Source organism: Rosa chinensis, chromosome 3, assembly GCF_002994745.2.
Source record: "Rosa chinensis cultivar Old Blush chromosome 3, RchiOBHm-V2, whole genome shotgun sequence".
Taxonomy (NCBI): domain Eukaryota; kingdom Viridiplantae; phylum Streptophyta; class Magnoliopsida; order Rosales; family Rosaceae; genus Rosa; species Rosa chinensis.
Genome location: NC_037090.1, coordinates 15,342,769 through 15,403,716, shown reverse-complemented (window position 1 = coordinate 15,403,716; position 60,948 = coordinate 15,342,769). Strand labels below are relative to the sequence as shown.

The 60,948-nt window shown below is 39.8% G+C and overlaps 2 protein-coding genes and 1 long non-coding RNA gene across 3 annotated transcripts; 2 read left to right on the top strand and 1 right to left on the bottom strand.

Annotated features, from left to right (window-relative positions):
- Positions 1-5,522: 5,522 nt before the first annotated feature.
- LOC112192826 lies at positions 5,523-6,518 on the bottom strand. The gene has a single exon (XM_024332710.2). It carries the CDS (start codon positions 6,374-6,376, stop codon positions 5,888-5,890), a length of 489 nt encoding a protein of 162 aa, XP_024188478.1. The 5' UTR covers positions 6,377-6,518; the 3' UTR covers positions 5,523-5,887.
- Positions 6,519-18,392: 11,874 nt separating this feature from the next.
- Positions 18,393-19,184, top strand: LOC112193661 (60S ribosomal protein L12). The gene has a single exon (XM_024333885.2). The coding sequence runs from the start codon at positions 18,486-18,488 to the stop codon at positions 18,984-18,986; it is 501 nt and encodes a 166-aa protein (XP_024189653.1). The 5' UTR covers positions 18,393-18,485; the 3' UTR covers positions 18,987-19,184.
- Positions 19,185-32,514: 13,330 nt separating this feature from the next.
- LOC112191783 lies at positions 32,515-35,685 on the top strand. The gene is made up of 3 exons (XR_002933123.2): positions 32,515-32,669; positions 34,780-34,859; positions 34,948-35,685. It is a non-coding gene; the product is annotated as an uncharacterized LOC112191783 (long non-coding RNA).
- The last annotated feature ends 25,263 nt before the right edge of the window (positions 35,686-60,948 follow it).

The window sequence follows — 60,948 nt, the reverse complement described above, 5'->3', positions numbered from 1 at the left end:
TGGCGGCGCTCCGTCAATGATGCAGGTCTCATGGGTGAATGGGTTGCAGGAATGCTGGATTTTGGCGGTGCAGGTCGAGGTGCCACAAGTCGCGGCGTTGTCATGGCGACCTAGTTTGGTGGAGGGGCTGTGCGCGCATCCTTGGTGTGATGGAGATGACGACTGGGCTTGGGCCAAGCTTTCCTAGCTAGATTTGGTTTGGCTTTTCTTTGGGTTGTTCCTTTAGGGCTCCTATTTGTTTAGTTGTTTTACTTTCTTATTATTTCCTAGTGTTTTAGGTAGCTAGGCACTCTATTGTGCAACTATGAGTTTTATCTTTGGGCTTGCTTATTTACTATGTTATTTCATAGTGTGTAGGCTTGCTTAAATAAGTGAGCATGGGTACCGTCAAATGATCGGACCTAATCTATGTATCGCTGTGGTTTACGACAAACTCTTTATCTACCCATAGATGGTAGAGGTAGGATATGTAATGGTCCTTTCTGGCCTGAGTTAATGATATATCGATATGATATTATTTCAAAAAAATAAATGAAATATTAGTATAATTTAGTTTCCTTTCCTTACACAATCCAAACTCTAAAATGGAAACAAATATATATTTTTCCATTGCTTTCCAAATGTTTCTAAATAGCTGAAAGAAAAGCTAGTGAGAAATTTGTTTTCTTTTTCAATAAGATTTCTTAAAGAATTGATTTCCTTTCCGTGAACCAAACGAAGCTTAAGAGGAATAATAATACCCCTTACTTCTGGGGTATTAAGCATCTAAATCCATATTTTAAGGCGGTTTGGGGCCTCTCAAACAAAAAGAAAATTTAAGTGCATCATTGTGAGGTCCCAAATAAAATTGAAACCCGTAAACATTAGAACGCCCCCCTATATCTGCAAAACTACCAACAGCCCATTCACTTTCAGCATTGTTTTGTCAAATATAACTCCCATCACCCGCATTGTAGTGGTCCGTGTGAGCGGGTGCAAGGCATCGACAGAATACGTTATCATATTCTCTTGTATCGACTCATATCTTCATAATATAATACGCGTTTTAAAGTGAAAATTTAAGAATAAAGTTGTGCAAACTTGGACTCAAAACAAATAATATCTTACTATGTAAACTGATTCGTGACACACACATCCCATAATTTCTACACATCAATGTCAATCACATCTTTGAGCAGGCATAACTTCACAAGTCATAAGCTCTGCTCTCTTCTTTTGTTCTTCCTTCTTGGTCTACCAACCAAATTGCTGCTTTCTTTCTTGACCACAAATGGAACCCGGAAATTCTTATCAACCATCATGAAAAACTGGAAAAAAAGAAAGCTAAAGTGAGGAATTTTGCTTGTCATTGTATGATCTTCCTTTTTACGCAACAGAAAATAATAAGTGTGAAAAAACAGTAACAAAATGGAAATTGGAATTTCAAAACAGGGGGAGAACAAATCATGCAGCGCCTCTGGTTTTTGGTGATTCATCACTAACCTGCTACTCTGCTAGCTATAAATTTGTTCAAGTTCATTGAATATAACCCAGAGATATTAGATTAGGCTTTACTGCGTTTCATTTTGGGATATGGCCTAGAAAAATCAGATGCCAAATTTGGTCAAGGATGAAGTTTGGATAAGCTGTTTGTAATTTTCCAACAAGTATATGTCATTTTTAACTTTCCGGACAAGTTTGATTGTTCTTAGGGGAAGTCTAGAAAGGTTGACAGATAGTGAACTTAAACCCTGCTGTGGAATTTGGCGGTTTGTGATGTCATGGAACAAACATTGGAGAAAAGACTTTACGAAATAGCTTAAAGGAAGCAATCGAGTGTTTCAAAATAAACACTCCTCGAAACAAATTGTAAGCACCAAATAAAAGATCTTATTGTGAGATTAGTTTCAACTTTGGCGATATCAGTAAGAAGAACAATATTAGGTGTTGTACGAAAGTGGCAGACGGGGTCACGGGACTCATTTTGAAGAGCCAATATTTCTCCTACGTTATCCACTCATAGTGCAACGAGTAAGATATTTTAATACAAAATGCCTCAACATTAGTGTATGCAGTATCATTCTTTATAATTAAATGATAACTCTTCACTTTTCTAACGTGAGATTTCAAATGGCTCTAATCTAAATCACACTTTTCGGACATTAGGATTCCCAGTCATACTAGTGTAGAACATCTTGTTTGTTGGTCTTTGTTAGTGGCTCGGTCAATCCATTTTAGAACTTTGTTCCACACTAGTATGGATTGGTTGTTGCTCTTGCATTATTGTCAACCAATTCTTAAGAATAGGAAAAAAATAATATGAATCAAGAAAAAAGCTAAACCGGTGTTCTATCCAATAATTTTAGTCATTGATGTCCATCAAATAAACACTTCCTCTTTTTTCTTTTAAAACTTCAATGACAAACAATTTTTTTAATTTTTTTTTAGAGTTATTATCACAAATGATACCTGAATTTTTCATCTATCTTATCGATGGTATCTAAGCTTCAATTTTGATTACAACAAGTACCTGAACTTTTCGATTTCATTTTAAATAGTATTGATCACTAACTTCCTTTAATGTTCCGTTAAAAACTAACATGTGCAAAACACATGACCTATATTCAAGAGTAGTTTGACGAAAATACCCATTTAAATAATTTTGTTTACTAGATATTTTGATCAATTAATATGTTAATAAAAATAGAAGTTCAATTAAAAATAGAATTAAAATTGTATCTCTATCCTCTTATGAAAATAAAATATAAAAACAAGACCTCAACAAAAATTAATTTGTTTTATAGATACAAACAAAACATTTCAAATAAAACTATAAAACATTTAAAACCAAAACTTTCGTAATTCTTTTTTTTCCTGTCATTCATATTTTTAATTGAAGTTGAAAGTTTTTCCTTTTGATAGTTTCATTTTTTATAGCCACAATATAACTGAAAAGTGAGCTTCTATTCATACCTCCAATATTGGTATTTTGACCCTTTTTTTTTTCAAGCTACAGTTGACTTTAGCAACTCATGTCAAATTACCAATAAAAACATAAAAATGAGAAAAAGAAAGAGTCTTTTTTTTTTTAAACCTCACCCCACCCCTCCCATGATGCTAGTGAGATTTGAACATGTGACCTCCACGATGTCGGTTATTCTCATAGCTAACTGGAAGAAGAAGAAAAAAAAGGGTCTCTTCTTACTTCTACAAATGTGGCAATTCGCAAAATTCTAAGTTGTGCATCGCCTATGATGTTGTTCCTTGCGCTTTTTCTCAGCTCGAAACAATTAGTAAATATATGTCTCTCTCCAAGCTAAGGAGCATTATGTTGGACCAGCTTTGGAACAACATGACCACTTTCAGTATGGGCACTAAATGTTTCTTTTGCCTATATGTAAATGATAATTAAGTCATGAAAAGTTTGTATTCAAAAACTTAATTTAATTAAAGATTTTGAGAATTGGAAGTAATATCTAAACATCTCAAATAGCAGTATACCAACCTGCTTCTATATTCAATTGATTTAATGAAAAACTATGATGAGAGAGAGGAGGAGGGGGAGGGGAGAGAGAGATAGGACTACCAACAAGACCTTTTTTTTTTCCCTTCTTCTTCTTCTTCTTCTTCTTCTTCTTCCGTGCAGCTTAATCATATCAAGGGTAAAATAAAATTGTGAAATCTTCAAAAATTAAAGGAGGTTCAACTACCGATTTTGGAAGTATAAATAGAACATAACAAAAAAAAAAGTTTTTATTGATTTTATTGACGATGGGCGTTGTGGGAAAATTAGAGAGGTCTAAATAGCAAATTGGTTATTTGTAAAAGTAATTTGGAGGTCCATTAAGTTGGCTGTTGGGAGGTCCAAAGAACAATTCTTAGGTTCACCCCTAGGGTGAATGAGCATATTCACCCCCGTTGTCCTTTAAAAATATATTTAAATGGTTAACATATTTTTAGTTAACATATTTTTACTTAATAAATTTATAATCCAACGGTCTATATATTAAATTATCCTTTAAAAATCATCTCTGTTAAAAATCAATCGAATCGGAAATCGTTTAATTATCTAATTAAATCAAACAAATGGATGGTTCTAACAACACTTATTATTACTATGATGAACCGTTCATGTATTTCATAAAAATGAATAACTAAAAGGTCTTCAATTTGATTGATTTTTTACAGAGCTAATCTTTATATTACGTTATACAACATGAATGGTTGGATTAGAAAATTATAAAGTTATTATGCATTAATCGCAAGAGATGGTGAATTCGCTAATTCACCCTAGGGGTGAACCTAAGAATTGTTCAGGTCCAAATACCAATTTTGGAGATATGAATAAAAGATCCCAACTGAAAATAAGTGATATAACAAAAAAAAAAAGTAATTTTACAAATTTATCCTTGAAAAATGAGTCACATGTTTGGTACATGTCAGTTTGTAACGGAACATTAGCGAAAGTTAATGATAGGTACTATTTAGAATGAAATTGAAAAGTTCATGTACTGGTTGTGATCAAAATTAAAATTCAGGTACAATCAATAAGATAGAGGATAAGTTCAGGTATTATTTATGATAATTACCATGTTTTTATTGTTGAATTAGAAGTACATGAAAGCTCCTTCTCTTGTACGTTGATTTTCATCAAGCTACATTTTCGAAGATCCAATGACTATATAATAAAAATATACACGATCCAATGAGTACAAGCATGTATGTTTGAATACAATTTTTACATAGTCTTCTATGTGATTTTTATGGATTCATTCTGGATATGTATGTTGACACCGTGATGAGTCACGGCAACCCAAAACTGTGAGTCTTTGCCTAGAAAATTCACACTTTTTTAGCATACAACAAGTAAATAACACAAAACCACCCGTTACGAAAACAAGCGGTTTTTTTTTTGGTCAAGAAAACAAGTGGTTATTTTCCCATTGAATACCAATTAGGGGCACTCGTCATCCCGAGGATCTTAAATTCTACTTAAAGGTTTCTTCTTGTTGCTATGTAGCTTTTCTACCTACCAACCCTACCCACCATTAACCAAGCTCCATCTTCTTCTAGGTATCATGCTTAAAGTCATTAACTGATTTTTACAAATTTTAATTCAAAATCAGTCGAGAATAGTTAATAATATCTAGTGCATTATGTATTATCAGATTTAAAATTTCAGTCAAATAAAATGTTATGTTTAAAATTTACGTGTAGGAGACACTTACATCAAATACATAAACCATTTAGGTTGAATAACATTAGATGATGTAGAGCTGTGTGGCCAAGTTTTCAATGAAATTCCCATACATAATCTGATACAAAATCGCTCTTTCACCTTTAAATTTGTAAGAGAAATATTGCATATGATAGTCGAATACATGCCCCATCGATAGAAACCGGAGCATCCACCTCAAAAACATTGCAAATTATGATATAAACAAAATAAATGTAAATTTATTTATTTATTTATTTTTGGAATGATGATATGTGTTGCCTATCATCATCCTCATCAAAATGACAACCTGGGGTAGAAGACGAAATAAGGAAAGAAACAGCAGAAAATGTTATCATATATCTTCACAAACCAAAATCATCATTAACATTGTTGGCTTGGTTACTACAAACTCAAAGCTGTCAGAGTTTTACATGCATCATGATTCATGATCGATCAAGTCCTCTTATAAAACACAGGCACCCAACACAAAACCCAGAAGACTTGAAAATCAAACTTAATTAACCAAACGAAAAAACAAATAATTACCAAACCTCAAAGGTTAAATTAAAAGTTACAACACCACCCACCAAGATCATAGTCATTGACCTAGTTTTAATTCTTTTCCCCTTCCTACAAAAAATATCCAATAACCCAGCTCTCTGTTTTTTTTGTTACCTTCCTCTGTTTCGATCAGTCTTCAAACCCGACCTGCTTCCAAATCGCATTCCTTACGCGCCTCAAGTCTCTCCCCTTCAAAGTCCTCCCAATCCCTTCGTGCACAGAAAACGAAGCCCCTCTGTTCCTGGCCAAGTACTCATGAGGCGGAACCCTCTCGACTTCGTCACCATTCTCGTAGTCATTATCCACGTCTTCATCGCTCACGTCTCTCTGTTTCCTCTGTTCTTTCAGAATCTTTGACCAGTCCGGAATGTTGACCGGCAACGACGCTGATGACACGGTGTCAGTGCCTTTCTGTTCAGCCATCGTCTTCCTCCTCGTTTCTCTGGGTATGGTGGACATCATCTTCTTGGACTCGGCCGGCTGGTTTGAACCGTTGGATGGATTGACCCACAACTCGGCCTCGTCGAACTCGAAGACTCCGTCGGAGTTGCGAATCGGGTTGTGAGTCGGGAACAGGTAGTTGGGTTTGGACTGGAAGCTGGTCATCCTAGACGCCATTGATGGATTGAAGAGAGGAAATGGGTTAGTTTGGCTTGAACTGTTTTGCAGAGTTGGACTTTTTGTTTTGTTTTGGTGGAGTGTCCGTGAAAAATTTTGATGACCCGAAACGTTGATTGCTCTGCGTTTTATAATAGAGGAAATGGATAAGCTCCTTCTTCCAAACTTCGTACGAACATTTAAGGTAGTAAAAGACAAGCAGGGTGGTGGTGATGTGGTGAGGGTGTCCTCATCTGGTTTAGTATGGGATACTCAATGATGGTGTCAATGCTTATAATTAAGTTAATGTACATAAAGGCTAGGAGATTGGAATTAACTTCTTAATCACGATTGAGTTTTGGATAAGAAAATTTTTAAAAAGGGGAAGAACACACTACACATTTGTCACACGTTCTTGATCAATAAGACCGTTTACGTTATGGGTTTTTACTTGACAATCGTTGATGCACGTGAAATGTACGTTGAGTCACGTAAGCGTCAACGACAGTCTGTGATAAATTCGGTGACAAAAAAGGTAATGCAACATTAATATTACATCTTAAAGTAGAGGATTTGCTTATAACTCGATCTTATCCAAACTCTATAGTTGTTTCAAAAAAGAGCTAATGCACTATATTTGGTTGAAAATTATAACAATGGTCATACTTCTTAGTGAAGCAATAAATGGATTTGTGACTTCATCTAAAATGGATTAACTTATTGGCTGAAGATCTTTTTTGGCATTAGTTAGACTGTTAGTCGATGATTAGTAAATTTAATCATTAATGTAAGTTTATAAAACATATGATCTGTTTATCTTATCCACTAGTGAATTTTTTTCTTCTTGCCAATCATAAAAATTAAACATTAAATGTTATTACAGAGAAAAATTCAGTCAATCTAATTGTGGTCATTAAAAAAAATAACGGATTCATTCCCCTTTCTCGTTCTCATTGGGATGAATTTGGTCAAGAATTAAGTCTCATTAACCCAATAATCTTTGATAATGTGACTAATACATTTGAGACTTTGTTAGACACGCTTTATTAATAGAAGAAAAAAAAACAATTAAGAGTGTATTTTATGCGAAGAAATATATTCAATCTCCCTCTTTTTAATGTTTATTTTGGATAGATAAAAAAATGGCCGAGTGAGCAACTACTCCAGAGCCGGGAGCAACTTGGGTGTGGCTCCTCCCTAAAGGTTGTTTTGTACAAGCTAGGGTTCGAATCAGGGACCTCTTATTACCTGGAAAAGTTCTACAACGTCTGCTCCACTTGCAGCCTAACATGCTTCCACTAGACCAACTCATTGGGTAATGTTTTTTTTTTGTACATGGTAAGATAATTTCTTATTGTTTGATCCATTAGCCATGCGATGCAAGTGTTAGGGTGGTTGTATTAGTTAGTCAAAATTAACACAAAATGCCCAATAACAAAGGTTTTCAGCAAGTTTTTAATACATGTGTTGGCACAACAGACCAATAAGAAATCATGAAGTGTACAAGTTAAAAAAGTAATGGTAATTTTTTTTAGGTGCAGAATGTAGGATATTTGTGATATATGAATTTTATTATTAAGCTAAAGTGTCATGTTATGAAGCGAAGAGATGACTAACACTCATAACCATGGGTCCAAATGATCATTAACATTATTTAGTAATTTTTAAACCTCCTCAATGACACCAAAATCACACATAGGACAAATACGTGTTAAATGGCAAGTAGAAAAATAATTCGTGTTGTACATTTCATAGAGGGAAATTCTTGTGTACGTCAGATGTATCCGACACGTGGTGCGTCTGACCAATCAAAACTCTGAAATTTTTTCTCTTTATTCTGAAACTATCGTTGCTTGTTAAAAGTAAAATACTCAAAATACTTTCCTGCTGGACACTGATTGGTCAGCCATATTGCCACATGATACCGCTGATGTACGCAAGACTCCCTCTTTTATAAAATTAAAAAAGTTAGATGACACGTCATTTCTAGACAAAACAAAAACAATAAACTATCCGTACGTGTAATCAAGATTAAAGAAGATAGGCAGATATGGACGAATTAATCCAAAAGAAAGATAAAACGACACGTAGACCAACCATCCTACTCTTTCATCAAAACTGAGTCTCATTGATTGGGCTCGAGCCCATGATGACAGGCTCGGCTTTTACCGTAGTGAGTCATGAACCATGCTGAGCCGAGTCTTGGGCGGGCCCCGCAGCCCATATCACCCCTCGCCAAAAAAGTCGGGGTGTCCATATCGCGACACGTCATGAACCAAAACTTGCCCTTATTGGTGAAAGAGGTTTCGTTTTTGTCGCCATAGGAGAAGGACAATTATCAGCTGTAGGCTCAGCAGACTGTACGATCGGTGCAAGACGACAAATGTGATGGAGTGAAGGATGACAACTGTGAATTTCTAATAATTGATAAACAACCTTTTTATTATTATTATTTTTTTCTCATAGAAAAATATTTAAATTGCAAAAAAAATATTTTGTTTACCCTGTTCAGTCATCACTAAAACTCTAATCTAGCTGCTATTTCTTCCACCAAGTGAAATTATTTCATGTAATCCGAATATTAAAGACTGCAAAGTGAATTCTGCAAGCAATAACATGAATGCAGATTCCAAGCTCTATTTTCACACAAAACTACACAATTAAGCTAGGCAGTTCTCTAAAATTTTCATCCAAATTAGCTCTTAAAAAACTGAAACCACAAAATCAAAAAGTTGGGTTCGTAAAATTACCATGTAAATCTTACTAAATTGTCATTTCCAAGCTAAATTTTTTTTTAGTTCCACAGAAGCTACACAAAACCCACAAATCCAGCTAAACCCTAAACTCCTCATAACTTGAAATTACAGCAAATTAAACCTCAGAATCCCACCTCAGGGATCATGCTTATTTTACAAATGTGGTTATCGAATCTGGGTAAAAATATTTTTGTCGACGCATAATTAATTGGAATATTATTTTAAACAGATTATATGCATTTGTGAAAAGACACAAGAAAAAGTTTTTTTTTTTTTTAAATCAGTTTGAAACTTTTTCATAGTAACTCACATATTTGTAGTTTTGTACCGTGTATAGAAAGTCAAAATAAATCATAAATACGTAACACTAATGTTAAAAAAAAAAAACGTATACTTTTATTTGAAATTGAGAATGAGCAAGTAGTTCATCAATTCACTATTTGCCTGAAAGTCCTGTGGGATGTGGATTTCGCTTGCGGTCTAGCTCGATGGTCTGATGATGAGCATCGGACTAAATCTAGAGCGTGGTGGGCGGCGGGTCGGCTTCGTTGGGGCACCTCCACGATCGGCGACATGATGGCAGGGTGCTGGATTGGCTACATCTTGTGAGGCTGGGTTCGAAGCTGCGTGGCTTAGTTGGGCTTCGACGTGGGTGCGGTGGTGAGTCTGGTGTGGAATTGAGGCAGCGAGGTCTGACTCTGGATCTGTGGCGAGGTCCGGCATTGGATTAAGGCGGCAAGGTCAGGCATTGATTTGCAGCGGCGAAGTCTAGCGCTAGGTAGCGGTGGTCCACGACCACTGTGGCTGGAAATTGACTTTGGGCTCAGGTTAGGCCATTATTGTTGGGCCTGAGTCGGGTCTTCTCTTGGGCTATTTGGGCTGGGTTTTTTGATCTAGGCCCTCTTATTTAGTTTAGTCATTTTAATCAAAATAATTCCCTACTTTGTTAGGGAGCTATGCTTCTAGTTTTTTTAGTGAGCGTCATCGAGTTTAGTTTACTCCACCTATTCACTATGTAGTATGTAGTAGTTAATAGTCTATAGGCTTCCTTTCGGAGTATGAAACCGTCAAATGATTGGACCTAATCTATGTATCACTGTGCTACTACTACAAACTCTTTATCTACCCTTTGATGGTAAATGGAGGATATGTAATGACTATTTCTGGCTTTCGATGAATGATAGTCACCCTGTTTGGATTTGTTAAAAAAAAAAAAAAAAAAAGTCAGAAATACTGCAAGTGCACGATAAATCTTATCCAAATGTTGTCTTGGACATAATAATCATGATTATCCCGGTCCAAGATCAAGTACCTTTAAATTGGTTAGTTGATATATTTCATTTGGCAAATCATATTAACAATAGCATAGAACTATTTGAAAACTTCTCCTCCAGCTATGTTTGGATCCCAAGAAATGATGACGAAAATATTAAATTAATCATTGCAATTATCGTAGCCTTGGCAATCTTTTTTAAACCACCACATGATGCGTTCATTTCTTTGCAAGAGATTTGGTCTACGAATGTATTAACTTGTAACTACATATATAGACATGGTCCCAATTAGCACACTAGTTGCTATGGACAATAATACAAATCCACTGTGACACTAGGTCACTAGCTAAATCCTCCAAAAAGCTGAGCATCTAATTTTTTTATATTTGTTAAGGACCCTAAACAGCAAAGTGACTAGTTAACCCTACATATATTGGTTGCCCCAAATAATGAAGCTCAAAACAATAATATTCTACTCGATCATATTATCATCCATCTCATTTATATCACATTGTTTATGGAAGTTAGGCATGAGGGATCATATTCTATACGAATGCACGTGAAGTTGCAATTCTGGTTTGCGGTTGAGGAAGCGTGCATGGACTGGGACTTTAAGTCTAGGAAGTTAGCTAGGGTTCATACGTACAGTTACTTTATCCAAACAACTTTCTCCTTGATTAATTAATTACATCGATGTCGTGTTTGAATAATAAACGATCCTGCGAAGTAATTCGACATTCCAATTTTCCAAAATAGTAGGCGCCCTGGTATTTATTTTTTGTCCAAATGGTTAGATGACATTCATCTAAACACGAGATCGAGAGCTAAAGAGAAGGAAAAAGTGCTCAATCAACAGTTCCTGCCTACTATATTGACTTAATGAGTGAGAACGATTAATCGGTTTCATATAAATTAATTCGCTAACTAATACATTTGATGCTGGCTATATAAGATGATCCTAAGCTGTAACTACAATGGAGACCGCTAAGAGCAACTCCAACAACTTTCTCATAATTTCTGTATTATAGGGAAACAAAAGTCAAAGTTTTAGCCTATTTTTCTTCCCAACTCCAACAGATTTCTTATAGCAATATTTAAAATCTCCATAATTATTCCTTAAATTTTGGAGATTGTTAAAAATTTAAGGAATATGATTTTCTTTTTCCTCACTATCCCTAAAATGGGGATAGATATAGGGAATCTGTTGGAGCAAAATAGATTAATTTTTCCCTAAAATAGAGAAAAAAAAAAAAAAAAAGGGAACCTGTTGGAATTGCTCTAAACATTTGAAGAGCTAAAACAAAAGCGAAACAAGCTAGAACCTAATCCTTGTATGAGAGTTTCTTATAGGATCCGTTCCGGATTTCACTTTGAAATCCGATGTAGAGTACTACTCAAAATTCTAAGTTTCTTATGGCTCATCTTAGAAGAAATTCTACCAAAATTTTGCCGGAACTTATCATAAAAGTAGAGTACTACTCAAAACCTGTAGAAAAACATTTAGACTTCTAATAAACCATTCTTATTCTCCTGGAGCCACCATGCTTCCCCAATTTCCAACAACTCCACAATTTTCAACTGAAATCCAAAATTCAACATGTTCTCAAATACACAAATAAAACTTCCAAGCTTTAAACAATTGTCTCACAGGTTATCAAAGCAATCTAAAAGAAGGAAAGAATTCATGATACAAGTAGGTTCAATAAACAACCTACAATATAGAAAACAAAAGCAACATATGTTATGCCCTGAATCCAACTATGCCAAATCAACTACGTACTCTGCAGACTGGGCATTTGAAAAGGAATTTTATACTTTCTCACATTTATTCCTTTAAAAAGTCGATGCATGCAACAATTAAGGAAAATAATCCGAATGATGTTTAGCTCAAGAAAACCGACTAGCCCCGCTAGTCACAAACAACCAAGAAAAAATACTGAAACTCCGATGCTCAATAAAATAAGACCAGCCCCGCTGGTTAAACAAGAATGGATTAGCCCCGCTAGTCAAGTAACAATAATATATAGGGAAGAAGTTATCACCATACAAGTAAGGGAGCCTCCCAAGCTCTAGAACCTCCCAGGTTTTACTCAACTCAACCGCAAACACATAGTAAGTGGGGAGGAGTACTAATAGGCTAGCTAGCAATAAAATAAAACGAACCAGGTATGGTGGGTTAAAATCCAAGAAAATGGAAAATTAGTAAGACTTCTCTAAAATCTCACTAGAAATATATATATATATATATATATATATATATATATATATATATAGACACCAATGACGTGACCCCACATGCCAAAATACTATTCTCAAATCCAACAACAAATGAAAATATAATGTTTAATTCCGAAAATCACATCGGAAAATAATTCGTCGAAAATCAACATAAATTGTAAATCCAAATCCGAGCATAACAAACTCATATCCGAAATTCATGACCGAAACTAATCAATAAAACAAATTATAATCCGAAACCAAATTCATTTCCGAAATCAAATTATAATCCGAAACTAAAACATATGAGCGATAAATGAAACGATAAATCAGTAACTCATAAAATATTTGCATGCATCATTTAAAATCAAATGTTCACTCACAGTATAAGGCTAACGTGGCACCCAAGCATAAGGATTCTCGTCGAGCGATGGGTCGGTACCTCGTCCTATACAAAAATGATATTCCATAAACAATAATTCAACACTTAAATACGATTCTAAACCGAAACTCGAAAACCACTCGTAAACCAACATCTCCATTTCTTCTCGGATTCAACCCAAACTTCACCACTAATATCAATCCGTTGATTAAAGATTAAAGTATTCCATAGCGGAAACAAGGGAAATCCGAAGGTCGGATTCCCATAAATCGACATCCGACACTCCAAACTTCAGAAATTCACAATCGATAACAAACTTCTCTAATTTCCACCAAAATCACATTTATAGATTCTACAACTCACAAGTAATTTATCTAGCTAAAAACAGAAGCCAAAATCCTATCCTACATGCCTCCACACACAACCCACAGTGGCGGCGCGTGGGCCCCACTAGCCATCGGCCAACTCCAAATCGGACCACCAAATTTCAGCAGCAACATCATCTCAACAATTCAAACAAGTTCTCAACTACAACAAAGTCTGAAACTACCTTAGTTGGCCGAAATTGGAGCTTGATCTGAAATATGCCAATTTGCACAGTAACTCCTTCAAATCGTTGATTTTCCTTCCACACCTCAAATTGAGTTATGAAACTTGGAGAGATTCACCAGTGGATGATGGGCCAGAATGGCTGGTTTCATAGCCGAAAATGGCTGAAATCGGCGTCGACCCCAAACTACTACAGTAAACTTTGGAAGCTCGATTCACAAAATTCCGGCCAAATTGCCGTGAACCGCCGCATGCTTCAAGAGGAGGAAGAGGCGGGTTGATCAAGACCAGTGGCTCGCCGTAAGGTGGCCAGACGTCGGAGTTATACCGAAAAACCAAAGAATAAGAAGGGAGAGAAGGTGAACGTGGGGGAGGAGAGAGAGAAATTGTTGGTGGGTAAGTTTCCGAAAATGAAAACTTACCACAGTAAATTCACCTTTATAGAAAACTTACTATAAATAGTAACTTTAGTATTTCAATTATAACTTTCATGTATGAACTCCAAATTAAGCGTACCACATATGTACGGACTCGATTTAACATCCTCTACAACTTTCATGAAGAAAATTTTCTCAAAAACTGACCCGAACAAAAAGTCAACTTTTCGAGCCACTAAAAAGTATTGAAACATTGTAAAAAGTGAAAGTAATTGACATTTACCGTCCAAATGACTAGTAAACCGATAAATTTAGATTCGGGACGTTACAGTTTCAGACTAACTTGATATATATACACACACACACAGGGCCATTCTAGTGAGGGATGTTGGTCTTTTCTAGGGATAGAGCATTAGACCAACTTTTCGATTATATTTTGGCATCTCAACCGTTCAGTTTTTAGGTCCTAATGTGTAGATCACTTGTGCGAATTTTCAACCAAATTGATTATCGTTAAGGCATTTAAAATGACGATTTATTATTATAAGTATGAATGGTTCAAGTTTGACAGATTTGGTTCGTCCGTTGATTTTATATAGTTGATACCTTAATGATCACCGATTTGGCTGAAAATTTGCATAAATGATCTACACATTATGACTTAAAAGCTGAACAGTTGAGATTGCGAAATGTGATTGAAAAGTTAGTATAATGCTCTATCCCTAGAAAAATAAAAATAAAAGGAATCCCATAGAAGAAGGGTCCTTATATATAGGGATTTTTATTTTTTTGCCAATTTGAGGGACAACAAGGACAACCATTAGATCTATTTTAATGAACTTGAACGGCTGAGATTAAGACAAGGAATTTCATGTGCAGTAACTTTGTCGTTTGGTCAATATGTTTACTTTTTTAGAGGGTCCTGGCTTTCTTTGCTCTTATGTTATGAGCGGAGAGGACTACCTGACGAAGATATAATTTGTCACCCTCTCATCGGAGACAACAAGCTTTCGAGCTTTGGGGCATTGATAGAAATCCCTCTCACCATTTTATCAGGTGCAGAGATGCTGAATTCAAGTGCAGGGTAATTGCAAAAAAAAAAATCTCATTTAGGGAAAAAGCTTCCAATGGCACTTCACAAGTGAAAAAGTGAATCGACCACTTGTTGTTTTCAGAACAGTGCTTCACCTAACCAAATCATCCACAAAATTAAAACCCATTAAATCTCACATCAGCTTGAATCAATTCCCAAATTTCACAATCAAATCTCAATTGTCAGACACCAAGAAATGTAGAGCCCGCCAATGCACCACAGGCAAGGCATCGATGAAGCAACTGTAAATGGTGTCCAGCGGGTGCGTGTTCTAGTCAGCCACTCCAGATCGAGGCAAGATTGATGGTCTAGAACAAATCTAAGCCGTCAAAACAAAGCTCAACTAGCAGTAAATAAACTAAGAGAAAGAAGAAGAATGAGGTATAAGATCTGATGTCTTAAAAGGAGGCCTTCGAGGCGGGAGTCGTGCTTGATACTAGGTGCAATAGGAGAAATCAGACCAAGGACGACAGTTTCTCGATAAAAAAAAGTTTCAAAACCCTTCTTAATCTCAGCTGTCCAAGTTCTTTAAAACAGATCTAAAGGTTGCCTTGTTGTCCCTCAAATTGGCCAAAAAAAAAAATTCCTTAGTGGATCTTCCAATAGATCGGCGATTTTAAATTACTGATTAATTAGAGGTGGAGTTAGGTAAAAATATTAGGTGAATTAATTTTTGTACCTTGGTTGGTTCAAATCAATGTCAACTTCACTCAGCTAGGGTTTAGGGGTTTTGCCGTCTTGATCTTGATGTTGTGCTATTAATTGGTACGTATGAACTATGAAGACTGAAGTTCCTTATTTTTGGAGAGATTTTATTTTAATCTTTACTTTCTGGGAAGGTCCCAACCACCATTGAGCCCAATTAAGGACTTGCAAAGACAACACTCACACCAACACTACTACTATTAGAGTTATGTTTTGGTAGTCAATTAATTTGTACTCAGTTGTGTGTAGTCATTTTTGAATTTAACTTCAAATATAAAAAATAATGAAGCAATTAAATAAATACATCCCAATCTCATTATTTTTTGCCCTTTGAATCTAAATCTAAAAATTATTGAGCACGACTGACTATAAAATTAATTGATTATCTAAGTAGCCAAGTAGGATTAACTAGCACTCTAGTACTAACTCGTCGAAGTCATAATGATAGAGGAATCACCACCAGCCATCCTTCCTTTACCTACCCCGGTTGTAGGATCGCCAATTAACGTTGTCTGACAAAATTTTGGTTGCTCGAATTCATACCCCCAGTCTACCACCATTAACCTTCCGCTCCACATTCCAGTTCCAATTGGATTGCATATTGCCTAGATCAAATCTTGCTTGATATAAGATGACGTTCGAAAGAGAAATCTCGATTGGAACCCTTTAATGTCGCCACTTTGACCTGATCTCAATCTACTACCATTGTCCATCAAGAATTCATTCGGCCACACTTGTAGCACATTGACGAGGTTGGATGGCAGCATTGACTCGGATGGCTGCCAGACGAGAGTGCATACTAAAAAGTAAAAACACGAACCAAGGCTAGGCAAGTGCGTTCCCAAAGTCGTTTTTTTTTTCTATTGCTTTATATTATTTAGATGAGACCACCTTTATTTAATTTTAGTGTTGTCAATGTGCCGATGAGCTGCCCTTACTTGGATTTTGACTGTTTTGAGATATGTCGTAGAACTTGATGTTGGCTACAAGGAAGTATCGTGGCTTTCAAAATTGGTGATATATTAGTTAGCCCGTGAAAAAAACACTTAGTTTGGGATTTATTGAGTAATTATTTTATGATCCTAGAATGCCACGTGGCATTGCGATGTGGTGGTTCGGACTAATAATATAATTTGAATTGAATTTGATTAGGATCTTGTAGGGGGTGAAAAAAAAAGAGAAAAATTAAATTAAGAGACCAATCAGAAATAAATACAAGTCATATGGACCAATGACAGTAACCTGAACCACCTCATGTACCATAATCCCGGACCGGGAGAGGATCCTCTTCTAATCTCTTTATCTAGCTGAGCTTCCTAAACTTTCTATGACAAACTAACACGTGTATATATTACATCTAAATGTCTAATGGCTGTTATTCACTCTCACACTATAAGAGGCATCTAACAGTTCTAGTCTTTTATTCTTTCAATCCTTTCTCTGACCAAGTACTGCTCCGTCAGTCGATCAATGAAGAGGTGGAAATAGAATAGCTCTGATACACATTTGAGTCTTATCTCAGCAAACACCTCCCATGTCTCATCTCTCCTTCTCATTTGAGTGTTAGTTCAGCTCGTGGAATATGTAGTTTATGCACACGTTGTAGACTATAGTAGGTGCTAGAAGGCAAATAATTTGGTTTCTAGTTCGGCTTGTAGAGTAATTAATGTGATTTGTGCACAACTTCTTCCGTTGTCTTGAAAAAAAATGGTTTCTTCAATTCTTTGTTTTAGGGAGTGTTTTACAATCGAACCATAAGAGGAAGACGAAGATGGGTTGGCGGATCTCCGGCCGTTCCTCCTTGTTAATAATCACCGTTCTCCTCCTCATCTCCTCCGAAGCCCACAACTTCTCTCTTCCAGGCGTTACTCCCCGTGATTTCCACACTGCCACTGGAGATCACCTTTCTATCGAAGTGAACATATTGTCATCTACTAAGACACAACACCCATATGACTACTACTACTTAAGTTATTGTAACACAAAGAGATTGTAAAAAGTGCAGAAAATCTAGGGGAGGTTCTTCGTGGTGATCAAATTGAAAATTATGTATATGCTTTCAAAAAAAGAACTGCTTCTTTGTCTTCTTCATGTTCAAATCTAGGGTTTTTCAACCCCGGCCTCATCATCTTCCTCTAAAATCATGGTCATAGCAGAGCTTAATTTCAATTGTGAGAGAGACGGGGGAATCAAAGAATCTGGAAGGAGTTCCAGAGAAGATGAGAGAGAGAATCTGACACTTTTTTAGCCGCAAGGGTTGAAAAAACAGTAAAGACAGTGTGAGAGTGAATAAGAGCCATTAGATGTAATTATATACACGTGTCAATTTGTGGTGGAAAGCTTAGGAAGCTCAGCTTGATAAGGAGCTTAGGAGAGGATCCTCTCCACAATGTAATTATTAGTGTTTGTAACCACTGATTCCAAAACTCTCCGCAGAGCCGGCCCGTTTGAATATTCTTTTTGCACAATGAGTGCTTGATAAGCCCAACCTAGAAGAGGCTTTCGTTGACCAATGAGGATGTGTTGGGTCAAACATTTATATTTTGGACTAAAACGTAATTCTTACGCAGAAAATATCACAAAGGCATGAGCCCATCACAAAACAGCCCACAAAGTCCAGGACACATGAGTAATTTCCTAAACTACAAAACCCTAGCCCTATATGAACCCCCCCTTAATAAACCCAAGTCGTAAACGCACTCTGCCTCTCTCTCTGCATCTCTCCGCCTCCAAAACCCTAATCTCCCCCAAAACCCAGCCCCGCCGCCTCTCCAGCCATGCCTCCCAAGTTCGACCCCTCCCAGGTCGTCGAGGTCTACGTCCGCGTCACCGGAGGCGAGGTCGGCGCCGCCAGTTCCCTCGCTCCCAAGATCGGTCCTCTCGGTCTCTCCCCCAAGAAGATCGGAGAAGACATCGCCAAGGAAACCGCCAAGGACTGGAAGGGCCTCCGCGTCACAGTCAAGCTGACTGTCCAGAACCGTCAGGCCAAGGTCTCCGTCGTCCCCTCCGCCGCGGCTCTCGTCATCAAGGCGCTGAAGGAGCCCGAGCGCGACCGGAAGAAGGTCAAGAACATCAAGCACAGCGGCAACATCAGTCTTGATGACGTCATCGAGATTGCAAAGATTATGAAGAACCGGTCTATGGCAAAGGATTTGTCAGGGACTGTGAAGGAGATCCTCGGGACCTGTGTTTCTGTTGGGTGCACTGTGGACGGGAAAGACCCGAAGGACCTGCAACAGGAGATTACCGATGGAGACGTTGAGGTTCCACTGGACTGAGCTTGGTATTTTATAAAGATTTGTTTTTGTTGGGCTTTGTTTTATGGTTTCTCCCAGTTATGAATTCTATAGAGGCTGGCATTGAATCTAATGGGAAATGTAGCGATTTAAAGCGAATGTTTTGTTTTTTTTCGGAAAATTATGTTGGGACGTAAATTTTATGTTCAATCTGAATGCATTTGCTTATGCACATGAGTAGTGATTGTTTATTTGATGTTTTGGTGGGTTGGCATACATGTGGTTGATGATGGACAGGTTTTTATTTACTTCACTCACAGGTCGAGAGTGATTCTCTGTGTGTATTTAGTTGATCAAGTTGTAGATTCTCTGGTCTCAATGCACACAATTGAGAACATACGACTGTGTTTAATTTCTGAACTGCGTTGTCTATTTTCTTCACTCACAGGTCGAGGGAGATTCGTTGTGTTTATATAGTTGATCAAGTTTTTGTCTTTCTGGTCTCAATGTACACCATTGAGAACATTCTTATAGTGTGGAATGATGACTTCAGTTTCTGAATTGTGGTGAAATGCGTTAGGTATGCAAGTACAATTTGGTAGTGTGTTTAAATGATGTTACATGCTTCCTTGAATCAATTTGTTAGTTTGTTATCAGTGTAACCTAGGGTTCTGATGTTGAGTTTCCTATAGAACAGAGAACTGAGTTTGAGTCTTATTGTGTGGATCTTATAAACATGATTTGTGTAGCAACATGGACAAGTTTTGAGTCTCAGGCTTGGAGCTAACAAAGCTGTGAATCAACAAGTTGGGATCCTTTAAAACTTGAACCCTTTTGATCGAGTCAGTTGGAATAGGGGTTTATATGCTCATTGATATATCGTGCTTCTTTTTTTGTTTCCTTTGTTGTGTGGTACATAGGGCATCAATTGTGACTTTCTGCCTATAATGTGACTCATTTTGGAGTAAAGCAGAGTCCAATTTTGATACTTGTGTAGTTAGTTGTGAACTTGTAATATACAAAATGGCAGAAACAAGTGTATAGTTATCTTTTTTTCAGTCTTCTGTCAACGTCTACATTTGAGTGACTTTATGTAGTTCTTTAGGAAAGGTTTTGATTAACATGAGTTCATGACTGGTGGATTTGATTAGATGTAGGTCTTTGTAAGGGTTTGGATAGTTGTGATACTTTGCTGCTATTGATTGATTATGCTTTTGCAGTGTTGCCCAATTGCCAGATAATTCTCAAGAGATTTATTCATGCATGCATGTACATACAACCATCCTCATGTGATCATTAACTAGTAGAGGGGGGCTGTGACGCGATGTTTCATAGGTAATGCATTTGCCAGATGCTTTCTGTACTTGGCACCGAAGTGAGAGGTAGAGAACAGTATAGCAAATTAAGGCTGGTAATTTAGAGGCTACTATTGCTGTCCCTGCACGTATCTCCTTGTATTCCTTGGCCTATATCTCTTGCCAAGAAATTGGGAATGTTGGGTCTATATTTAGGTACTAGGATTGCGGATTGCCACTAGTCTCCCAAAGATTTGCTAATTACAACAGATTTTCTTCTTTTAGGTATTTCCCATTCCGACCTACCCTTTTCTACTATAAAGGGCCTCCACATTCCTACCGATGTTGTAATATCTTCTGCTCCTTACAATAGACACAAAAGCGACCCTGTTGATCTCTCTTCTTTCTTGTTAAAAGAACCCTGCTGATCTCTCTTCTTTCTTGTTTTAAAGGGGGAAGAGAGACCTTTTTGAATATCCTTTGTGATCAGAATTCGTGACTCGTGTTTCACCTGCTTCAATGGCAAAGGAGATTAGGAATCTGGATGCGTGGATGGAGGTAGTTCCTGCCCCTTTCATTTACCCACGAAAGACTTCGAATTCTCCTGGTTTAGAGACGATTCCAGAGGAAAGTGTTGAGGAAGGTGATGATGAGCCATAAATTTTGAATGGCTTTCTTACCATTCTTTGAATATGGATCCGGTGCACATTCTTAAAGACTCTGTTTGGATGGATTCATCTCGAATGCCTCCGTTTCTTTGGAAAGGAACTGAAAGTGGTTCACAGAATGGATGCAGGCTTCAATTGGGCGCTTTTAACAAATGAATTTTGGAAGTTCTTCTGACGTTGTCTGATGCGCACGTCATTGTAAATTTGTAATTAGTTTCTAACTTTCTATGTGGATGTCTGTAAATAGTTTTTCAATAAATGAGCACCAAATGAATTTTTCATCCTACACCATTTGAAAGTGCGTATTTGCCTTCAGTTAGAATAATAGTTTCTACATATGCAAACCGCCTGAGCAAATTTTGTATCTCGATTTGTCGTTAACGTTTGAGTTTACATCTTATATCTTTAAACATCCTTTTGAAATATTGTAGAAGGGTTGGGTGTGGAGGTTGCAGAGTTTATTTCCTATTCGGGTGGAGATTTTATTATTGATTTAGGAGCAAGCTTTGCAGAATGACTTATGGAGCAATTTAATGGACCTTATAGATTGGATATGAAGATTAAAGATGGTTCAAAGTTCAAACACTAGTGCGTTTGGTAAAAAAGTGCAGTCATTGCTCAAATGTGTTACAATTGCTTTTCATTTGTCTCATATTCCTCACATGCTTTGTAGCTTTAGTTTGTACCGAGTAGTGACAGTAACTAGTTTCCTTGACATTTTCCCCACGAATTACGTCTTTACTAAACTTTAGAAAAAAACCATCTTCACCAACTATCAACTTCATCAATCCTTCTGAATAGAGAATCACTGAACTTTATTTTTAATAATCCTTGATTCCGCTGAGGGCAGTGAGGAAGGCCTTTTGATTGATTGCAATGGCAGAGGAGATGAGATTCTTGGATTGAAGTTGCACCCGCCCTTCTGATTTGTCCCGTCAAGACTTCAACTTCTCCTGAATTGAAGACCATGACTGAAGAGTGGGAGCCGGAGGGAGATGTCCTAAACCTGACTTCCTTAATCTCCTAATTGTTTTTCCTTTTCCTGAGTTTTGTTTAAATTTAAGGTTCTGAGTTATTTGATTTTCTCTTGTATCTGTTATGGGCAGTATGGAAAGAGAGGAATAAAAGAGTTTGGAATAGTAAGACCCTCGATTTGGATCAGCTCTTCTTCCAAGCAGCTTCTGGTTTCTCCTTGTTTACTTCTCTCCGTCCAGGTAGGAATTCCAAAACTAAACGAGCTTCAACCTTGGTTGCCTCCTCTTGCAGGGTGGCTTAAGGCAAATTTAGATGGAGCTTTTGACAGCAGTACTAACATGGGAGGGATAGGTGTTGTTGTGGTACGTGACTCTGAAGGCCTGATTGTTGGCGAACCTTGTTGCAGAATCTCGTCAGTTAGTGCTCCTATCGCAGTAGAGGCTTTGGCTGGGAGGGCTGCATGTGCTTGGGCTAGAGGTGGCAAACGAGCCGGCACGGCCCGGCCCATTTTAAGCGGGCCTAGTTGTGCTTCGTGCCGTGCTTGAGCCATCCCATTTATTATCGTGCCCTGCTCGTGCCAGCCCATTTACTTAAACATTAAGCCCGGCCCGGCCCATGGCCCGAGCTCATATCGTGCCGGGCTGTGTTCGTGCCTACCCACTATAAAACACGATTTTAAAATATTAATTTGAACAAATAAAAATTAATTTTATTTAACTATTTAGAAAATTAAAATAAATTAAGTTCTACAACGTTTTTCTTAATCTTAGCTTTTTAAGATTAGATTTCTAATAATTTTTTATATTTCACTATAACAAAGAAAGAAAGAAAAAAAAAACTCAAAATATATTGTTTTTAGTATATTATTGTGAGATTAATCTTTATTAATATAATGAAGATTTAGTATATATTATTTTTTCCTTCATTCAATAGTTGTATTATTATGAGATTAGTCTTTATTAATAAACATATATTTAATATTTAGAAAAAATACTTATGTCAAAACAAGGATATAGTGTTTTGTTTCATTATTTTGACAATATAAAAGAAAGCATTGGTGGAATTGTCATGAAATTTTAAATAAAAATGTCTCATATTCAAATCTCATCATTGTAGTTTTTTAATATTTTTAAAAACAAAATGAAATTTTGTGTTTGTAACGGGCCGGCCCACAATATGTCGTGCTTGGGCCGTGCTGGGCCCATTACTGGCTCGGGCTGGGCCAATGGGCCAATATTCTTAGACCCAGCCTGACCCGTTATTTTGACGTGCTCGGGTCGTGCCCGATCACTAACGGGCTTGGGCCGTGCCGGGCCCCTTTTAAACGTGCCGGGCCCTTGCCGTGCTCGTGCTTAGTGGCCCGTTTGCCGCCTCTAGCTTGGGTTGTGAAGTTCAAACAGGCACCCATTATCTTTGAAAGTGATTGTCTGCAGTTGGTTAATTCTTTGAAGTCTGAAGAGGAAGATCACCAAAATTATTGGGAGGGTAATTGATGACATTGTGGTCCACTTAGCCTCTATTCCTCCATCTTTTTTTCAACATGTCTACAGAGAGTCCAATTTGGATGCACACAAGCTTGCAAAGCTTGCGTTGTATTCTAATGTGTCTGCTAATTGGAAGGGTCATGTACCTTCCACCATTGGAAGCCTTGTTGCTACCCATTGTAATACTTCTTCTCATTGAGTAATAAAATGCTATCGTCTCTTTCTAAAAAAAATAAAAAATAAATTAATTAATGTAACAATTCAAGGACTTCAAACTGAATGAGGGAAGAAAAAAAATTAGTTACCCTTTCGAACTTAAATCACATCTCCCCCCCGGTGTGAATCTCTTCTTCATCAACAGAACTTTCGTTGTTAAGTTTAAGAATAAACACCAAACTATTAGTCATTAATGTAAGTTTAATTCCAATAATACTTGAGCTACTTAAAAAGTGGAGGAAAACCTAGCCGCGTTGCGAGACTTATGCCCTGTTTGAAGGCGCGCCCTCGCGGCGTTGTTGTCGGACAGGCTCAAGGTGGCCTGGTGTCCATAGCAGAGTGGTCCAGTCAAAGCCAGGGCTGCGGGGGGATGACGGTACTACCTAGGACGGTTGGTGGATCTACTGGGTTTGAGTCGGGGATGGTGTCGACTGAACCGAGATCAAAGCGTGGTAGGCCTGAGGGTTGGTTGGAGTTGGTGCTGCAAGATCAGAGGTTGCCTGGATGTGATGTCTTCGTGACAGCAGTGCTGGGTTCGACGATTCTTAGATCAGATCTGTGGGATCTGATTTGCTTTAGGCGGTTTGATCTGGGGAGGACCGGCTCCTCTTTCCAATATACTGGGTGGATCACGATCATGCGGCGTCAAGCTGGTGGTGGTGGCGGGGTTGCTGGTGGCAGGAAAGTTTGGGTGGTGCAGGTATGGGGTTGGCGTCGTACCTCCAGCCGTCTGGTGCTTGGGCTTGGACATGTTTGTTTGTGGGCTTGGGCTTGGGCTCTGGGCCTAGATGTTTTATTGCTGTTTATTTTTAATTGGATGTGGTTTGATGCTAGAAATAAGTCCCTATCACTTGGTAGGGCGACGTCACCGACGTGGTCTCTGTCTCGGACTACGCACCTTGTGTGCCTTGTCTGCTCTGGTTAGGTGGCGAGTTTCTTACTTTGTCAAATAGTCGCAACCTCACAGTGGCAGGATGAAACTAAGTGTCACCGGACTTGTTTTCTGGTGGCAACATAGTGGGAAAGCTGATAGTAATAGTAAATTATGGCTCCGCATGAGCGATATCTCTCCGGTATGTCACCACCTTTGTAAAGCGAATAGAGTAGCCAATGATGTACTATTCACTAATTGGTACATGATAAAATACATATTCTTAGTTGAGACTCTCGTTATTATCTCGGGATATTCTCTTTATGCTTATTGTAATTTGGGGTTCAAATATCTTGTCCCCCAATGTATTCTGAGGTTTCATTAATGCTCAAGGCTTGAGGACAGCCGTACTGACCTTATTTCAAAAACAAAAAAAATGTAAGTTTAATTTCCTCTGACCCTTAAGTTAAGGGTTAATGCTCATACACCCTGATTCTACCAAAATACTTCCCAAAAACCCCAGCTAATTATTTCCTTTCCCTTTCACACAAGCATCTGTCTCTTTCTTTCTCACTTGCACAAACTCTCACTTTTTCTTCCATCTGTACCCTTGTGATGTTTATATATTAATTTAATATTTCTGTTACGATTAAGAAACGTGGTGGGCCCATTCTCAAAATTATTTAAACAGAAGTCTGATAGAATTTTCATCTTCTATTCAAAGATAAACAGTACGATTTACTATTCATAATTTCGATCATTGACAGACTCGAATTAATAGCTATCTGCAAAAATACTGAAAAAGAATTACAAAAAGAAAAAGAAAAATTGAGAAAGTTGAAGGCCTATAGAGACAATCTTGATAGAGAATCCCCCAACTATTGGGATATCATTTATAGACTTCAAAATAGAATTTATAAAATAGAAGAAGAGATAGAAAATCTCTTATATGTTCTGAAAGAGGAACAAAAACCTCTTGATTATTTGAGCATTGGTTAGATCCGCACTTCACTGGTATCAGAGCTTGTAAAAGGCTCAAAGGAGAACCCCTCCTTAATGGGGACAATGTCAGAATTGTTACTAGAGAAAATAAATTCTCTACTGAAAGCTTCTGATGAGAAATATCAGAAGATGTTACTAGAAATATCTAGATGTCAGTCGACACTAGAAACAATACCTGCTATAATCCACCAATTAGAAAGATTGGAAAACAAACTGGATTATATCAAAGATCTTCCAAAAACGGAAGAAGAAAAACTGACAAGTGTCAGTAGAAAAATCAAAGAACAGCAAAAAACGCTAGATTCTATACTGAAGGACAAAAAATTGCCTACAGTAAAAAAGAAGACTAATGGATTCAAACCATTAGAAAAACCAGACACAAATCGTGTTCCTAGCATGATTTTTCTGGAACCATCTACTAGTCAGACTAGTATCCGGTATGAAAACCCGGAAAAAAGAGAAATAAAGATGTTAAGCATCTTTGGAAAAAAGAAAGGAGTTCAACTCCTAAATTCTGAAGAATTTGAATTCAACGAAATCGAGCATGAGGTAAAAAACGCCTCAATTCCAAAGCTAGATTTCAAACAGATCTACAGACGGGGAACATTTGATCTGATGGATAGCCATCACTTCAAAGTACTTGAATTTACAACCCCTTCAACAACAGGAGAAACAGATCTCTTGATGATTACTCCTGCTGAAGTTGCCAGAGCACAAGCAAAGCAGTACCAATTTATGCACATTGGAGCAGTCCAAGTCGGCATAAAACTATTGGCAAGAGAAGGCATCAACTGTTCAGTCCTATGTGTTCTACAAGACAACAGATTGACAGACTTCCAAGCTAGTCTGTTGGGAACTCTAGAAGCATCACTATGCAACCAGGTAGCATATTTCAACTGCTTCCCCAACTTTTCAACCAGCTTGAAAGATGCAGCCCACTGCCTCAGACTAAGAGTCAAGACAGACGGGATCTCAATGAAAGAAGAAATGCAAGAATTGGCAATAGTATACAGAGTGTACTATAAACTGATGAGCACCACAGTGGAACCAAAGACAAGGATCTCCAATATCCCTGGTCTCACTACTGGATTCCTCACCAGCCAGAAGAACCATTCACAGCAGATTCACAAGGTTGCTTGGAATGAAGTAACTTTTCCTCTTGAATGGAAACTGTCCGGTCCAAAAAAATTGCCGGAAAGAGCAAAAGCAAAGATCTACGAGAGTAGACGCACTGGAGAAATCAGCCTCAACTTTGAAGATCACAGGAAAAGTGATGTCCGTCCTGAGAACATCAGGATAAACAGCAGTCTTCTGAGAAGAAGCTACAGCACCAGAGAAGCCGGTGTCAGTGGAACAAAACCCACTATTGAAGAACCAATATCAGAAGAGGAACTGGAAGCTGATCTATGCAGACCAGTCCATATGCTCAGAGCTGAGAGGCTCTATGATCTCTACAAAGAAGCTGAGAATTGTGAAAGTCCTGAAAGATTAGAAAAACTAATCGAGGAAATGAAAGAATTCAAATGCAGAAAGACAAGAAAAGTCTTTCCTTACCAAGATGTTGAAATGGAAGAAGGAGGAAGCTCCAGAACTTTCATAAAAAAAGAAACAAGGGAAATGAAACTCCCAGTTCAGAAAGCCCCCACGGGTAAAAAAGGAGAAAGAAATTCCCAGAGATTTGTCCCAGAGGACAATCTGCCCAGAGTTCCTATCACCAACTATGGAATCTGGCTGAATCTAGACAAGAGTCTAGACAAAAGAAAAACCATTGACCAATGGGTAGATAGCTTGATGATGGCTTCTGCACTGACCCTTGGAAAATTTGAAGCACCAGATTTGCAGGTGTACTATGAAACTACTCTTACTGGAGTGGCAAAAAAGTACTACCTATCTTTCAAGGAAACCACCAGAGGAAGAGACTGGCTTGAAGAAATAAAAAATTCAAAGTCTCCGTATGATTTTGCAGTACCCCTGTACGATCAATTCTGTGGAGATCTCTCAAATCTGAGTGAAAAAGCCAAAGAAACGGCAAAGTCGAATATCTATGCACTCAAAATCTGTGACATGAGATATTTTGAAGAATACCTGAATGAATTTCAGGAATATTACTGTACAATTGGTGAACTAGAAAATACTGATCTAGTTAATTTATTGCACAGAAAGCTCCCTGAACCATGGAGAACAGCTGTGAGAGAAAGCATAGCTGAAAAACCAATTGAAAGATTTTCAGTTGGAGGAATTGCCGACAGAATCCGGCAACTGCTGAAGGAGCAATGCAAAGCCAATCTTAGAGCCAAGATGGCCAAGAAGCAACTCAAAGGAGTTGAAAATTTCTGTTATGGAATACTGGATATGCCCACAAACTGGGGATGCCATGACTCCAAATTCCACAGAAAAAAGAAAAAAGAAAAATATTACTCTAAAAAATTCAAAAAGAGTAATCAGAAGAAGAATTGGAGATTCAAGAAAAGCTCCAATTACAAAAAGCAGCAAGATGAAGATCCAAATAAGAAATTCTTCAAGAAAAAGAAGAATACTCAGCAGCATAAACAACCCAGCAAGAAAGCTTGCAGATGTTGGTTGTGTAAAGCTGAAGGGCACTATGCCAATGAATGCCCAGAAAAGAGTAAAAGATCTACGAAAGCTCTCTTTGATGAATACGAGCAAATAGTAGAAGTAGCAAACATGAAGGGCTATGAAATAGCCTATTCTGATGATGAAAATGACGACAGGTCAGTTTACTCTGCTTGGTCTGAAGAAACTGAAGAAGAAAGTTCATCAGACGAGTCTGATTCTGAAGTAGAGTACCTCGAATCTAGACAAATGAAGGTTTTAAAAATCAAAAACTGGGAAGAAAGCAAGACAGAATCCTTCATGTCTTCCTATCAGGTGAACCCTGGTTCATTCGTTTGTGACTACTGCTTTTGTCACGAAAAGAATGGTCTCCCTATGTTCTGTGAAGAGTCTAAGAAGACTTATCACAAAGAATGCTTCATAGCCGAAGCAAGAAGAAAAACCAAGAATGGCCTTGTCAGCGAACTGGTTGAACAAGAATATGAAGAGTATTTTGCCGAACAAAAGGCAAAAGAAGTAGAAACTCTGTTCCAGGAAACCATGGAACAACCATCTTCCTCGAAAAAGGAAGAAATCATCGATGAAGAAAAAATCGATGAGGATATTGAACTGGTTGAAATACCAGAAAATGTTGAACTGGTAAAACCACCAGAAACTAAAACTGTTCATCTCTTGGAAAGACAAGAGAATAAGGACACATGGGATCTACTTGGCCAACCATCGGGCAAGTTTGATTATAAAGTCAGATATGATCCTCCGTCCTGGTCCAAAGATTCGGACAACAAAGAAATAATTCCTACAGATTGGGATGATATTGATAAGTCATCCACTCAGGAAGAATTTCCAAAAGAAGCATGCAAACCATTCATGCCCAAGGAACAAGCTCAGGAAAATGAGCCTCAGCAGTCAAAGGTCGTCTCTACAAGCAGATACAGCAACTACATAGAGATTGGACTAAAATTCCCTGATCACAGAAAATACTATCTACATGCTTTTGTAGATAATGGATCAGGATTTACTGTTGCAAAGAGATTTGCAATTCCAGACGAACTCTGGAAAGAAGATAAAAAGAAGTCAGCTACAGGTGTTACATTTGATGGAAGCCATCTCACCATGAAGAAAGTAGCAAAAAATGTTCATATCACCATTGGTGGAGGAACATTTATCATCCAGAATGTGTGGCAATCTGAAGGCCAAGGATCTGATTTCTTGTTGGGAAATGATTTTATTCTCCAACAACGATTCATTCAGGATGAAGAAGCGATAGGCTTCAGAAAAGGCGAACGGGTGTTCTGGGCAGACCGTCTCACACATGCATTCAGTGTGGTAGGTCCCGGTTTTACTACTCACTATCAGAGATCGCAACAGAATAGTGGTGCTCTTACCCCCTACAAACCCAAATTTGAGCCCATACTCCAAATCAAACAACAAGAAGAACTGCTTGTTGACGAATCTTCAGAAGAAGAAGAAGAAGCTAGTGAAGATGAAGAAGCTAGTTTCATCCATGAGCACAACCTCAAGCACTTTCAGAACAAGCTTGAGTCTCAACAAATTCCCACTCTTGACAAAATCAAGAAACTACTCGAGCAGAATGTGGATACAAATCCGCAGAAGTTTTGGGAAAAAGACCCAGTGGTCTGTGAATTAAGATTGCATGACATGAACGCTATCTGTCATGTCAAAGCTATTCCTCAGTACAAAGAGGAAGATCAAAAGGAATTTAGAAGTGATATTGAAGATCTCCTGAAGAAGAGATTAATTCAACCTTCCACTAGCCCTCATCATGCCCCAGCATTCTATGTGAGAAATCATGCAGAAAATCTACGAGGAAAAGCTAGAATGGTTATTGACTACAGAGATGTCAATAAGAAGACTGTCAAAGACGGATATCAGATCGCTCAAGTCAGAGTGCTGATCAACCAGCTCAGAGGAGCTAAAGTCTTTTCGAAATTCGATGCAAAGTCGGGTTTCTGGCAGGTCAAGATGCATCCTGAGAGTGTACCTCTCACTGCATTTGGAACACCACAAGGTCATTACGAATGGCTGGTAATGCCTTTTGGTCTCAAGCAAGCTCCCTCAATCTTCCAAAGAAAGATGGACAACATCTTCAAGCATGTAGCGGAGTTCTGCGTCGTCTATATAGATGACATCCTCGTCTTCTCCAAAAATAGAGAAGAACACATGAAACACCTCCATGAGGTCACAAAGCTGATAGTTCAGCATGGAATTATCCTAGGAGAGAAGAAAATCTTCTTTATCCTTGATGAAGTTGATTTCCTAGGGATAAACATCAAGAATGGAGTCATAAAGCTCCAACCTCACATTCTTGAAAAGGTCTGGAAGTTCCCAGACAAGATTCCTGATGCTAAGAGTCTAGAGAGATTCCTTGGTGTCATAAATTATGGGAGAGATTTCATCCCTAGAATCTCAGGGTTAACAGCAATGTTATCTCCCAAGACAAGTTCCAAGAAAAAATGGAACTTCACAGAAGATGATGAAAAAATCGTGAAGCAAATAAAAACCCTATGCAAGAACCTCCCTCCTCTCCAACAACCAGAAGAGAATGACGAGATTATCCTCCAAACTGATGCGAGCGATAATTACTGGTCTGGTGTTGTTTTGGCGAAACCGCCTGGAACCAACATTGAAAAAATTTGCAAATTTTGTAGTGGCAAGTTCAGCCCTGCAGAACTAAATTATCCCACAGGGGAAAAGGAAATTTTGGCTGTCAAAAAGACAATTTTGAACTCTCCAGCTTTTCTTGGAAAACCTTTTATTGTGCGCACCGATTGTGCCAGAGTAAAGAATTTCAAAAATTTTAAACTAGATAAAGCTGCTGACAGAGGAAGATTAGCAAACTGGCAATTGTTTCTTAACCAATATGATTATACTATTGAATTAATTGCAAGAAACAAGAACTATCTTCCAGACGCATTGACCAGAGAATTAGCCATGTTCAGCAAAAAGGAAAACGACGAAGGTCGTAATCCCAGAAGCAGAAGATCTGGGAAAGAGCATGAACCTGAAGAAGATCCCATAGAAACCAAAGAAAAAGTTCTTAAAAGGTTTCTGCTAAGTCCAAAAGGCTTAGCCACAACTGATCAATCCCAGGGTAAAGGATTGGCTAGCCCGTCTCAAACGGCAGACGGTAAAGGCTCATCAAGACCGTTGATGGCTGCTGCTTTGTCAAAAAGCAGACCAACTCCTAGTGGAGTTATAAATGTCTTTAATTATGAATTAAGAACTTTTGACACTCCTGTGTTCAGAACTGGCAGGAGACTAGCTTATCACCAGAAGGCAATCCTGGATAATCTTTTATTTGCCTTTCAAGAAAGAAGCAGTGGTCTTATGTTCCCAGCTCTCTTTGCTCTAGCTGAAGAACTTTATGAAAATGCAAGACCACAAACTGAAGAAATTCATATGCAGCAGAGTGCTGTAAGAAAAGAAAAAATTTCCTTCCTCGAAAGTCCAGAAAGTGCTAAAGTTCCTATCATGGCACTTAATGAATCAGAGTGGCATGATTTCCACAATCTGATAGGAAGACACAATTCAGAAGACCTAGTTCCTCCAACACTCTTCATTGTTGCTGGACCTTATGTTGGAAGATACTTGGTAAATGTTCAAAGTGAACATCCTCAAGAACACAAGCTTTGGCTTGTTGAAAATGGTTTTGTCCATAATCTGTGGACTAAAACTAATGATGATCTAAAAGGTTTGCCGCCTATTATTGTCAACACAGTCAAAAACATCCGAAAAAATGACTGTATACTTCGTCTGAAGTTCAGATCTACTCCCCCAGAATGGAGTCAGAAGGCAAACGGAGAAGTTGAATATATTCCTCCCTATCACTATGTCAGAATCATTCAAAGGAAATACCTTCAACCAGCTTGTGTACCATTCAATGGTCAACCAAATTCAAGCATTCCTTGGATGAAGGCTATGGCTTTGGAATACATAAAAAAGATCATCTCTGAAGACATCAGCAACACCTTCCTGGCAGCAGGAGAAAAAATAATGATCACTGCCTACGATCATCCAGACGTAGTCAGCAGTGACTTGTTCCTATCTCTCACCAGAAAAGAGATAGATTCAACGATGGCATGCATGCGATGGGTAGAAAAGCTTGAAATTGACAACCACTACAAGATGTATGTTGATACTGACGTTGAAGACAATGCTACTACTGCTAGAATGGCCCAGGCAGACAACAGCTCATTTGTCTTTGGCTACCATTCAGAAACAGACGAGAACATGTAGCATCACGGGTGAAGTAAGGGTGACTTTTCCAAACAAACACAGTAGCATCTTTTGACTTTTAAGCAAAAGAGAACAGCTAATGCTACTTTTTCAAAGAAGGAATAGGAGAAGCACTTCACCTACCAGACTACTTTTCACCTAAAAGCTTTTGTCTTTCTCTATCCGACCTCCACCAGCAGGAGCACTCAGAAAAGCAAAAGTTTAGAAAGCTGTTCTGTATATTTCTTGTTTTGAATTCTAGTTTGAGGTCCGCTCTCTATATAAAGAGCTTTTAGTTTCAGTTGTAAGGCATCAGAAAATTGAGAGAAGAGTCTTCACTCAAGAAGTACGAGAGCCATAGTAGCAGTGTGTTTTATTTCAGCAATAGTGTGCTCTCATTACAAGTAAGTATCTGATCTCATTCTCATGGATAACTAAACAGCTTTGTGCTGTTTATCTAAGAATGAAGCTCTGAATTTCTAGCATGTATTTCTGTTGAATAAATAAGGGAATACCCACCCATGTTTGTCAAAAGTAGCAGAACCAATGAACTTTATCTATCACTATTCAGTTTGCATTATATCTGTCATTATCTCTTAAACCTTGTCTTCCATCCTTCACCATCCACTTCCTATATGCATCTGAAGTTTGAAAAGTTTTTTTTCACCAGAAAAAACTCAGTTTTAAAACCAAGATTGAGACAAGCAGCAGTGATTCCACATGTTAAAGTATCCGCTAGGCAGGAAGCCGTTAGGAGAAAAACTTAGGAATGTTAAAGGCTAGTCTTGTTTTCAACCTTGCTTTATAACAAAAGTTTCGAAGGTGAACAAAAACTCTAAAACTCAAGATAACACGTAGGAACAACCCTTTTTGGTCTTTTCCTAAGCAAATAGTAAAATACGAAAAAGTTGGTGCATTTGGGAACAATACATAGGATTTTTGGGCAAAAGGGAATTACCCCTTAAGTTAACTCAAAGAGCAACTGTGATAGGTCCACTTGAACAAATTATAGAACTGGAACATTAAATTAATCCTAATGTAGGATAGGTAAATAAAATACATCAATCCTAAATTCCTAACATTACAAATCAACTAATAACATTCATGAGTCAAATGCACGTTTCTAAGCCGACAAAAATAAAAAATAAAACACGTTTCTAAGCCTAATGAAATTATTGGAAATTATTCTATAATCTCTGATTATTATTAGGTCGACTTAGGCCTAATGCACGTTCATTTGAAAACCACACATATTAAGTAAACTTGATTGTTTTTACATCCCATCATTTACTGACCACTCACGAAAGACTTCAAATTCTCCTGTTTTCGAGACTATTATCCAAGTGTTGAGAAATGTGATGGCTTTCTCTTCATTCTTTGTTTATGGTTTTTTGATAAATAAGACTTGTTTCACGTGCTTCAAAGATGCTTGATTTGAAGTGCATTTTTTGTTAATCAATGTATATTAGAATACATGGTTTTAATAGATGGTTTTAATAGACTTTTGTTACTATTGCGAGATGTTATCCTGATGCTTATTGTAATATGAGATTTAGGCTTATGTCTCCTTATGTATTCTACAGTTTTATTAATCAAGATTTGAGGGCAGCCGCACTAGTTTTTTTTTTTTTTAATGTTTAATTTGGATGAGTTTATCTGAAAAGCCTCGATATTGTAAAGAATGATTTGCACTGGTTTATAGGATTAAGAGTTTAATTTTCTTCGAAACTGTTAAAAAAATTTTGAAATTTTTTTTTAGTTTGACCTGAACAATATAAAGAAAAAGGAGTGAAATTCACACTCTCTATTTTACAATCCACAAACTATGTTTTCTTTTTTAATAACTTAAATTTTTGTTTTTAGTAACTAAATTTTGTCTTTTTATAAGAATTTCAATTAAAAAGAAAAAAAAAGTATGGATTATAAAATGGGGACAAATGGGGAGTGTGGATTTCACTCCAATAACAAAAGTACATTCGGAACTAGTTTGTATAAATGCTGCCCACAAATTTATCGAAATTTTAATAAGCACTCGAAATTTTGGTAGAAATTAAAATTTTAAAATGAAGGTTTTGTCATTACCTTTTTTTTTTAATATATATTAAGTGCTTTGTTGGATCTAGTAGAGGAAAGTTTTTCTTCTCTAATAGGCAAGTCACTAGACAATTCTACGCAATCAATTAGTCTCAAACTTTGTTGTTTGTACATAGTTTTTGTAGAGAGTGTTGGTGTTATTTCAAGATGTTCTCTTTATGCTTATTGTAATATGAGGTTCAGGCTCTACGTCCCCCCTTGTATTCTTCAATTTCATTAATAAAGGTTTGAGAGCAGCCGCACTAGCTCTATTTAAAAAAAAAAAAAATACATTTCTCCTAACATCAGATATTGTTATAATAACTCTTTTGCATGTCCTCGAATTCAAATTTATACATTTGAATTTACATTTCCTATCATTATTTATATAATTGGATCATCCACATGTGGATTTTGAAATAATTTTTTTTCTTGGTATAGTTTGGAAGCAATATGGTGGATCAACATCGATTGGACATCAAAATTAAAAATGAATCAAAGATCGACTAGTGCTCTTATTGGTAAATACATCCAATCATAAGCCAAAGCCAAAATGTGTAGAATTGCTTTTCACAATTCCCATCTTCCTCACATGCTTTGTTACTGTAGGTGATGCCGTGATTGCTACTTTTTCGACCTTGTGGCGTGGTTTCCTCCACGCTTCTCACCGACAATACAATCACGGGTCGCTACAATCACTAAGCCTTTATAAATAAACATCTTCGCCAACAAGAAATCTCCAAATCAATCTGCGACCAAGCAACCTTTTCATTCATCCCTTCCATTTTGAAGCGAGAAGCTAGTGCTTCTTTCCTCATCATTGCTGCCTTCATTAGCTGAGAGCTGAGAGTGAAAAAACGTACACACTACAGAGTCACTCAAATCCATCTTTCATAATCTTTGAAGCCGCTGAGAGCAGAGAACAAGGCTTTTGTTCGATTTAAATGGCAGAGAAGATGAGATTCTTGGGTTCTTGGATTGAAGTTGCCCCTGCCATTCTAATACGTCCCCATAAGACTTCAACTTCTCCTGACTTGGAGACGATTACTGAAGAGTTGGAGCTCGAGGCAGAAGACCATGACCAGAAGCCCGCCAATTGAATTTTTGTTAACTTATAACTCCATTAGATTGTGCCACCACGTCACGATCTAACAAGCTAGAGTGAAAAGTTATAATTGAAAATCATGCTTTAGCAATAGTGTGTTCTTGGCATGGAAGAACCTGAATAAAACTAGGGATTGACATGGTTTGATAATGTTATACGTGTTAGGGGGTCACTGGCTAAATTTCATGTATCATTTGAAATTTGCATGTGCCATAATTTAGTATCCGTAAAGCATGCGTTTAGAATAAGTCTGAATTTTTCATATGAACACATTTATTATATAAATTTTCTTGCTTTTCATCTTTGACAATCGTAAAACAAAAAAATTCATCAAAGATTTTGAAATTCTGTCGATTGGAACACATCCTAAAAATCATGATTTTACCAATGGTGAGATTAAGAAACATAACCATTTGAATAGAAATGAGGTTTTGCTTGATTTGACACTTTAGGAGGTGTCAAGAGGGCACCTATAGAATGCAACGACATGTTGAAATATGTTAAATCTTGTTAACACTAATTTCTTCTTAAAATTGTAATGTACCATAAACTCACCATTTTTAGAGTTTTAGAATGTGTTCCAATTGATGGAACACCAAAACCTCATTTGAATCTTTATAAAAGAATTTCATTGTTTTCTAACTTAGCAAAATTGTAAAGAAAAATTTCACGATAATTTTTGAGTTCATTCAGTTAGAGAAGTGTTTGAAAATCATTATTGAGGGTGAAAAAATTTTGGTGAGAAAAGAAGAACTTGCGATTTTGGCCTAAACTCGTGTAATAGTCCATAATTTTGGGTAGAAACTATAGTGTAAGAGAAGCATTTTTTTTTTCCCCCGAGAAAGTTTTGAGATCTAGTTTCCACAAAGTTGGAGCATGAATTATAGTTAGTTTATAATTTTTTTTTCACTTAAGAATAAGTAGAGCTTAATTAACATACTGTTGTAGTAAATAGGTAAATGTCTATATCATGGAGTATGCACTTGAGAAGTGGAGAATGTGTGGTTTGTATGGAATGCACATTGAGAGGTAGAGAAATTGAGTAACAAATATACTAATGTATGTAGGGCAATTTACACTACTTTGTAACCCTATATAAACCCCCTCAATATGAGAGGAATACTCACCAATTCACTCTTCAGTTTCTCTGAAACACGTTATCAGCACGAAATTGCTCTAGAAATTAGAATCGAAATCGATAAGAGTAGAGAAAGTTCATGATCCGAACAAGGTCATTTTACCAACCTTACAAGAAACCCCCAAATCCTATCACATATCAAAGCCCTTGATCCCAGAAGCTCAGAACCGGTCTCAGAACCTCCAAAACCGGCCAAAAACAGCCTGAACCGGCCTCTGGAATTCCTGAACCGCTGCCGAACCGCTGCCGAGCAGCTGCCGAGACCCCTGCACACCATCTGCCGAGACCTGCCGAGCAGCTGCCGAGAGCCCTGCACACCACCTGCCGAGAGCCCTGCACACCATCTGCCGAGACCTGCTGAGCAGCTGCCGAGAGCCCTGCACACCACCTGCCGAGAGCCCTGCACACCATCTGCCGAGACCTGCCGAGCAGCTGCCGAGAGCCCTGCAGACCCCCTGCCGAGCCCCCCTGCCGAGCACCTGCCGAGCACCTGCCGAGCATCTGCCGAGCCATTTTCCGGCCACTTTTCCGGCAACTTTTCCGGCCACTTTTCCGGCAACTTTCCGGACACTTTTCCGGCGATTTTCAAGACACTTTTCCGGCGACTTTCCGGACACTTTTTCCGGTCAATTCTTAAGGTAAACTTTTCTAAAAGTTCCCGTTTTTGAAGTTTTTATTACTTTTCTCTTCTTTTCACGGGGACTTCCAACATCCCTTATTCTACCCCCCCTTTCTTCTTCATAGGGGAGACCAAAAGGCCGAACTGTGGGGGTTCGTGCTCACTCCAAGCTTGGAGCTTGTAGAGTCCTCCAAACTTAGAATTTGTTGAGAAGAAAACAATCGACCACATACATCATTGTTTCGATTTAATCCAAAACCCCTCTTGGAATCAAGATTTTCTTGGAAGCGACTACGCTCAGAAAATCCCTAATTTCTTGAAAGCGATTACGCTCAGAAAGTTTATAGTTTTTCGTGGCAGCCTTTTTTCGCTCCGAAACTAACCCTATTTTCTTGTTGTTCTTCAGGATGAGTAACCTGAACAAGTTGAGCTTCAACCCACTAGGGACAACAGGCGCAGGATACCACAAGTGGATCCGTGATGTGCGCCAGCATCTTAAGGCTGATGGGATCCTGAGTACGATCCAAGAGCCAAGTCAGGACGTGCTTACTCCTCAACAAGCTCTTGCTTTTGAAGCAAATAGAGCAAAGAGAGAGGCTAATGAAGCAAAAGCCATCATTCTCATGACAAGGCACATGAATGACGCGCTCCAAAATGAGTACCTCAATGAGGAAGACCCAAGAAAGCTATGGGTAGAACTCGAGCAGCGTTTTGGCAACGTCCGTGATTCCCTGCTTCCCGACTTAGAAGAGAGATGGCAAAGCCTCCGCTTCTGTGATTTCAAGACAGTTCTTGACTACAATTCGGAAGCACTTCGTATCAAGTCTATGATGGAATTCTGTGGACATCAAATCACTGATACGATGTTGATCGAGAAAACTCTCTCTACCTTCCCTGTCTCTGCATTAATGATAGCTAAAAACTATCGAATTGATATCAATGCTAGACGCATCACAAGATTTCATGAGCTAATTGGTGTCATGAACGTAGCTGAAAAGCACGACAACATACTTGTGAAGAACTATAACTCTAGACCCGTGGGAACCAAGTCAATTCCGGAGTCTAATTATAGTCGCACCTCCAAGAGAGGACGCAAGGAGCGAAACCCTAAAAGTAGGGATAATTATGGACGTTCAGGTCCATATTTTCGCCCTAAAGAGGAAGGAAACCGCCAAGATAGGCGTGCACGGAACCGTGGAGGTAAACGTGTGAAGAGAGAGCGAGGCCAAGCCTCCGGTTATGGTGGTAACACCACCAATGGAAACAACCGTTTTCAAAGTGCTCCTAAAGCACCTCGATCAAGGGAACCTGACCATAATGATGCTTGTCTCCGATGTGGACTACCTGGACATTGGGCAAGGGCATGTAAAGCATCCCAGAATGTTGCAAACGCGTACAAAATGTATCGTGAAGCAAGGGAGGCAAATTACATGGAACAAGAAGATCAAGATGGCAATCTCGATCTAAGGGTGGAAGACGACAAAAATCAAAACCCAGAAACTGGCGATTTTGATTAAGTCTTTCATTTTCCAAGAGATGTAGGCAATCGCCACATTATCCTATAGTAGATGCCAATGGGATTAATCTTTCTTAGTAGGCGTACTCAATGTAATTGTGATGTCTAGGAAGGTTTTGAGATAATTGGTACTTAAGCGAGCCTTTGCTCCACCAACATCTCTCTACTCACCTGGTCACCTTTGCATTGGAATTACCGAAATAAGTTAGACGACTACCATTGCTTTGCATTAACTAAGTTTCTTGGATTACGCTTTCTTTGATGAAATAAATGATGATGTAATTCCGTTTGGCTTATTAATAAAAGTTGAGTTCTTTCCTTTATGACTCCTTTTTAATTACGAGCTTTTCTCTTAAGGAATGGATGAACTACAATGTCTCGCAGATAGTGCGACTACGCACACCATTCTATGACATAGGCAATTATTCTTGGAGATGTTGCCTACATATTCCACTGTGACTACGATGGCTGGGCCATCAGGTTTAGTTCAAGGACATGGAATGGCCCAATTCTTATTGCCAAATGGCACCTTGATTAAAGTCACTGAAGCTCTCTATGCTCCTAAGGCAAATCGAACTTTATTGAGTTTTAAAGATTTAAGAGCCAACGGATTCCATGCGGAAACGCATACTGAGAACGGAAAAGAGTTCCTTTGCATTACCTCTAATGATTGCGGATGAAAGCGCATCTTAGAGAAACTTATGTGTCAATCTAGTGGACTTTACGTCACTACAATTCGACCAATTGAATCCAATAATGTCATAAGAGAAGATCTCTTGGATTCTGACACATATTGGCTTTGGCATGACCGACTAGGGCACCCTGGTCGTGATATGATGCTCCGTATACTAAAGACTTCACATGGACATCCATTCTTCAGAGTGAGAAGAAGCAAGAATCGAGAATTGATTCCTGGACTTAACAAGACCGCAACAATTGCAGCATCTGGTGCTGCAGCCGTCTTGGGGCGCCATAGGGCTGCCCAAGTCCCATGTAATGACACCAACCATGAGCATAACGCCATGATTGTTCCTCCCAATGGCTACAATACCATAGAAGGAGATGTAGTCACACATTTTGCTTCTAATAGCGCTACAGACGCTCAGGCCCAACCAAAATCCTCATTGGTTGCTTCTAAGGCCCCTCGCTCATTTTGCAAAGCCTGTTCCTTCGGGAAATTAGGACCGAGACCATCCTACGCAAAGGATCCTAAAATACTCATTCCGTTCTTACAGAGAATCCAAGGGGATATCTGTGGACCAATTCAACCATCATGCGGACCTTTCAAATACTTTATGGAATTGGTTGATGCGTCGACACGCTGGTCACATGTCGCGCTGTTGTCCACTCGAAATGCTGCTTATGCTAAACTCCTAGGCCAGATTATCCGTCTACGGGCTCACTACCCTGACCATCCAATTAAGTCAATTCGACTTGATAATGCTGGGGAGTTTACATCGAAAACATTCGATGACTATTGCATGTCACTGGGGATTGATGTAGAACATCCAGTTCCCCATGTTCATACCCAAAATGGTCTCGCAGAAGCTGCTATCAAACGACTACAAATGATAGCACGGACATTGGTAATGCACACTAATCTTCCTGTTTCTGCTTGGGGATATGCAATATTACATGCAGCAACGCTAATTCGTCTACGACCCACTGCAACCCAATCTTACTCTGCGTTACAGCTAGTGACTGGGTACGAGCCTGATATCTCGCACTTACGCATTTTTGGGTGTACTATTTATGTGCCTATTACGCCGCCACAGCGTACTAAGATGGGTCCACAACGACGAATGAGCATTTATGTTGGATATGAATCTCCAACTATCGTCCGCTATCTTGAACCCTTGACAGGCGATCTCTTTACCGCTAGATTTGCGGATTGTCACTTTGATGAGACAGTCTTCCCATCATTAGGGGGAGATAAGAACACAAATGTTCAACAGGAACGACAGGAATTGTCGTGGTCTGTCCCCACTATGTCTCATCTCGATCCCCATACCGCACAGTCCGAACTTGAAGTGCGAAGAATAATCGAGCTCCAGAACGTAGCAGACACTCTGCCTGATGCGTTTTCTGATGTTGCTAAAGTGACGAGATCACACATACCTGCTGCAAACGTGCCTGCAAGGATTGATGTCCCGAATAATGGACATAACGCCACTCCTATAACGCCAGGAGATGGCACCATTGCTCAACATGGCAATAATGTGGCATCTATGGCTGCAGGTCCCGCAAGGAAGCGCGGTAGACCGATTGGTTCGAAGGATACTCGCCCTAGAAAAAGAGCGAATGAGGCACAAATAAATTCTTTGATCATCGATACTCAAAATCCATCCCATGAGAATGTTCCGGATTATGGTTATGTCCAAGAGACATCATTGGGGGACGCCTCAGTGTCAGAACCTATCCATGAGAACATAGAGATCTCTGTAAATTACACTAGTGTACATGGGACGTGGGAAAGAAACTCCATCATCATTGATGATGTATTCGCGTATTCAGTGGCGCGTGAGATTATTGAGACCGATGACATCGAACCACGCTCCGTTGATGAATGTCAACGTAGAGCTGATTGGCCAAAATGGAAAGATGCGATCCAGGCAGAACTTGATTCTCTAACGAAAAGAAAGGTATTTGGCAAAATTGTACCAATACCACCCAACACCAAACCAGTTGGTCACAAATGGGTATTCGTTAGAAAGCGTAATGAGAAAAACGAGATTGTGAGATACAAAGCTCGTCTCGTGGCGCAAGGCTTCTCACAACGCCCTGGAATCGACTACGAGGAGACCTACTCTCCCGTAATGGACGTTATTACATTCCGCTACCTTGTCAGTTTGGTAGTTTCCGAAAAACTGAACATGCAGCTTATGGATGTGGTTACTGCATATCTATATGGGGATCTAGATACGGAGATATACATGAATATTCCAGATGGAATTCAACTACCCAAATCAAGTGGCTCTAATCCAAGGAGCGCGTTTGCAATTAGATTGAAACGCTCACTATATGGATTAAAACAATCCGGACGGATGTGGTATAACCGTCTAAGTGACTACTTGATTGGTAAGGGATATGTCAATAACGAACTATGCCCATGTGTGTTCATAAAAAGGACAAGTTCCGGATTTTCAATAGTAGCGGTTTATGTCGATGACATGAACATAATTGGCACCCTTAAAGAGTTAAGGGAAACCGCTGAACACTTGAAATCCGAGTTTGAGATGAAAGATCTTGGGAAAACACGGTTTTGCCTCGGTTTAGAACTTGAGCACCGTAGAGATGGTATCCTGATTCATCAATCAGCTTATACCCAAAAGATGCTTAGGCGTTTCAACACTGACAAAATTAAGCCTTCAAGCACCCCAATGGTCGTCCGTAGTCTTGATCCAAAGAAGGATCCATTTCGTCCAAAAGATGACGATGAAGAAGTGCTAGAGGCAGAAGTGCCCTACCTAAGTGCAATAGGTGCATTATTGTACTTAGCACAATGCACGAGACCAGACATCTCATTCGCTGTGAACTTGCTAGCTAGATATAGCTCTGCGCCAACACGACGCCATTGGACTGGTGTTAAAGATATCTTTCGATACCTAAGTAGTACGATCGATATGGGCTTGTTCTATCCCTACAGAAAGAAGATGGATTCGGACCCATCAAGTGTCAGGAATGCCACACATGGTGGATCGCGTTCCCTCTCCCCATCCCAAAACGATATAAGTGTTTTGGAAGGTTTTGCTGATGCTGGGTACCTCTCTGACCCACACAAAGGTCGCTCCCAAACTGGTTATGTTTTCACCATGGGAAAAACCGCGATATCTTGGAGGTCTACAAAGCAGACCCTAGTCGCTACCTCTTCAAATCATGCAGAGATTATTGCTCTTCACGAAGCAGTTCGTGAATGTATATGGCTTCGATCCATAGTTACGCATGTTCGAAGCAATTGTGGTTTGAAGTCTACCACAGATGAGCCAACGAGCATTTATGAAGATAATGCTGCTTGCATTGAACAAATGAAGCAAGGTTACATCAAAGGCGACAACACCAAGCACATATCGCCCAAATTCTTCTACAATCAGCAACAACAGAAGCTCCTCAAGATCAAAGTGAACCAGGTTCGATCTGAGGACAATGTGGCAGACTTGTTCACTAAATCATTGCCCAAATCCACGTTCGAGAAACATGTGGCAAGAATTGGCTTGCGGAAATTATCTGAACTCCCATGATCGTTGTCATCAGGGGGAGGCACAGACATCAGGGGGAGATGTCTACATGTTCGTCTCAAAAGCGTGAAGGGTGTGTTGTGCTCTTTTTCCCTTTCGACCGAGGTTATTTTTATCCCACTGGGTTTTTGTTACTCGGCAAGGTTTTTAATGAGGCAACAAGAGAAGCACCATGTTATCCAGAAACAAACTCCACACTCAACGCGCGTTGTGCTCTTTTTCTCCTTCGACCAAGGTTGTTTTTCCCACAGGGTTTTATTACTTGGCAAGGTTTTTAACGAGGCAAATTAGAAGCGCACCTCCAAGACAATACTACTGACATGAAATATCCAAGGGGGAGTGTTGTAGTAAATAGGTAAATGTCTATATCATGGAGTATGCACTTGAGAAGTGGAGAATGTGTGGTTTGTATGGAATGCACATTGAGAGGTAGAGAAATTGAGTAACAAATATACTAATGTATGTAGGGCAATTTACACTACTTTGTAACCCTATATAAACCCCCTCAATATGAGAGGAATACTCACCAATTCACTCTTCAGTTTCTCTGAAACACATACCAGGTTATAAAATTATAGTCTTGGGAACATTAATGACTAAGATGATAACATGTAACATTAATATATCAGGTGCATGGTAAAACTTCTGGTCATTTACCTACGAAAGACTTCAAATTCAATTTTTCGATGCGGAGACAATTCAATGAAGAAAGTATTGAGATAAGCCATAACTATTTTATGGTTTCCTCTTACTTTTTGTTTATGGAACCTTAATGGGTAAGACGTGAATTTGTAATTAGTCTCAAATTTGTTCTTTCTTCTTCTTTCACTAAAAAAAAAAAATTAATTCCGACCAACCTAGACGCTGCCCAAACTAATCGAGGTGGTTGGTCATCACCTAGTACTTACAGCAGGGCCTAGGGGGCTGGTCAGGGAGAGTTTTAGCACACTGATCATACTATTGGTAACATTAGTGGAAGATTACTCTCTATTCAACATATATTTTATGTAAAATATGTTTGGACAGTTATATCACCAGTTAAATTGTTGGAAAATTGCTCTATTTTGATCGGTCATGACATTAATAACTTTCAACATAGCCGGGCTTGTATCCAGTGCTTCTTTAAATGCGTCATAGCATCCTTCCGTGTCATTGCTCAGTTTATTTTCTGATGCCTTAGTGCATCTCGTATTGTTTTTATTATTTTTTAATTTAAAGTCTCTTTTATATCTTTTTGTCATAATATTTCTTATCAATATGGAGATGTCAGATTTACTAAAAAAAAAAAAAAACTAGTCATGTGTAAATCAGTTTTTTTTTTAATGTCATAATCCATTTACCCAAATTTGAGCTAGACTAGCCCCACTTACCCAAACATCTAATGAGATCGCCAATTTGCCAAATAAATTATATATCTTTTGCCACAATACGTGATTAATTTTTTTTTTTATAAAAAATTTATTGTTTTTTTGTTGTTATTTTTAAGATAATTTTGCCCTCTATCTCTTTGTCACTTAGAGAGAGAGAAGTCATCGAATATTTCGTCGGACTCCGACGGCGTCCAATTTATTGCCTCATAATAAAACCCAATAAATTTAATTGTCCCCAATAATAATTTATTGCATTTTATTAGGGGTAATAAAAGTTCCCAGCGACCTCCTTGGGGACCTCTGACAACCTTCAGACTGGTAACTGAAGCCCGACGTCCTATTTTATTGCCCATAATAATACTCAATAAACTTTTATTGCCGCTCAATAAAAATTTATTGGGTTTTATTGGAGGGTAATAAAAGTCTCTAGTGACCTCTCCAATGACTAGTGATCGGTGATCAGAGTGCGGCGTCTGGTTTTATTGTCCCCTAATAATATCTAACAAATTTTTATTTTCCCCAAATAAAAGCCAATAAACTTTTATTGCCCTTCAATAAAAATTTATTGATTTTTATTGGAGGATTGATTTTTATTGGAGGGGTCATAAAAGTCTCTGGCAACCTCTCCAATGATGTATAAGATCTCCGACGACCTCTTTGGAGACATTCGGCAACAAGTTAACTGGTGATCGAAGCCCCGCGGCTGGTGAACGAATCCATGGGACTGGTGACCGGAGTCTTACGAAGTCTCTAATGACTTTTTAATTATTTGGAGGCCAAATTTGTCTTTTTACATTTAAATAGGGTATGCGGGCACACAAATATTTTAGTGGAGTAAGTAGCCATTTGTTGGGTCTAAATTGGTTAAATGGTCAAGAGTCCTATATTTCATGGGTAAATCAAAAGTTACTGTTTTATTTTTTCTAATTATATATACTGTAATATTAAACTGTATGTATTATCACGTAAATAAATATATTTTTCGGTTATATAAATATATAAAATTTGAGTTTACACCTGATATCACTCTTTTCCTCGTCTTCAGGTATTTCAATGTATACATTTGGATTTTCATCTCATATGTAACTGCAGTACTGGATCATTCACATGCAGTTTTTGAGTCAAAACATTACTTGGCTAATTAGGTTGACCACATAAACTAAGGAGTGAACATGAGTCTATTTAAAAAAAAAAAAAAATAATGCTATTGAAATACCAAATGGAGAAGATGAGTTTCATTTAACGTTAAAATCTTCTCCAAATATTGCTTTTCTTTCTAAACTGTAAACCCTTGTGCATTCTTCAATAAAATTTCTTTAGCAAAATTCATAGGAATTCAAAGCAAGCTATGAGGATCGATCAACAACAAAAAGTGATCTTGTTTTATAGTTTATCTATCCAATTTCAATTTGAAATCTGAATAGTACGATAGTTGGTAAGTATTGAGATTTGATCTAATTTTTATTTAATCTCTGATTAGGTGGTATATAATTTTGTTTTAGTTTTCTAATCCAAAGAGTTCGATAATTAATTATGAGTAATTAGATTTCGATTGTGTTATTGTTTAGTTGTTTACTAAATCCCCAGTCATGCATGGGTTTGTCCTCCTTTTGGTATGTATTCGAAGCTTTGAATAAACCGTTGAGCAAGCTGGGTCTGACTCGTCTGAGCTGTTCGGGTTCGACCATTCTGAGTTCACCACCTGAATCAGTAAGCCGCTGCTTCTTGTTCCATATTCCTGGAGTTTAAAGTCGAATCGTACCATAAACCGAACAAAAGTAATTGAAATACAATACCCATCGTCGAATGCCTATGGGTACTAAAAAAATCCAGTACTCATATTTGAATCCATATGAATTTTACTGAAGAATGAACCCAATTTGGAAGAGAGGGATTTTTGGATTTGGGTGTTAGACGTTAAATGAGTCTTATTCTCCATTTTTAGTGTTTCAACAACTTATACATATAAAATAATTTTTTTTTTAAATGGACAGATGTTGATCTGTTAGTGGCTATGGTCAGCCTAAGCGCTCTAGTTATAGCGAAGTAATGTCCTCCGGGATAGGGCAATGATATAGGGCCTCAATGAGGCCTAAGATTTATGGCCTCAAATCCTAGGTGTCATGCCATGTAAGCAAATACTAATTTTATTTTCAATTTCACATAATATATCTTGCCACATCATACTATTGCAACACCAACTTTACCCTTTTATATTTCCTTTTAGATGTTAGGGGTGAATCAATTACATTAATGAATTTAATTAGGTGACGAAAAAAAAAATCTGCTATTAATTATGTATTAATTTAAGAGACATGTCTACAAATTCTTTAACCAATATTTTTCTTCATTTATTTAAATTCTTTCCTATAATTTTTCTTTCCAAATATCATAAATATATTGAATTAGGTGTCAAGAAATTGGCAATTACTTTATTGATTAATTTCATCAAAAAAAAAAATAGCATTAATAAATTGAATTTGAAAAATACATATGTCTAAATTAAGAGGTAAGAAAAAAATTTCATGTTAGTAGCATTCATTAATTATCATCTACAATCTAAATATAAGGAAAATAAACAAACAGAAAATAATAAACTACAATATAATGTTTAAACCCTAGCTACATAAAGAGAAAAGAATGAACATAAGAACACATATAATGATATAACTATGTATTTTTCACATTATATTTTCAAAATTTACATAAACGCAACAAAGGTTGAACTCATATACATGTGTTATGCAAATCTACTGATCAAATGTATGTGCAAATCTATTGATTGAATTACATGAAATTTTTTCTATTCTTGACATTGTTATTTAAATCTAAGCATGAGTGTAATGAAAAGAAGAAAAAAAAGACAAAATAATTTTTTCTTTTAGAAAAAAAATCAAGATAACTTAGAGTCATTAGATTTTGGAAGGCTAAAATTGTATTTTTCTCAAGAATTACATGGCATGATTTGACAAATAAATGATGTGTGTAGGTGACATGACATGACACCTAATATTGAGGCCATAAATCTTAGACCTCATTAAGGCCACCGATCATTTTCCCTCCGGGATATTAGTCTTTTCTGTACAGTTTGGAAGCAATTTAGTGGACCAACCGACCAACATAGATTGGACGTCAAAATTAAAAATTGATTAAAGATTAGTGCGCTTGGTAAATACATAGAAGTCATAGAACCATAGCGAAATGTGTAGAGTCGCTTTTCACATTTCTCATGTTCCTCACATGCCTTGTAACTGTAGGTGATGGGGATGGCCACTTATTAGGCCTTCTGGTGCAGTTTCCTTCACTCTTCTCACCGACAACAGAATCACTAAACCTTTATAAATAAACATCTTCACCAACTAGAAACCTGCAAATCAATCTGCGACTAAGCTACGGTAGCTACCCTTTCATCCATCCCTTCTTTTTTGAAGCAAGAAGCTAGTGCCTCTTTCCTCAATCTTGCTTCCTTCATTAGCTGAGAGCGAAAATACGTAGTCACTCGACTCCATCTTTCATAATTTTTGGGGCCGCGGAGATCAGTGAACAAGGGTTTTAATTGTTCGATTGCGATGTCAGAGAAGATGAGATTTTTGGTTTCTTGGATTGAAGTTGCGCCTGCGCTTCTGATACGTCCCAACAGGAGTTCAACTTCTCCAGAATTGGAGACGATTACTGAAGAGTGGGAGCAGGAGGCAGAGGACTATGACCAAAAGTCTACCAATTGAAATTTTACGTTTTTTCTGCGTAAACACTTTGTTTCAACTGTAAAGCTTTTGAGTAATATTGTAGAAGCTTTGCGTTTAATTTATAAAAGGTTGTTGACAAGAATTGAGGCTCTGTTGCGCCTCAATTAACAATTTCGTTTCTAGTCAATGTTATAATAACAAACAAAGTCACAGACCAAATAATAAAACAAATTACGTCGGTTGTTTTTATTATTGCTTAAGCCACCTAATTAGAAGATCGAGAGTTCACCCCTAACATTGTTTCTTACAATTGGTGGTGCCGCATCCTCTTTGCCATTCAGAGGGTCCTCATCTTTGCTAGTCCAATCTGAAACTGTTGATCAATTGCATGAAATGAGTTTTTGAATATTATCATTGGATTGTTCAATTAGATTGGTGATTTAAGCGGCATATGTGCAGTTGCAGAAACAAACACTAACCCATATCATTTTTTTGGGTATAATATGAAGTTTCTGATCAATTTTCTTTGGAGATGTTTTCCCTATTAGTGCGTTTGGATGAGAAAATTATAAAATCCTTAGGAATTTATAAATGATGGAATCTTTAATTCCATCAATCTAAAATTCCATTAATTGCAAATTCTATTGTTTGGTTGTATCTATTTAGGATTTGAAATGTGTAATAAATTAAGGAAGTTTAAAACAAATAAAAAGATAAAATAGGAAAAAAGTCTTGTTTTGGAAATAAAAATTGAATACTGCAAAGGAATTCGTAAATGACACCTATTTTGGTGGAAATTGAAGTGAGGAATTTAAATAACGAATTCCTTCATTTTTTTTCCATAGAGAAATTTAAAACTTCCAATCTGATAATGCCAAACGAGGGAATTGGCTTTTAGGAATTATGAAATCCTCATTTTCAATTAAATTCCATCATTTTTTCTCTCATCCAAACACACTCTATAATAATTTTGGTATTACAGTTTACAGTAATTTGTCTCCCATTAATTTGCTCCAATATCCTATATTACGTTTACTTTGATGAACACAGATATTGCAAAATAATAGACAAATTCTCTTCTTTATGCATTTATGGTGCAGTATCATGTTGAGACTATACACTCACAAGTTACAATATGAAATTCGTTTTAAAAGAAATGAAATTTGTGCCAATAACAAACTAATTTATTTTTCACCTATCTAGCGTGAAGGTTTAGCTGCGATCATTTTTTAAAATAAGTAAATAGAAAATTAAGTGATATTAGCTTCTATGTATGATTAATTTAAGGTGTCAAGTGCCCACCCACAATTCTAAAAGAAAAAGGGCTATCACAATCATGAACTCACCGCTCTTCTATCTATATATATTTTATTAATAATAATAATAAAAAAAGTACCAGATGGAGCGAAACCAAAACCTTCCCAAAAGAAAATAAAAGTAAGCAACACAAAAGAGGAGGAAATGTGTTTTAGTTCCAACCATATTTAATTCAACATCAATATGTTTCAATCCATAAAAACAAAGCTTACTCTCAATATGTAGAAGTGCTTGACTTCAAATGATCACAATGGCGTGCTCGGCGTTTGAGGTTAAGTAGAATTAGTTTGCCTACTCGGTAAGTGATTTTATTGACATAAACTACTCTGCCTATTATTGTTTAAACAAAGTAGGCATTTTTGTACTATTCTTAACCATGATTCAAGATCATATAACTGATATGAACTCTTTAATTCAGGAAAATAAAAAATGTCAGTTCCTTTAAACCCTTCTTGAACAACCTACTCATGTGCAGTGGATTCTGTTCCTATTTGACCAAATAGGGTATTTGAAACGAGACGGGAGTGGGTGCAACGCAAGACCAGACAAGTGATAGTGATTAACCAGATGCCCACCAAAAAAGAGAGGAGCAAATGTGCTTTCATTTCAGTTATCTATTACAATGTATTTTCATTATAGCTCCATATGTAAAGAAATAAAATTCATGGTATTGCTTAGTTTGCAATGGCAGAGCCAAAATTTCATATTTAGGGGTGCAAACTTATTTACTTGTTTATCGGCTATAATCTATTATCGAACTTCTCACTTTCTCATTGTAAGCTGCCAATAACACGCAGCATTCTAGTAATACATGTCAGTTCACTTTTTGATATGTTTCTTTTCTTGAAAAAAAAAAAATATTAAACTTTAACAACTTACAAGAGTATGCTTTGAAATTTCTTAGTATGGCCAAGACACAGAATGACAGAGGCAATAGGGAAGTAGTTGAAGACTAATAAATTGATAGTTCTTCATTTCTAGACCTGTGGTTATGCAAGTAAACTCAATTCTCAAATCAGAACAGTACGATAATTAGAAATACAAACATAAAAATACATATAAGGCAAAATGAACGTACAAAGTAGTACATACCATTTAATTTAGAGTAAAAGTTTTTTTTTTTTTTTAAGTATTTTTTATCAAAACTGGGTGTCAACCCATTACACAATGATCCACACTCTGCAGGCTACATCAAAATCAAACCACTGCGCAAGAGACTCTAAAGTAACCTAAGTAACATCACCATAGAATATAAGCTCAAAGTAGCCAATAACCGATAATCTGACGCTACTAGGACTCAACCAGAATTCAAATTAAGTCGAGCCCTAATTTCAATATCCCCGAGTGCCAACCTTTGCAGAGGAGGGAACCATGGAGAAATTTAGCGCCATGGTTGTCAACACACTCAACCGAGAGCAAAGCCGAAAGTGACCTGGATCCTGTAAGAGAATACAAATCCACAAAGGGTCTGAGAACCGGGGCCGAGAGTTACAAGGCCACAAGCAACAACCCATTAAGCCTGATTTTGACAAGGTAAACCTAAGCCCAAAATCCAAACACATAGTCCAAATTGCATTAGCAGCACCATGAAATCGCCTCCCCTAGACCACATCTTCATATGCCATCGGAACAGATTGCCTATAAAGAAGGTGCTCCGACCCCTAAAGGAACCCGTTACCAGGCATTTAAAACACAATAAATTTACTCAACTTTTAATATTGAATCTAACGATGAATGACCACGCATTCCTTGAGGATCAAATCAAATGACACGAAAACGTTTCGGTACAAATAAGGAACGTATGTTAAATATGCTTTGCCGACTATGGATCAAACACAGCATCATATCTGGTAAAAGTTTGTAATCCTACATCAAAGTCCGTGACAATTGCTCATCACATTTCCCATGTTCCTTACGTGGCTTGAAAGTTGAAACATCAGTGGTAAATACTTTTTGCAACTTCTGGTGAACATCCATCCACTCCTTTCAGTAATGTAACTATTTCCCAACCCCTATATAAAGAGGCATCTTTCCCAACTTTTCCTTCAACTCACTGTCAAACTCATCACTACTAGAAACCTCCAAATCACGAATCTTCAACTACAGACTTCTTCAAGCATCCTTTTCTTCTCAACCAAAAATACAGTCAACACACTCCACCTTCCGAAAGCTTTGCTTGTCAAGCTAGGAAAGAAGCTTCATCTATTTGATTGCGATCGATGGCAAAGGAGATGAGGTTCCTGGGTTTTTGGATTGAAGCTGCACCTTCCCTTATTAGATATCCCAGCAAGACTTCAAGTTCTCCTAAATTGGAGACAATAACTGAAGAATGGGAACAGGAGACAGAGGATTATGACTTGCAGGAGTCACAAAATTGAATATATTACAATCTGTCCTATTTTTTTTATTTCTTCCTTATTTTGTTGGCTTTCGTACGCGTTGATCGAGTTGGATTGGATATACCAAGTACGACCTTGAATTTTTCTGTAGCTATGATTTAATATCCAACAAGGCAACAAATTAGTGACTTGAATCTGTTGAAACTTGGTGTTTGAGCCTTTTTTCCCCCTTTTCTTGTAGATGTAATTCTATTACGCATGAGCACCAAGTGACACATCTTTTTGCTAAATGTCATGTAAAAGATGGCCAAGCAGCATCTCAGACGTTCAATATTCTTAGGGCAACGGGCTATTCACAGGAGAGAGGAATCTATATTAGCCGCGTTACAATTTAAAAAGAACTGAATGACTGGCATTATGTCTTTCATGATTTCTGTGGGACATGAGAAAAAATGAAAGTAAAATCTTCATTGTAAATATTTGTAATTCAATTCCTGTTTTCACTACAAGAATATAACGATCTGACATTCTAAGGTGGTAGGATGAATCGACGTGCATGGCCTGCATAAGGCGGATTAGACCTGAGCCTATTGGCCCGTAACCCAATGAGCCCAATGTTAACGCTCAAAGTTTGGCGGTAGACGATCTTTCGTTTAACGCCGGTCCGGTGGGCGGACCGCTACTCTGAGGACTTGATGGCCTTCGCTAGCTGTCACACGAGAGACAGGGCGTCAGAGGAAGACCGCGTTGGGCGGTCTTCACTTCTCCGATGCCTAAGTCAGTCAATGCATATAGGCAGCATAACAATAAATGAGTAGTAAAAAATGTGTCATTAATGAGGAGAGAGGAGAGAACCTTTATAGGTGAGGAGAACGTTGATCTTCTTCTTGTTTTCGATGTGGGACTGATGTGCTTCGATTCCCAGCGTCTGGAGCTTCTGATGCTATCTTGGCGCTGCGCATAGCGGCGCGTCAGCGGTGATCTGGGGGAGATCAGGGGCTCAGGCGGTAGCCCGCCGGGCTGTGTTTCCGTAGGTTACTCCTTTGGTGGAAGTTGGTACCTCTGTCGGTACAATGAGCGTGACCCATTATAGCTAATTATGCTTGCAAATGCACATATAGGTACAAGTCCCCCAAGTCCCCAGTCAAGGAGGGGAAACTTGGTTGGAGAGTTGATCGGCGGTGTGAAGCGTTACCTCCGCTAGACTTGCAAAAACATAATTAGCGTCAATGCGTTATCAACCATGGATTTACTGAGCGAACGCTTTATACCCTTTCGGGTGGGCCCCTGCTAGGCCCGCCAGGGAGTCCCCCACTCCCTAGCCAAGACGGACCTCCGGATGGTCGGCAAATTGTTTGTTGACGGGGAGCTGCACGGAGCAGAGGGTGTTGGGTAGCAAGCCCAATCTTTAGTACCCAAGTGACGGGAGCCAACGTACCTGATCAAGGCCTTCGTAGACTGTTGACAAGTCCCCGTGTTCCATAGGGACGATCTGATCGTAACGTCGCATGACGGTCGTTGTCAGAGTGAGGCGTAGCCTCGGGATTCTCCTCTGGCTGATATCCCCCCGCTGGTTGTAGCAGGAAGCAGCGTCGCGTAGACGTGCATGGCGGTATTTTATTGAGCGGTGTTGCGCTCTGCAAAGTACGCGGTTTGCAAGATGGAAAGGGAGTTCTGCCAGCGGTGCTGCGTGTAGCGGAGGCAGCCTTTCTTGCAAGTTGATGAGTGGAAGTTTCGCTCAGCGGAGACTTCGTCAGTTGGAAGGTGACAAGTGAGAAGTTCCGCTAGCAAAGTTTCGCTCAGCGGAGACTTCGTCACTTGGAAGGTGACAAGTGGGAAGTTCTGCTAGCGAAGTTTCGCACAGCGGAGACTTCGTCACTTGGAAGGTGACAAGTGAGAAGTTCCGCTAGCGAAGTTTCGCTCAGCGGAGCTTCTTCACTTAGAAGGTGACAAGTGGGAAGTTCCGCTGGCGAAGTTTCGAGCAGCGGAGACTTCGTCACTTGGAAGGTGACAAGTGAGAAGTTCCGTTAGCGAGGTTTTGCTCAGCGGAGTTTCTTGACTTGGAAGGTGACAAGTGAGAAGTTCCGCTAGCGAAGTTTCGCTCAGCGGAGACTTTCGACGATTGTCTATTTCTTCCCAAGTGGTTAATTCCATTAGACGCTTCGTCTGATGGTGGTCGACACGTGGATAACTTATAAAGGGTTAGCGTGTGGAGGCGTGTCTCCTCAGCCTAGCCGTCTCCATGCCATTAATGCGAGTAATTATGGATTTTGTAACCGAGGTGATGCCTTGGTTAATCTGGAGAGTAAGTGGAGATGTGGGACACATGTACGGCTGGTACGTGATGTCGTTTTTCAGTGGACGGCGTAGAATTGTTTGACGTTGACATAAAAGGGGGGCAACTTAGCGAGATTTGACACTTTGCTGAAGCTTCAAACTCTACTCGTCTTATTCAAGCTCTGTTCGTCTGAGATTCGAGAAAAAGGCTGCTGCGATTTCGTGGAGTTATCACACCTGGAAGGATGACGATCTCCTACATCGAAGACAAGTGTTCACGATCTCTCCAGAGATTTCATCTTTGAGGTTGGTATCCTGAACCTCATCCCTATTTCATTAGATCTGTGCTATGGCCAGTTTCTGGGTTTTGGGTTTTTTTTTTTTTTTTTTTTTTTTTTTTTGTGAAGTGAGTTCCCCGATGTGTTCTGAGGGTGTAAAGTGAGTCTTAGGGATGGGTTATGGTGTTTGACAGAGAGTTAGGGCTTACGGATTTGCTAGATGGTCGAATCTGGGTTGAGTATGTGTTTGTTCTTGTTTTGGCATTTTCTGGGTGACTGTTCTTGATGTTCTTGGGTATAACTGATATAGGGGTAGGATAGATCTTGTGTGAACTGACTGATTTGGGTTTTAGGGTTTGGGATGGCTAACGTCGTAGAGATTTCAAGCAGTGAGGACTCCGGGTCTGACGTGTCGTTCAGAGCGGCGGATAGAATTTTTATTGACTCGTTGCGTCCGTCTGCCTGTGCAGGAACCTCACTGCCAGAACTGCTAGAGGTTGAGCCGCTACAAACCATACCCTAGGAAGTAGCTATGGGTCGTGCTTCGCGTCCAGAGAGTTCTAGGGCAGGGGAAGCTGCCGCTGCCCAAAATATGCGTGATGAGCGGTTAGCAAGTAACAGTGCTGCCAGTGGTTCCGCTGACGGGGGAGAGGTGGCGGGGGAGGATGCTGAGTCAGCGTGGGTCCTCCAGGACGGCACCCCTGTTTATGAGGCGGGAGGGCGGATGACTGTTGTCGCCGTCAACCGGGTGAAGCGGATGTTCCGGTTGCTAGGCGTGGTGAAGCTGCGTCCGCCGACTGTGGACGAGAAGGCCTCGATTCTTCCAGCAGGGTTTGCCGCCTTGCACGAGGCGATACTCCGCCAAGAAGTGACCTTCCCGCTGGTGCCAAACCTTCAAATCTTGGTGTGCGAGTTTGGCCTTGCTTTTGGGCAAATCTGCCCCAACATGTGGCGGTTGATGCTGGCGCTGAACTCGCTATGGCGGTTGTCCGGTTGCGCTGGACCAACTGTGGCGGAGGTGCTGCACTTCTACGAATTGGTGTATGTGAAGCGCCAAGGTTGCAGAGGGCAGGTAAACTTGAGTCGCCGCCAGGGAGCGCCCAAGCTGATCTAGAACCTAAGAGATTCCATGTCTTACTGGCGAGGCACCTTCTGTGTTGCCACGGTGGGGTGGGAATACCAAGCGGGGTCCAACGAGGGGGAGCCGACGTTTAGGATTAAGTCGGAGTTTCAACCTATTCGAGGTTGTTTGTCGGTCTTCGCTGAACATAACTGGCGGTTTTTTTTTTATATACATAGCCTTGTACTCTGTATTGACTATTACACATTTTTTTTTTGCAGCGGGGTTGCGCTATAACCTGACTCGCAAAGAAGAGTGTCGCGTGGCAGGTATTAGAGGTTGCTGGCGGAATCGCAACTTGCTGGACTTTCGTCTCCTTACTGGCTGGGAGTTGTTGGTCGATCAACGACTGACTCGTGCCGTTGGTAAGCAATCATCGCCACACCATACCTTTGATCGGATTGTCTCAGGCTGACTGGTTTATTGTTGTTGTTTTTTTTTTTTTTGTAGAAACTCCGCCAGGTAACAAAGCGAGCCGCAACGCTTTTGCCAAAGCCATGGACCGTGCCGAGATCGACAATTTTTTGGAGACCATGTACGCTTCCGGGCTGGCGGCTCAGCAGACGGTTGTGAACCCTGAAACGTTGGCGCTAAGCCCGTTCGAGGTTCCTGTGGTGCTACCCATGCCGCACCACTCCCATCTTGGTGGTGACGGCCTGCCCGTCGTTCAGGCGGGGGCTAGTGTGGGCAGAAATAAGGGTCCTGCTGCAACCGTGCCACAGAAAGAGAAAGTGGTTGTCGTTCGGCGTGGGCCACAGAAGGAGAAAATGGTGCAGCCAGCGGGGTCTGCCACAATCGCGGGGTTGGAGCAGCGGTCGAAGGGGTTAAGGCCTGCTCCTGCTGGGAACACAAGGGTGCTTCAGTGGAAGTGTCGACAAAATGACTCCGCTGATGAGGAAGAAGGGGACGATGTGGAGACCATCGGGGCCCGGCAGCAGAAGAAGGCTCTACAAGTTCCGCCCAAGGCGCCAGTGGCTGCTGAGAGAGAGGTGCCTATGAGCGACCTGGATTCATTCGCCGCGTACGCAGAGTTTATGACTGACGATGAGCTGGAATTTCTTTACCATCTCTGCGAGCTGCTAGGGTTTGGCGGCCTAGCGGGGATTTTGAGCCCAACCTCCATTGACCAGTCGCCCTTCAGCTCGGCCTTCTGTCATCTGTCGGTTGGACTGCACGAAATGTTCGTGGCGGCCTCTAAGCAGCCTCGAGTTGAGCAGGAGCTCAGGGAGGAGATCGAGCGTCTCCAGAGAGAGCTGGGGGAGGCCAAGGGCAGGCTGGCGGACGTGGAGCGGCGCCTGATCAAGGCGGATTGTGATGCCGCAGATGCTCGCGGCAAACTGGCAGTGGTTATCCAGTGGGACCTGGAGCAGAATGATCATGTCTCCAAGCTGGAGCAAGACATGTCCCTGCTACAGGATCAGGTGGCCACCAAGGAGAAGAAGATTGAGATCCTGCAGCGGGAGTCTGCCGCTAGACTGGCCGAGGTGAAGAGGCTGGAGGGTGAAGTTGCTCGCCTGGGGGCTGAGGGAAACCGTGCGGGGGCTGCTGCAGTGGTGGCATTCAAGAAGTTGGCGGACTATAAGAAAGCGCTGACTGAGGCCGCGAAGGCCGGTGCAGTCGCCAATGTGGAGATCCTGACACAGAAGGGCTCTATCGACTGGGTGCATGCGTCCCAGCCTACCGTGCCCGCAGCTCGGAATGCCTGCCGGCGAAGGGTGCGGTCCCTACCCAAACTGAAGGTGCTCACTAGGGGAGTGGAGAGAGTGGCGCTCGCTCGGCGGATGACTCCCAGCGGACTCCTCTTCCTACCCAGTCGGAGGTGTCCCGTGCTGGGTTCTTGGCTGCCCATACTCGGGCGGACGGTACAATAGAGACTGCAAGTCCCACTGCCCGAGGGTCTGACCAGATGAGCTGCCTACATCTTCCGCCGCATGCTGAAGGTGGAGATGCTGATGGCAGCCGAGCCAGCCCTTGAAAGATGAAGTTTTTTTTTAGCCGCTGAGGCTTAATTTTTTGATGTAATGAACTCTTTTGGGTGGGGAGTCCCAGCCCTATATATATGAAATTTCAAAATTTGGTGTTTGTCATGATATGTCTGTACCGCTAGAGTTTTGACTAAGAGTTTTGCTTTTGCCAATCAATGAAACATTAAAGGAATTAAGATTCGTCCAAGTGCATAACGTAGCGGACGTGGTCCGCTGACTATTGCTGGCGTTGCCTGTTACCCCTAGTGCTAGACTTGGTAACAATGGTTTGAATAATTCCTCGTTTCATTGATAGCTGACTGGTCAGCGTTTACAAAAGTGGGGTAGTACCCGTTGGGTAGCTTCCCTTAGCTAAATATTGAACAAAAATTTAGCTAAGTCAAGATGCTCTTAGGTAACGGCATGACTATTTGTAGTAATACCGAAGGTGATCGGTATTCCAAGGGTGGTTTATTGTGACGCCATCCTTGTCCATTAAGTAGAAGGTGCCTGGGCTAATGACTTCTACAATTTTGTATGGACCTTCCCAAGTTGGGCGGAGTTTTGTTGGCGGTGGAATGACTTCCTTCATTACCCAGTCCCCCAGTTGGAGGTTCCGGGCTTTGACCCTAGCGTTGTAGAAACGCGATACCCGCTGCTTGTTTTGCAGGTTGTGAAGATGGGCCCTGTGTCGTTTTTCCTCTAAGAGGTCCTTGTCAAGGTTGACGCCGTCGCTGTTGGTCTCTGGGCAGTAGCCTTCGACCCTAGCGGTAGGTTGAGCAGGACGACCTCAGTTCCAAACATCATACAAAAAGGAGTTTCACCAGTGGCGGAAGTTGGGGTCGTTCTGATGGCTCATAGAACTTCCGGGAGCTTCTCCGCCCATAAACCCTTGGCTTTGTCTAGTTTCTTTTTTAGCTGCTTCTTGATTATCTTGTTTGCTGCTTCGACTTGGCCGTTGGTTTGGGGGTGAGCCACAGATGCAAAAAAAATCTTGGTACCCAGGTTGGCGGTGAAAGAGATGAGTTCCTTGTTATTGAACTGTGTGCCGTTGTCTGTGATGATTGTATGCGGGACACCGTAGCGGCAGTAGATGTTCTTCCAGAGGAAGTGAATTACCTTGGCTGTAGTTATTGCCGTCAGGGGCTCCGCCTCTATCCACTTGCTGTTGTAGTCGATAGCAACAATGATGTATTTGAACTGGCCTTTGGCGATTTGGAATTTTCCCATCAAGTCGAGGCCCCACGTTGAGTGAATCCATGGACCGATGATGACCGACAATGGTTCCGCCGGTGCATGTGGGAAATCAGCATATTGTTGGCATTTGTGACAAGATCTCGATACTCGTCGGGCGTCATCACCGAGTGTAGGCCAAAAGTAGCCTTGTCGCATTGTGCGATTGGCCAAGGATCTGGCGCCCGAGTGGTTTCCACATTCTCCGCCGTGTATCGTTGCTAGCACGACCTTTCCCTCCTCTGGGGTTAGACAGCGGAGGTTGGGGTGAGTGAATCCCTGGCGGTAAAGTTTGCCGTTTTTGATGTTGTAGCGGGTTGCTCTCCGCTTGAGCTGTCACGCCTTGACTTTGTCCTTTGGCAATGTCCCGTTGCGCTTGTACTCAATAATCTAGTCCATCCAGCTAGGACTGACCTCAATGTTGAAGATCTCCGCCAGGGTTTTTGTGATACTTGGCTTGTCGAGACACTCTACTCTTGTGTCCGCTGGACTTTGACGTGGCTGGGCGGTTGCCAGTCTTGCTAGTGAATCAGCCTTGGCATTATTTTCCCTGGGGATTTGTGTGATGGTGTGAAATTTGAATTTTTTGAGCAGTGTCCTGTCGTACCCTAAGTATGCCGCTAACTGTTGGTCTTTGGCTTGAAAGCTGTCGTTGACCTGGTAAACGACTAACTGAGAGTGGCTGAAGATGTTGATGCTGTCAGCCCCTGAATCGATGGCGAGGAGTAGGCCTGCAATGAGTGCTTCATACTCCGCCATATTGTTTGAGGCTTTGAAGTTGAATTTCAACGCGTATTCCACGCTCAGCCCCCTGGTCCACATGCAGGTTCCATTCTGACCGCTGGGGAGCTGGCTCTTCAGCGGTTACCATTTCTGTTCCGGGCTCTGATTTGATTTTGGATTCGAGCTGACGCTCGTTGAGTTCAGCAATGAAATCTGCCACCTCCTGGCCCTTCATGGCGGTTCTTGGTTTGTAATCAATGTCAAACTCGCTGAGTTCAATGGTCCACTTGCTGAGGCGCCCCGAATGTTCAGGGTTCTGCATTACTTGTCTCAACGGTTGATTGGTTAACACATGGATTGTGTGGGCTGGGAAGTAATGGGGGAGGCGTTTGGCGGCAATGATGAGTGCGAGAGCAAGTTGCTCTAAGGGAGGATACCTTGTTTCCGCTCTATTCATGCCTCTGCCGGCATAGAACACTGGGAGCTCATCCTGGTTCTCCCGCAGGACGATGGCGCAGCTCACCGCTGATTGTGATACCGTTAGGTATATGTATAGTGTTTCTCCTTGCACAGGAATGGAAAGGAGTGGAACTGCCGCCAGGTACTCTTTCAAGCCTTGGACCGCTCCCTGGCACTCTGGGTTCCAGTTGATGACTTTCTTGTTAGTCGTTTTAAGAACTTTGAAAAATGGGGCGCACCTGTCAGTGAGTCTGGAGATAAATCGAGACAAGGCGGTTAGCTTGCCCTGGAGGCTTTGGACGTGCACCTTCCATTATGGGTCCTTCAAGTCGAGGATGGCTTGCACCTTGTCAGGGTTAGCTTTGATGCCTCGTTCACTGACGATATAATCCAGAAATTTGCTGGCGGTGATGCCAAAGAAACATTTTTCTGGGTTGAGGCGCATACCATAGGCCAAGAGGATGGTTACTATGATTTTGACTTTTTGAGGTTTGCCACATGTCCGCTGACTTTTACGCTCTTGACCAACATGTCGTCCACGTAGACCTCGATTATCTTGCCCAGATGTTCCGCGAACATGGCGTTCATCAGTCGCTGATAAGTTGCGCCTGCGTTCTTCAGACCGAAAGGCATAACATTATAGCAATATAGGCCTTTGTCGGTGGTGAAGGTGGTGCACTTCTGGTCGCCGGGATGCATCTTGATCTGATTATAGCCGGAGAAAGCGTCCATCATGCTGAGGAGCTCATGTCCGGCGGTTGCATCAACCAGTTGATCAATGTGGGGTAGTGGGAAACTATCTTTTAGGCATGCCTTGTTAAGATTTTTGAAGTCGACACACATCCGCCACTTGCCGCTAGACTTTTTGACCATAACCAGGTTGGAAATCCACTAGGGATAGATGACTTGGCGGATGAACCAAATGCCCTGGAGCTTGGCAACTTCTTCTCCTATTGCACGGTATTTCTCTTCATCGAAGGCTTTCTGCTTCTGTTTTATAGGATAGAATGATGGTTTGATGCTCAACTTATGCGTGATGATTTCAGGGGAGATACCTGGCATGTCTGCATATGACCAGGCAAAGACCGCAGCGTTGTCACGTAGGAATTGAGTGAGTTCCGCCGCCACCTCTGGGTTTAATTGAGCGCCTATGCGGACTGTCCGCTCAGGGTGCTCGTCAGAGATGCTGACAAACTTTAATGACGTTTCTGGATTGATTGGCTCCTTCTTT

Excerpts from the sequence above, each read along its gene's own strand:
- LOC112192826 (XM_024332710.2), bottom strand. The coding sequence starts at position 6,376 with ATGGCGTCTAGGATGACCAGCTTCCAGTCCAAACCCAACTACCTGTTC.
- LOC112193661 (XM_024333885.2), top strand. The coding sequence starts at position 18,486 with ATGCCTCCCAAGTTCGACCCCTCCCAGGTCGTCGAGGTCTACGTCCGC.